This window comes from Trematomus bernacchii, unplaced genomic scaffold (genome assembly GCF_902827165.1).
Source record: "Trematomus bernacchii unplaced genomic scaffold, fTreBer1.1, whole genome shotgun sequence".
Lineage (NCBI taxonomy): Eukaryota > Metazoa > Chordata > Actinopteri > Perciformes > Nototheniidae > Trematomus > Trematomus bernacchii.
The window spans coordinates 3,434,970-3,500,238 of NW_022987564.1; the positions used below are offsets into that span (position 1 = coordinate 3,434,970).

At 39.6% G+C, this 65,269-nt stretch overlaps 4 protein-coding genes across 5 annotated transcripts; all 4 read right to left on the reverse strand.

Annotated features, from left to right (window-relative positions):
* Nucleotides 1-4,469: 4,469 nt before the first annotated feature.
* On the reverse strand, nucleotides 4,470-8,609 carry LOC117477906 (plasma kallikrein-like). Its single transcript, XM_034124704.1, has 9 exons — nucleotides 8,448-8,609; nucleotides 8,212-8,368; nucleotides 7,728-7,837; nucleotides 7,469-7,631; nucleotides 7,075-7,193; nucleotides 6,861-6,993; nucleotides 5,565-5,671; nucleotides 4,849-5,008; nucleotides 4,470-4,684 (listed from the first exon to the last, which is right to left on the reverse strand). Exons 1-9 carry the CDS (start codon nucleotides 8,506-8,508, stop codon nucleotides 4,537-4,539), a joined length of 1,158 nt encoding a protein of 385 aa, XP_033980595.1. The 5' UTR covers nucleotides 8,509-8,609; the 3' UTR covers nucleotides 4,470-4,536.
* A 7,204-nt stretch (nucleotides 8,610-15,813) lies between these two features.
* Nucleotides 15,814-31,312, reverse strand: LOC117477904 (plasma kallikrein-like). Of its 2 annotated transcripts, none has more exons than XM_034124703.1 (9): nucleotides 31,130-31,312; nucleotides 30,890-31,046; nucleotides 30,398-30,510; nucleotides 30,134-30,296; nucleotides 29,249-29,367; nucleotides 29,026-29,158; nucleotides 17,167-17,273; nucleotides 16,198-16,357; nucleotides 15,814-16,028 (listed from the first exon to the last, which is right to left on the reverse strand). In XM_034124703.1, exons 1-9 carry the CDS (start codon nucleotides 31,188-31,190, stop codon nucleotides 15,881-15,883), a joined length of 1,161 nt encoding a protein of 386 aa, XP_033980594.1. In that variant the 5' UTR covers nucleotides 31,191-31,312; the 3' UTR covers nucleotides 15,814-15,880. The 2 variants fall into 2 exon arrangements, with proteins under 2 accessions (XP_033980594.1, XP_033980593.1); XM_034124702.1 differs by lacking the exons at nucleotides 15,814-16,028; nucleotides 16,198-16,357; nucleotides 17,167-17,273 and adding exons at nucleotides 27,346-27,560; nucleotides 27,735-27,894; nucleotides 28,761-28,867.
* A 1,396-nt stretch (nucleotides 31,313-32,708) lies between these two features.
* On the reverse strand, nucleotides 32,709-36,293 carry LOC117477909 (glutathione S-transferase A-like). The gene is made up of 6 exons (XM_034124707.1): nucleotides 36,046-36,293; nucleotides 35,855-35,920; nucleotides 35,534-35,639; nucleotides 34,626-34,744; nucleotides 33,142-33,227; nucleotides 32,709-33,010 (listed from the first exon to the last, which is right to left on the reverse strand). The coding sequence occupies exons 1-6, from the start codon at nucleotides 36,211-36,213 to the stop codon at nucleotides 32,881-32,883; spliced, it is 675 nt and encodes a 224-aa protein (XP_033980598.1). The 5' UTR covers nucleotides 36,214-36,293; the 3' UTR covers nucleotides 32,709-32,880.
* A 2,580-nt stretch (nucleotides 36,294-38,873) lies between these two features.
* On the reverse strand, nucleotides 38,874-42,965 carry LOC117478205 (glutathione S-transferase A-like). Its single transcript, XM_034125147.1, has 6 exons — nucleotides 42,698-42,965; nucleotides 41,365-41,430; nucleotides 41,123-41,228; nucleotides 40,509-40,627; nucleotides 40,330-40,418; nucleotides 38,874-39,925 (listed from the first exon to the last, which is right to left on the reverse strand). Exons 1-6 carry the CDS (start codon nucleotides 42,863-42,865, stop codon nucleotides 39,793-39,795), a joined length of 681 nt encoding a protein of 226 aa, XP_033981038.1. The 5' UTR covers nucleotides 42,866-42,965; the 3' UTR covers nucleotides 38,874-39,792.
* Nucleotides 42,966-65,269: the final 22,304 nt, after the last annotated feature.

Genomic DNA, 65,269 nt, shown 5'->3' on the forward strand with positions numbered 1-65,269 from the left:
AGCTCAATAAATAACAAAGAAGACCTTTGACCGGCACTTTTCTAATTCTAAAGAGAAACAGCCAGAGCCCTTCCTCTCCGTCTCCCCACCTCTGCTGCTAAATCCACCGCGGAGAATAAACAGAAGGGCAACCATGCTCGGGAAGTCTTCTTCGCTGCTTTTGGTGTATTTTGTGGCGGAAGTACAGGCCCGGCATATGTACTACAGCGTCTCCAGCGGTCTCGTGTGAACGGACACGTTTATTGAGCCGACTGCGTGTGAATGGAAGACTTTTTTGATATCGAATTCGGTTCATTTTCGTTTGCGTTCCCGTGTAAACGGAGCCTTACTTTAGATGAAAATAAGGTGCCACTCCCCACGCCCCTTTCACACCAACGCGTTTTCAGCGCCGGCTCGGAGCTAGAGCCTGAAAAGTACCGATTTTTTCTGTTCACACCGCAGCGGCGCCGCCTCTTAGCTCCAGAATCCGGTTCACTTCCAGCTCCAAAATATTGTCGGTCGAGAAGCAAGACTCCGGAGCTAAGAGGCGGCGTCGCTTATGGCGCGTTTCCACTACAGCGCGGAGCACGGTTTAAGAGGGCTGTGACGTCAGCGGCCCATTTTTGGTTGCGTTTCCACTTGGCCTAGTACCGCTCGGCGGGTCCTAATTCACAGTTTTTCTGGCCTCATAAAATCGTGGGTCTAGGGCCAGAGACAACGAGGCTGAGTCGGGCTGAGTATGCTAAACTAGAGAGAGAATCGCTGGCAAGGGGGCTGCAACTACAACAAGATGGACATATTTGACCGTGATTTAATTGTAATACACGTTTCAAAATGATGCCGAAGTAACAACATACTGATACCGGTTAGTAAAAACCATGAATTAATGCTTTGACAAGTCTGCAGACAGACGGCAGGCGAAAAACCTTTTAAAATGCGTGTTTTCTAAATGGAGATTGGCTAAGCTAACGCAGTATATGCTCCGACCGTCCACACTCACAACAACGGCCTATACAGACATAAATAGAGCAGCGACTGTATTCGCCATGACACAGGCAGTCTGTGGTTTGTACTTGTTTAACTTTTGTCTAGTTTCTGAACATATATGAGGAGCTGTGAGCTCTGAGTGCTAACAGCTAACGGCTGTGTTGTTTTTCTGGGGTTCTCATTGAAGATGACGTCACGGCTCCGCCTACACTGCGTTACTATAGATACTACCCCAGCTACTAAACTGTAATGGAAATGCGCCATAAAGCGAGCCAGTCCTAACGAGGCCTAGCCATACCGTGCGAGGCCGTGTAGTGGAAATGCGCCATTACGTCGAGGCTGCAGGAAACGAAACCCACCTCCCCTGAACATGGGTCGACTGAAGAGTCTCGTCATGCCTGCCTACACAACACAGTCTCACGGCATTTCGTGTTATAGTCACGAAATTAATCTATTGATTCGTGTTCACCAACATGATTTTCCCATTTTTTTCGTGTCACACAGAACGATTTTAAAAGCAATGTAAATAATAACAAATTAGAAGGAAAAACAGATTTAAAAAAATACAGATTTCAGTATTCTGACACAGAACGATTTTAGAAGCAATGTATTTCTATTGGTAGCATGTTTCGTGCCTGCACCAAATAATAACAAATTAGAAGGAAAAAGAGATGACAAAAAATACAGATTTCAGTATTCTGAGGCTCTGAGCCCCATTTCTTTTCCTCGCGGACGGCAAAAAAAACTCAGACATTATACAATTTAAAATAAAAGGGATAGGGTTAGGCTTAGGGTAAGATATTGAGTAAGAAAATGTTTTTATGAACCACACAGCTTCCGGTCTTCCAAGACCCGACCGGACAAAAAGACGTGGTGCAGGCACGAAACATACTACCAATAGAAATACATTGCTTTTAAAATCGTTCTGTGTGACACGAAAAAAATGCGAAAATCGTGTTGGTGAACACAAATCAATAGATTAAATTAATTTCGTGACTATAATACGAAATGGCGTGAGACTGGGTTGGCCTACAAGCAGTAGCGCTGAGCAAAGTGACTAGAAGGCAACCACACACTGATAAAAAAAAACACACTTTATAAAGTCAGGCAACACTAACCAGGCTTCGTGTGATTCTGTTTATTTGTACCTTACTTTGACCATCCGTTAGCTGCTATTGATCATTGTGGAGAGCAGGCAGACGTTTTGTTTTTTATTATAGCAGCTATCGGATGGAATCAATACATGGGCTGCACAGGTTGTCATATCCGACTATCACAAGTAGAATCATAATGAAAAATACGCCGGTAAAATGTGCCTGTAGAAAACGGCTTAGCAAGTAGTCAGTTTAGCTTCGGTTGCTATGCTAACATCACCCATGTTATACCAGAGAAACTTTCATAACAGCGTGCCAAACAGCGTCACTTCAGACTGACACACATTCATTTAAGGGGAACTGGGGATATGTATCAGCTGCTTGTGTGACAGTCAGACAGTGAATACTTCAGAGCCGTGTGAGCTAACCCGGAGCTAACGGGAGAATAAACTCCCGTGGAAGAACAGCCAGCACTGCAGCAGTCGGTAAATGCCGCTGAAACACATTAATAAACAATGAACCACGGCACTCTGGAGAAAAGTCTAAGGTTGGAGAAGTCGTTATTTCATTTAATCTGGCTTCGTATGATTAAAAGCAACACGATCATCGACCCGACGCAGTCCCCCGTTGTTGTTGTTGTTGTTGTTGTTGTGAGCGCCGTTGGGGAGCAAATCAGCGATGTAAACGGTGACGTCATGACGCAGCAGCACCATCCCGGCTCTGGTGTGAACAGAGCGGGAGCAGAAAAGGGAAACCGGAGCTGAACCAGAAAAGCTCTAGCTCGGAGCTAGAAAGGGAAAAGCGCTGGTGTGAAAGCCGCATCAGAGATATTTGGTTAAAAAGAACACAATGGTGCTCTAGGAGGAGATTCAGGTGATAAGGTGGGGGGGGGGGGGGGGTTACCTTGGTTGGTTATTGGCTAATGGTTACACAAGACAAAAAATCGTTATGACATCATTAAGTGGCCAAAAATCTGATCAGCTCATTTTCAGACAGGTTTTATATAAATGGATCAGGACAAAAAGAGAGCAAATCTTTTTTTCCTGAAACGTTCAGAATCTCTTTACACAGAGGGGACACATGTTTATGTATAAAAGACATGACAAAGTCGATTTTTGCATAATAGTTGACCTTTAACCTTCTGAAAGAGTCTCACTGGGGAAGTCATATACGTTACAAAACATTGGAGTTCCTGTTCTGGTGTACATTGGAGGAATTGAATGTCAGGACGTGTAGTTCAGTGCCCTCTGCTGTCAAATCTACATAAGTGCAGGACTCGAGGTACAACCAGGACTAACACTTTTAACTAAAGACAGCCTGCATACTGATTAAGACAACAAAATTGGAACTTTAGGAATGCAATGAAACAATATGAAGAGGTGGAATGTCATTGGTGCAATCAAACGACCCAATGTTTTTTTTCAAATCTTATAATAACTTGGAATGATCCTGAATGAATGAATTGTGATTCATGCATCAAAAAACATGACAGCTTTGATAGTGGCAGCTACTCAACTCAAACTCTAGAGTTCAAACACTGAATCAGAGATAGATACACAAAGAAAGTGTAAATGATATGTAAACACGTCATGGATGCATTATACAGTCGCAGCCGGTTCAGTTTAATGATTGCCAGAGCTAGTTTACTCTACGTGTGCAGAGGTACATGAAAAGTGCTGAGTCACTGAGTTTTCAGCTGTCAAATATTGCACGCAACAGGTAATAGTGAGGTCAATATTACTGGAGGAATATAAAATAAAAACGAAATCATGATAACATTGTGAAGTTGTGTTGAAGTGTGATAACAAATCTAGGTGTTATTATTCTCAATCGCAAGCAGCGCACCATTTCTAAATATAGGTGTAGAATCACTAAGGACTATTTTAATATCTTTGCTCGCCTCATACCAGTGGCGTAACTATCGACGGTGCAGCCGGCCAGGGGCCCATATATATATTTTAATATATAGGCTATATATTTTCTTGGGGGGGGGCCCCAATGGCATTGACCGCTTCACGCAGTCTTCAAAGTAACCAAGCAACCTAAATTAATTTGTAATTAGTCTGTCCAATGACCTTGCTCCCTTTCATGTCATGTGATACCTTGCGTGACGAGCTACCGTTTCATCAACCTCAAAAGTTATAGGTACTGTAGCTAGAAGCAGCAAGTTTGGCAGCATTATAACAAATTGAATAGCTTGCATTAATAATGTAGGCCTACAGCAAACCAAAGCACAAGAGCGGCGCTCAAAAGAGAAAGGACAAGAGAGAACAAGGAGATGTAACGGCTAAACTGACAAAATTAGACAGTTTTCCTTGTCATACATCTTCCTCAAAATCTCGATTAATTCTGTAAAGTGATTGTGTGATTAGTTCGCTTTTAGTTGAATAAAGCAGGCTGAAAGCAAACTGGTTTTCTTTCTGTTTTATTACTCTTGTTTACACACAAAAAGAATCCTCTGCAGTTTAAACAGAAATCAAACGGTGCTGCTTACATCTTCACGACGTGTGGGTGAAGCAGTATACACACAGGACCTCAGCTGGAAGCCGGATGTAACCTTCTCAAGTTTGGTGATTTTAGGCGGAGCAGGCATGGTGATGGTACGCTTGAAATAGCAGCGACGCCTAGAAAACAAAATCAACACAATCTCAATTATGCACCATAAATACAGCTGTAATCAAATTATAAAGTGTGTTACAATGAGGATTTAATGTTAAAAGATTACCTCAATTGTATTTTTAAAATACAAAATGTACTTTTGTATGCATGCATTAAGACTATACTATACCAGTAATCTCGGTCATGGGCGGCTTCAGTGACGTATTCGTAGAACTGGCAGAGAGGATCCTCAGTACATTTCCTCTGACAGGAGTCTGCATCGTCCATCAGCTCGAAACGGATATCAGAACCATCGAAAGCCACTCCATCGTGAGCAACCTTAAGCCAATCTGTAAGCAGAGAGAACCAGGGTTAACTTCTACTGCAGGCTAAACCACATAAATACTTCACTTATAATACATTTTGATTATTTTTTCAGAATCAGAATACCTGCATTAGTTCCAGAGGGAACTAATAAATGTATGCCAATACTTTATTACTCTATTTCTTCAAACAGGGGTGCCTGTATGCAACACAATGACTATCTAAGTACATTTACTCAAGTACAATACACAAGTACTATTTAGACATGATTGTACTTTACATGAGTATTTACATTTAATGTTACTTACATACATTTTGAAGACAAATATAGACTTTTTACATTTATTTAACACTCAGTTACTTTTGACATATTGTGATACACTAACACGTACTTCTTTCACCTCTGCTGAATATGCATAAGCACCACATTCAACCCCTGTTCAAGCAATCTACATTTGACACTATCTACATTCAATTGTTTGAATGAGTCCATCATCAAACCAAAGCTATTGCAGATGGTCTAGGTGTTGCACTGAAAGCTTTCCCTATATGACAGTTTTAGCGTTGATCAGTGATACATACTCTCATCCAGCTGACAGAAGCGTTCAGGAAAACCAGTTGTGGATCCTTCTTTAGCTATTGTCTCCATTTTGTCTCTGTTGTTCTTCAGGTGACATTTAAATTCATTACTGCATGAAAGAAAGAAAGAAAGCAAATAAAACCCTTAATAAAATAAAAAAATCACAGAGAGGAGAGTTAAGATACTTTCTAAAACAACACATTGGCTAGTAATAATAGACACTCTATGATACCTCATTGCATGTTGTTGAGATTTCCATATATTTTATGATTTTCTATATTTACAGTATAAACAAAAAACAAGTGGTTTGTTAAGTTGAGATTGAGGCCTATTATGATTTATGGGTGTCACTGATAAGGGAGGGGAGACAGTTTCTTCCCTCTTCCTACAGCGGTGCACAAGGAGGGGGGCTCCTGACTTAGTGAAAAAGAACTGAGGCCCCAAAAAGGTGTTTGTGCCATAGCCGAGAATAATATTTTCCAGTCCTGCACACTCGAGGTCATGACCTTTTTACACAAATATGGGAAGGTGTGTCTTATGCCATAGCCATAGAATATGTCTGGAGAGAGAGGGAGCAAACGAGAGAGAGAGAGAGAGAGAGAGAGAGAGAGAGAGAGAGAGAGAAGGGGGGGGGGGGGGGTTCCCCTGGTATGCTCTCTCTCCCGCTAAGCTCTCTGGTAAATATTGCTTACATTTCTGTTTATTGAATGCTGAGTGAATTGTTGGATGAAAGTTTGAAACTGGTAATTCTTACTGATCATTTATGAGGAGCTGCCTCTGAATGTTGTCAGGCTATAGGTTTGAATGTTAGCCCTGGCAATCCATGAGGAGATTCCTTTGGATTATGCCGGAAGACTTTAATGTCTAAACTATGAATTAAGGTTTCAGATTAGAAAATGACCACAGCATGATATGTTTAGTATGATTGTAATGTTGTAACGAGAGAAGGTAAAAACCCTGTACAAGTGTGGACCATTTTTCTTCAAATAAACTGATCCCACCTTTTGGATTGGGGTAACTTAAAAGACATCTGCGCTATCCTCTCCTGCTTGAAAGGTAAGAAACGCACATCTGCCACACTCACACTTAGGTAGGGCCACACCTCATTACTGATATCAAAATCCTTCGGGATCGCTTAAACAGATTTAGCGGGTCGTCTGAATTGAAACAGCAGTTAATTGAACCTGGTTCTTCAGGAGTTAATAGAGGTGAGAGGTCTGAGTAATTTGCCGGAATAAATTATCAGGCCTCCCGACTCCCAAGAATGTTCTTATGGATACATAGGAAAGAAGAAATACCTGTCGAAAGAGAAGAAGGTGCAGGCTGGGTGAGCAGAGCACAACGCCCGACAGTGATCAGGACAGACACCAGGAAGAGTCTTCAGGTTGCTTCGCGGGACGCTAATGGATGGAAAAAGCTTGCCCTCACATGCTGTAAGAAACACATTAAAAAAACATGCTTAGAAACGTACAGGACGTTTACCTAATGGCTTTGATATGACTGCTTGTGTACCTGTGGTAGACTGTTGAGGCAGATGCACGTTTTGGGAGAATCCACATACTGAACCAGTCCGTCTTTCCACAGTCGGAGGAGCTGGTATTGACGGGCTATATTTAAGGAAGCACTTGAACCTAAAATACAACACAGGAAAACACATATTTAGGGCATTGTAGAGCCTATCACATGTGGCCAACCTTTTGGTGCAAGAGCAAACTCTTCACTCTGTTACCATCCTGGTATCATTATCACAAGATTGTGTATAAGAAGTGGACATAGCCAGCTGGACGTCACCCACTGGTTTGTGGACTACGGTTTTTGAAGCCATACAGTAGCCTTTCTGGCCGTTTAAGAGCATGGTTTAAGGCACTTTTCTACAGCAATGTTACATTATGTGATCCCGGTTCACCTGATAGTCTCTGTTCCAAAGTCTTCATGTACAAAAGTAAAGAACTGACAGCCAGGGTCCTGCGTGCAGGCTCTCTGGCACTCCTCATGGTCCGCTGTGAACAAAGCAGTGTAGTCGGCCCCCAAGAAGTCCACACCGGGGTACACCTTAGGCAGACAAGGCTCTGGCAGACAGAGACAGAGAGTAAATTAGTGTTATCGCATATAGCTTATTAACTAATGCTCTTCATATTGGTTATACACTGTTGTTGTGAGCTTACGTAATTCTGGGGTGCAGGCTTTCAGAGAAAACCCAGAGGTGACGCCCTCTAATGGTTTCTGAACTGCAACATTTCCAGAAGTAGTGGTCTTTAAGTAGCAGTAGAAATGCCTGCAGAGATTATTGGGTCTTTTTAATTAAAACCTTTAAAAATCCAACAGACACCAATGATAGTAAAAATAACTAGTACCCACAAAACGTACCCAATGAGCAAATAGAGCAGTTTTTAAAGACAATACATAATGTAGGGCTGTGAAAGAGCTAATATAATAATCTGCATGTTTGTTTTTTCATTTACATTGAGTTTAGCATTGAGTTTAGAAAAAAGCTTAAAAAATTAATAAAAAAGTTGGGTTTTAATTATTGGTCAAATTTTCCAGTTCCAGTGATAACAATTATTTTCACTGTTTTCTGAAAGAGAAGTCAAAATTCTCAGGAAAATATAACTAGTTTATTTCTAATTACTTGTGTACTGCTTGTCATACTTCAAATCTCTTGTCCAGTCAGCGCGTACGAAGGTAAAGAAGAGACAGGAAGGGTGCTGGGTGCAAAGCTGCTGACAGTGGTCAACATCTGGAGAGTATTCAAATTTGATGTCCGTTCCTGGGAAATCCACATTCTCCAGAAGCTGTGTGTTACAAACTAAAGAAATGTACATAGTTAATACATTCTGCCACACATAAATAGTCAAATTACAATATATATAATGTAGCGTAATTACCTTGACTTAAGGAGAGGCTGCAGAGAGACAGCAGACCAACCAAAATCAAATGTGTTTCCATCTTCTCAGTTTGGAAACCAATACAGATTCTTGAAGCACAACTGCAGTGAAACAGCTGTTTCTGCAACTGCAGTAATCATCCAAGTTGCAAATGAACTAAAGGCTGTTCACGAACTATGAACCTTTAAGTCTATTAGCCTTTTCAAAGTCCAGAATCACTATCGAATGTAACAGAGTTCTGTTTACTTTTCCTCAGTTGACCTTATCCTTACTTTTTTTTTTACAATTTAAAGTAAATGTGATTTTGCTGTTTTATAATTAGTATGCTTTTTTTTGTTATGGCATGCAGAACCCTGCCACATGTTATGCTTAAGCAGCAAGTTTTAAAATGTGTTTTATGTTTGTTTCCATATAACTGCAGTGAAATAGTTTGTTTTGCAACTGTACTTTGGCCAAAGGGATGTTTAGTAGGCTAATCATCAAAGTTGCACATCATTGATTTTAAAGTCAGTCTTTTATAAAATGTTGCCCTGAAAGTCTATTAGCTTTTTTTATATCGTGAAGACTAACTAAAAGCCTCACAACAGATAACACACCTTAAATGACATCCTTTCTGTCACTGTTTAACACCACACACACAAACAGACACTTCAACACACTTTATTTTACTGGACTGAGTGCAAACAATCTGGTCAAATTAGTAATTGTAAAGTTTTAACCCGGTTCTTGTCAGTGTCTTGCAGCTCACCTTCTTCCCGCCAAAAGCCTGTGCTGCTGAATCGCACCTGTCTGTCTCATTCAAGGTTCAAGGTTCAAGGTTCTTTATTGTCAATCTGACATAGCTACAGAGTAATTATGCAGTTGAAAATCTTATGTCACAGGCTTCTCCAACAATGCAACATAATAACATAACATAATAACAATAAGAGCATGAGCAATACAAAAATAATAATAGTTATAAAAATGAAATAAAGTTATGATGTGGAATAGTGCAGTATGAGTCTATATACAAGTTATTGGAATGATATATATATATTAGGTATTAGATACATACTACTGAGTAGCAGTTGAATGTTTGAAGTTGTTTCAACAGTTCAATTTTTTAACAGTCTCACTGCCCGCGGGAAGAAACTGTCTCCGAATCTTCTTGTCCTTGCCAGGATGCTGCGGTAACGTCTGCCAGACGGCAACAGAAAGAACAGTTTGTGGCTGGGGTGATGGGGGTCTTTGATAATCCGTAGTGATTTCTTCCTGAGCCGCTGGGAGTAAAGGTCCTCCATGGATGGCAGCTCCGTCCTGGTGATGTGCTGTGCAGTTTTCACCACCCTCTGTAAAGCCTTACGATCGAGGTCGGTGCAGCTGCCGTACCAGGCCGTCATGCTGCCAGTGAGGATACTCTCTATTGTGCACCTGTAGAAGTTGCAGAGTATCCTGGAATCCATTTTGAACCTCCTCAACCTGCGGAGGAAGAAGAGCCGCTGTCGAGCTTTCTTGGTGATGGTGGTGGTGTGAAGAGACCATGTCAGGTCCTCAGTGATGTGGACCCCAAGGAACCTGAAGCTTTTGACTCTCTCCACCGTAGTCCCATTGATGGTGATGGGGGCGTGTCCCTCTCCCTGCTGCTTCCTGTAGTCCACAATCAGCTCCTTTGTTTTGCTGATGTTGAGATGGAGGTTGTTCTCCTGGCACCAAGATGTCAGGTTTTCGACCTCCTCTCTGTACGCCGTCTCGTCATCGTCTGTGATCTGGCCGATGACGGTCGTGTCATCAGCAAACTTCACGATGGTGTTGGAGCTGTGTGTGGCCACGCAGTCGTGGGTGAACAGGGAGTAGAGGAGAGGGCTGAGCACGCAGCCTTGAGGGGCACCGGTGTTGAGAATCAGGGTGGAGGATGTGATATTTTCCACCCGCACTGCCTGGGGTCTGCCCGTCAGGAAGTTCAGGATCCAGTCACAGAGGGCGCTGTTGAGCCCGAGGTCTCTGAGCTTGATGGCCAGCTTGGAGGGCACAATGGTGTTGAATGCTGAACTGTAGTCAATGAACAGCATTCTCACATATGTGTTCCTGTTCTTCGGGTCCAGGTGTGAGAGGGCAGTGTGGAGGGTGAGGGCTATGGCGTCGTCTGTGGACCTGTTTGCTCTGTAGGCAAACTGCAGGGGGTCCAGAGATTCAGGGAGGGAGGAGGTGATGAATAATTTGACTAACCGCTCAAAGCACTTCATTATGATGGAGGTGAGTGCTACTGGGCGGTAGTCGTTGGGGCAGGTGATGATTGTCTTTTTGGGGACAGGAATGATGGTGGAGTGTTTAAGACATGTGGGGACTACAGACTGCAGCAGGGACCTGTTGAAGATGTCTGTGAACACCTCTGCCAGCTGAACTGCACACACCCTTAGAACACGGCCAGGGATGCCATCAGGTCCAGGAGCCTTGTGTGGGTTAACCCTTTTAAAGGATTTACACACATCTGCCCTATTTAAAACAAAAGGGCAGTGTAGCTCCTGGTCCCTCTGTACCTCCACAGCCTGGCTGCTCTCAAAGCGTGCAAAAAAACTGTGGATGTATAAAAAAACTGTGGATGTATAATAAGAACTGGATACAGCGTGGGAGGCGGGGCCTCATTCATTCCTATGAGAGTTGCTCATTCGCGCATGATGATAAAATGGCCCAACTTTTGAGAGAGCGAAACGTCACAGATTACTCGGCATGCCTGAGAAGTACCCGTATGTGCGCTCATAGCGCATGCGCAACTTTAACCATGCCCCCCAAAATGCTCGTTCACATCAAGCACGTCAATTTGCGTACACGTAACAGCACCGCACGTTCATGACAGCATGGTAATGTTTGTTATGATAGATTTGATATTAACGAGGCGGCAGTTAGCAGCTAGCGGTTAGCTAGTAATTATGCTAATTTACACATCAATCGTTATGTACTTTTATATTACGCTGTAACAGGATCTAGTGATATCCAAGCAACAGAGCTTCATTTAGCATGAAAGAATTATTGCACAGTGCAATAAGCTTCTTAGTGCAATAAGAAGCTACAGGGACGTTAATCTACGTCGGTAATATTAACTTTATTTAATACAACATTTACGGTACAAGATTTAATCATACAGCCCATGTAGTATAATATTTTACAAATGATGAATTACAGCAAACATGTGCAATATATCCATTATTACAGCTCCGTGGGCTGGCAGTAAGGCGATATGGGTCCGTTCTTATTGTGCATCCATGGGTAAAGATAAACGCATGTAGTGCTGAACACGTAACATGAACGTGCCGGGCGGCGCGGTCCCGTGGGTTAGATGCGCATTCATAATGCAGAGGGAAATAACTCACAGAATAACGTTATTAGCACATTTTTACAACTTGAGGAACGAATGTTTTTAATAAGGGCTATACAAGTGTTCATACTGGGTAGTTTATTTAGTTTAAAAAAAATTATCCAACGATTTACAGACCACTCTTTCCCCATGTAAGTCAATGGGAAAAAGTGTTTCCGGGCCTGGCAACCAAAAGGAAGTGTAGTACCGCCGTTTGGCCACCACGAATATTTTCATCTGAGTCCGGCGCACTTCCTGGGGGCTTGGTCGAGCGGTCTCGTGTGAACGGACACGTTTATTGAGCCGACTGCGTGTGAATGGAAGACTTTTTTTATATCGAATTCGGTTCATTTTAGTTTGCGTTCCTGTGTAAACGGAGCCTTACTTTAGATGAAAATAATGTGCCACTCCCCACGCCCCTCAGAGATATTTGGTTAAAAAGTAGGGATCGACCGATATGGCTTTTTCAAGGCCGATACCGATACTGATTATTAGTAATCAAGGAGACCGATAACCGATATTTGGAACCGATATACATTTGCAGTAAAATCAGAAAATCTTGGTGTCAAAATGTAGAATAACACAACTTCTTTGAAATGCCTTTTTATGTTTAATGAACTTTTCAACATCTTAAAACTGGTTTCCTCTCTGTGACCCTGAGTAAAGTAAATGAAGTAAAAATAAAATAAAAACTACTAAAACTTGTTCTGAACTTCTGATATTTGAGTCTGTTAGAAATTTAAATCAATATTCAATGACGTAATTTAGTTTAAATGCACAGTAAGCTTTGTCGTAGCAGCTTTAAAATCAGCTGGGGTCGAGAGAGAATAATCAGTTAGGTGACAAACGTACAGCAACAAACGTACAGCAACACAATGTTCGTACCCCCCTCTGGCACAACCCTCTGCAAAACCATCTCACCCTACAAGACAGTGAGATATACACAGACACAGTATGCAAAACCTCACCCCCTAAACGCGTCTGTTGATCACACATACATTTAAGATTCACTCTCAGAGAGATGACCTAATCAGAGAAACTAAGACAATGAGAAAGAGGAGGGAAGTTCCCTCCCTACGTGACCGCCCACCATTGATGAGGAGAAGTCACCACTGAGATATAGAGAGAGGTGACGGAGCTTTGGAGACTTCTTCTTCTTCACCACGAGACTTCACCCCGGCGAGGCAACAGCTGCTCTGTCTCTCCTCTTACCCTCTGCTTGTTGTATCATCGTGCCATTTAATTAAACTCAACCAATTTGAACCTTTCCGGAGACTCCATTAGTCTCTTCATTCTAAGCTTCTCTCCTGGGCGCGAGAACAACGAATACTTCTAACAATATTGTTAGAAATGAAAATCAATGTTTTATAGCATAATTTAGTCTAAAACATACCGTCAGTTTAAAAGCTGTCTTATGAAGAACTCATTGATTTCAGTATTGTGTTCACACCTTAAAAGGTGTGAAAGGAGGGATTGTTAGAAATTAAAATCAATATTCAATGACGTAATTTAGTTTTTCACCACGAGACTTCACCCCTTCACCCCGGCGAGGCAACAGCTGCTCTGTCTCTCCTCTTACCCTCTGCTTGTTGTATCATCGTGCCATTTAATTAAACTCAACCAATTTGAACCTTTTCGGAGACTCCATTAGTCTCTTCATTCTAAGCTTCTCTCCTGGGCGCGAGAACAACGAATACTTCTAACAAGTCTCACTCATTTAGTAGTCCCAATTCAGCAGCACCAGATTGTGGTGCAGAAAGCAGAGTTGCTGCGAGGCTCCACTAGCAGCCGTCACAGTCCCAGTCGTCCCAGCGCGTCACAGTTTCTCCGCTGCGAGACGCTACCCGCCCCCCGGTCCCTTTGGAACTGGGAAACTGATATAATTGGATCATAAGATCGTGGTGTTTTTGCAACTTCAGCATAGGGGATTGGGATGTTTATTGAACTTCGGCTTTTATTGATGAATTGTGATCTTCTCGCTCCCAGGAAAGAAACTTAAAATAATGAGACTAATGGAGTCTCTGAAAAGGTTCAAATTGGTACTTTAATTAAGTAACGTGGTTAAAGAACAAGCATAGGTAAGGAAGAGACAAAGCCGGTGTTGTCTCTCGGGAGGCTGCAGCAAAGACAAGAGACCGCGTTGTCCTTTCCGATCTCCTTTATACTCTTCTAGTTCTCTCCCGCTGTGCAGATAGGGGGACCGCCCTCCTCGGTCTTCAATGTTCGACATCGCGTGAAACAGAGGATTTCGACATTTTGTATTCCTTGCTTACTTCCTTAAGCCTTTTCTCCTCCTTATCTCTTTCATTACTTTTTATTTAATACTTTATAAACAGCTGTAATAGTTAGTTTAGAAATCCTAGAAACACTTTTACGGCACAGTTCTCATTTACGGTAACTCCCTCTGACGTCATAGCTACCCACGTATGTGAAAACACTTTACGATCAACTGTACCTTCATTTAATATTCAGCAGTAATAATATCTCGACGTCTATAGATGTAGTGTTAAAGTCCGTAGCGGAATATCGGCCTCGATAATCGGCCAGGCCGATAATCGGTCGACGCCTATTAAAAAGAACACAAGGGTGCTCTAGGAGGGTGTTACCTTGGTTGGTTATTGGCTAATGGTTACACAAGACAAAAAATCGTCATGACATCATTAAGTGGCCAAAATCTGCTCATTTTCCGAATCTCTTTACACAGATGTATAATGTATGTATAAAAGACATGAAAAAGTCGATTTTTGCATAATAGGTGACCTTTAACCTTCTGAAAGAGTCTCACTGGGGAAGTCATATACGTTACAAAACATTGGAGTTCCTGTTTTGGTGTACATTGGAGGAATTGAATGTCAGGACGTGTAGTTCAGTGCCCTCTGCTGTCAAATCTACATAAGTGCAGGACTCAAGGTACAACCAGGACAAACACTTTTAACTAAAGACAGCCTGCATACCGATTAAGACAACAAAATTGAAACTTTAGGAACGCAATGAAACAATATGAAGAGGTGGAATGTCATCGGTGCAATCAAACGACCCAATGTTTTTGTCAAATCTTAGATAACTTGGAATGATCCTGAATGAATGAATTGTGATTCATGCATCAAAAAACATGACAGCTTTGATAGTGGCAGCTACTCAACTCAAACTCTAGAGTTCAAACACTGAATCAGAGAAAGATACACAAAGAAAGTGTAAATGATATGTAAACACGTCATGGATGCATTATACAGTCGCAGCCTGTTCAGTTTAATGATTGCCAGAGCTGGTTTACTCTACGTGTGCAGAGGTACATGAAAAGTGCTGAGTCACTGAGTTTTCAGCTGTCAAATATTGCACGCAACAGGTAAAATGAGGTCAACATTACTGGAGGAATATAAAATAAAAACGAAACCATGATAACATTGTGAAGTTGTGTTGAAGTGTGATAACAAATCTAGGTGTTATTATTCTCAATCGCAAGCAGCACACCATTTCTAAATATAGGTGTAGAATCACTAAGGACTATTTTAATATCTTTGCTCGCCTCATACCAGTGGCGTAACTATCGACGGTGCAGCCGGCCAGGGGCCCATATATATATTTTAATATATAGGCTATATATTTTCTTGGGGGGGGGCCCCAATGGCATTGACCGCTTCACGCAGTCTTCAAAGTAACCAAGCAACCTAAATTCATTTGTAATTAGTCTGTCCAATGACCTTGCTCCCTTTCATGTCATGTGATACCTTGCGTGACGAGCTACCGTTTCATCAACCTCAAAAGTTATAGGTACTGTAGCTAGAAGCAGCAAGTTTGGCAGCATTATAACAAATTGAATAGCTTGCATTAATAATGTAGACCTACAGCAAACCAAAGCACAAGAGCGGCGCTCAAAAGAGAAAGGACAAGAGAGAACAAGGAGATGTAACGGCTAAACTGACAAAATTAGACAGTTTTCTTTGTCATACATCTTCCTCAAAATCTCGATTAATTCTGTAAAGTGATTGTGTGATTAGTTCACTTTTAGTTGAATAAAGCAGGCTGAAAGCAAACTGGTTTTCTTTCTGTTTTATTACTCTTGTTTACACACAAAAATAATCCTCTGCAGTTTAAACAGAAATCAAACGGTGCTGCTTACATCTACACGACGTGTGTGTGAAGCAGTCTCCACACAGGACCTCAGCTGGAAGCCGGATGTAACCTTCTCAAGTTTGGTGATTTTAGGCGGAGCAGGCATGGTGATGGTACGCTTGAAATAGCAGCGACGCCTAGAACACAAAATCAACACAATCTCAATTATGCACCATAAATACAGCTGTAATCAAATTATAAAGTGTGTTACAATGAGGATTTAATGTTAAAAGATTACCTCAATTGTATTTTTGAAATACAAAATGTGTTTCTCTTTTGCATGCATGCATTAAGACTATACTGTACCGGAAATCTCGGTTATGGAAGGCTTCAGTGACGTAGGTGTAGAACTGGCAGAGAGGATCCTCAGTGCAATTCCTCTGACAGGAGTCTGCATCGTCCATCAGCTCAAAACAGATATCAGAACCACGGAGATCCACTCCATCGTGAGCAACCTTAAGCCAATCTGTAAGCAGAGAGAACCAGGGTTAAACTTCTACTGCAGGCTAAACCACATAAATACATATATTTTGATTCTTTTTTCAGAATCAGAATACCTGCATTAGTCCCACAGAGGGAACTAATAAATGTATGCCCATACTTTATTACTCTATTTCTTCAAACAGGGGTGCCTGTATGCAACACAATGACTATCTAACTAAGTACATTTACTCAAGTACAATACATAAGTACTATTTAGACATGACTGTACTTTACATGAGCGTTTACATTTGATGTTACTTACATACATTTTGAAGACAAATATAGACTTTTTACATTTATTTAACACTCAGTTACTTTGAGATATTGTGATACACTTGAGTCATAAGTGTATCACAATATCTCAAAGTAACTATGAGTGTTAAATAAATGTAAATGAGTATACTGGGTTGTTCTTATATATTAGCAGTGCTCCATATTATGTTATAAGTATGTAAAATAGGCTCCACATGCATATTTTGAGTACAGCTTGCTAATAATCTGTACTTCTACTTTGAATTCTGGATTTTTGCTTGCAATAAGTATTTTCAGTCAATAGTATTTCTACTTTTACTTAAGAAAAGGATCAGAGTACTTCTTTCACCTCTGCTGAATATGCATAAGCACCACATTCAACCCCTGTTCAAACAATCTACATTTCACACTATCTACATTCAATTGTTTGAATGAGTCCATCATCAAACCAAAGCTATTGCAGATGGTCTACAGTACAGTAGGTGTTGCACTGAAAGCTTTCCTTATCTGACAGTTTTAGTGTTGATCAGTGATACATACTCTCATCCAGCTGACAGAAGCGTTCAGGAAAACCAGTTGTGGATCCTTCTTTAGCTATTGTCTCCATTTTGTCTCTGTTGTTCTTCAGGTGACATTTAAATTCATTACTGCATGAAAGAAAGCAAATAAAACCCTTAATAAAATAAAAAAATCATCACAGAGAGGAGAGTTAGGATACTTTCTAAAACAACACATTGGCTAGTAATAATAGACACTATGATTCCTCTACTATTCATATCTTACACTGCACTGTAACCTGTATTCATGTATTTTGTCTTTTAATGTTTATTTTATTATCTTTGCTTTTTAATGACTGTTTTTAAATGCCATTTTCTTAATGTCTTTCATTTTTGTAAAGCACGTTGAATTGCCTTGTGTTGAAAGGTGCTATATAAATAAACTTGCCATGCCTTACTCCTCTACATTTATTTAATGCATTTAGTTACTTTACAGATTTGGATTAATGATGTGAAATCTAATCAACCTTTAAATCAGACTTTAGTTCCACCTGGAGTAAATTCACCAGCTACCCTGCAGTATACAAAGTCATTCAAACTAGCTGCACCTTTACCAGCTTTGAGAACACTTTAATTATCAATATTTATAAAACATATCATATATATTATTCTGAAATGGACCAATCTGCACAATGACTACTTTTACTTTTGGTACTTTTAGTATGTTTTGATGCCAATACATTTCTACTTTTACTTGAGTAACATTTAAATTGAAGGATTTTTACTTGTAACAGAGTTTTCCTACACTCTGGTACTTCTACTTTTACTTAAAGTGGACCTATCATGCTATATTTGAATAATATAGTGTAGGACCATACCTATATAAGGCATATTTATACTTTTTTTTTTTTAAATACCAAACAGATCATGCATTTTAGCCATGCCTCATTTTGCTCAATTTGACATTTTTTTGCTCTGTTTTTGCAAGGGCAGATTCAGTGAGAACAGCACCATCTACAGGCCTGGCATATGTACTACAGCGTCTCCAGCGCTTTTGAACGGCAATGGCCGTGGCTGTCTCCTCCTGATTGGTGGAGTTGGCCCAATAGCCGTAGCGCCACCGTCCTGACGTCAGGACAGTGTTCAAATCTGGATCAGTTTTTATCAGATCCGTTGCAGCCCCTTTTTTAGAGATTTGGGTATGGAGGAAAATAGAGAGGGTTGTGTTTTCTGACACTTGGTGAGTTCCCTGGAACACCGGGGACACATATTCATGTATAAAAGACGTACAAAAGTGCATTTTGCATGATAGGTCCCCTTTAAGTAGAAGATCTGAGTACTTTTCCCACCTCTGCACACAGCATCATATAAACATATGTTTCTCTTGCATTTGTAGCTATGACACAATATATTTAATATATATGTCAATGTGATAAACTAAATCCTAGTTAAATGAAACTGTTGGATCAGTGCAGTTATCGCTCTGTGATTAAAGCAATGGTTGCGCAAACCTGAACTTACGAGAATGTTTCATCAGTGTGTCGTTAGATAACTACTGGAACCTTGATCTGCTGACTGGAACTGGCTTCATGTGCATGGGAGTATACTACATGGTATTAAGTGATTGGATGCTGATCATGATTATTAACCAACCAATATGAAGTCCCTGAACGACTCAATGGAGCCGAGATCCGCATTGGAGATTCTCTTGTAAACAATGGTGCTGGCAATCCCAGGTAATTTACAGCCTATTTTGTTGGAACACGTTTGAGGAACAATTATTACAATTTTCTCTATCAAGTTTACCCTGGTGCTAAATTTGTTTTTGGATTAAAAATGCCAACAAACGTGCATGTCATACCCCGATTTATAGTTAATTATTGACCGCCATACAGTATACACAGATATCAGCTGCAGCTAATTTAGAACGCTGCTGCTCGAGTCCTCACTAACACTAAGAAAGTGGATCACGTCACTCCAGTTCTGAAGTCTTTCCACTGGCTTCCTGTGTGTCAAATAATTCATTTCAAAATACTGCTGCTGGTTTATAAAGCATTGAATGGTTTGGGCCCAAAATACATTTCTGACCTCCTGCTAAATTATGAACCATCCAGAACTCTCAGGTCTTCAGGGACTGGTCAGCTTTCAGTCCATAGAGTCAGAACTAAACATGGAGAAGTTCAGTTATTATGCTCCAAATATCTGGAACAAACTACCAGTAACATGCAGGTCTGCTGCAACCCTTACTACTTTTAAATCCAGGCTGAAGACTTTTCTTTTTGCCACTGCTTTTAATTGAACTATTCATATCTTACACTGCACTGTAACTTTTATTCATGAATTTTGTCTTTTAATGTTTATTTTATTATCTTTGCTTTTTAATGACTGTTTTTAAATGCCATTTTCTTAATGTCTTTCATTTTTGTAAAGCACGTTGAATTGCCTTGTGTTGAAAGGTGCTATATAAATAAACTTGCCTTGCCTTACTCCTCTACATTTATTTAAAGGTGGGGTAGGTAAGTTTGAGAAACCGGCTCGAGATACACTTTTTGTTATATTCCATGGAATGCTCTTAACATCCCGATAGCAATGAATATCTTAAGTGCTTTGACAAAAAATCCATAAAAAATGTCATCTGTGGAAGCCGTAGTACTGTAAAAAGCACGACCAATCATTTTAGCCGGCCCGGCTAAAGTAGCTGGATGGCCTAACTGCCTGTCAGCCTTCCATCTGTGCACAGACTTATCTCGTGCCCTCATTGGTCATGTGTGCGTTCGTGTGTGTTGGAGGAGGGGCTCTGTAAGGAAGTGGCAGATTTTTCCCGGCTGTGTATTTTCAAATTTTAGCGCACTCGAGCTGGTTTCTCCAAAATTACCTACCCCACCTATAATGCCTTTAGTTACTTTACAGATTTGGATTAATGATGTGAAATCTAATCAACACTTAAATCAGACTTTAGTTCCACCTTGAGTAAATTCACCAGCTACCCTGCAGAATACAAAGTCATTAAAACTAGCTGCACTTTTAACAGCTTTGATAACACTTTAATTATCAATATTTATAAAAACATATCATATATATTATTCTGAAATGGACCAATCTGCACAATGACTACTTTTACTTTTGGTACTTTTAGTATGCTTTGATGCCAATACATTTCTACTTTTACTTGAGTAACATTTAAATTGCAGGATTTTTACTTGTAACAGAGTTTTCCTACACTCTGGTACTTCTACTTTTACTTAAGTAGAAGATCCGAGTACTTTCCCACCTCTGCACACAGCATCATATAAACATATGTTTCTCTTGCATTTGTAGCTATGACACAATATATATAATATATATGTCAATGTGATAAACTAAATCCTAGTTAAATGAAACTGTTGGATCAGTGCAGTTATCGCTCTGTGATTAAAGCAATGGTTGTGCAAACCTGAATTTACGAGAATGTTTCATCAGTGTGTCATTAGATAACTACTGGAACCTTGATCTGCTGACTGGAACTGGCTTCATGTGCATGGGAGTATACTACATGGTATTAAGTGATTGGATGCTGATCATGATTATTGACCAACCAATATGAAGTCCCTGAACGACTCAATGGAGCCGAGATCCGCATTGGAGATTCTCTTGTAAACAATGGTGCTGGCAATCCCAGGTAATTTACAGCCTATTTTGTTGGAACACATTTGAGGAACAATTATTACGTTTTTCTCTATCAAGTTTACCCTGGTGCTAAATTTGTTTTTGGATAAAAAATGCCAACAAACGTGCATGTCATACCCCGATTTATAGTTAATTATTGACCGCCATACAGTATACACAGATATCAGCTGCAGCTAATTTAGAACGCTGCTGCTCGAGTCCTCACTAACACTAAGAAAGTGGATCACGTCACTCCAGTTCTGAAGTCTTTCCACTGGCTTCCTGTGTGTCAAATAATTCATTTCAAAAATACTGCTGCTGGTTTATAAAGCATTGAATGGTTTAGGCCCAAAATACATTTCTGACCTCCTGCTAAATTATGAACCATCCAGAACTCTCAGGTCTTCAGGGACTGGTCAGCTTTCAGTCCATAGAGTCAGAACTAAACATGGAGAAGTTCAGTTATTATGCTCCAAATATCTGGAACAAACTACCAGTAACATGCAGGTCTGCTGCAACCCTTACTACTTTTAAATCCAGGCTGAAGACTTTTCTTTTTGCCACTGCTTTTAATTGAACTATTCATATCTTACACTGCACTGTAACCTTTATTCATGAATTTTGTCTTTTAATGTTTATTTTATTATCTTTGCTTTTTAATGACTGTTTTTAAATGCCATTTTCTTAATGTCTTTCATTTTTGTAAAGCACGTTGAATTGCCTTGTGTTGAAAGGTGCTATATAAATAAACTTGCCTTGCCTTACTCCTCTACATTTATTTAAAGGTGGGGTAGGTAAGTTTGAGAAACCGGCTCGAGATACACTTTTTGTTATATTCCATGGAATGCTCTTAACATCCCGATAGCAATGAATATCTTAAGTGCTTTGACAAAAAATCCATAAAAAATGTCATCTGTGGAAGCCGTAGTACTGTAAAAAGCACGACCAATCATTTTAGCCGGCCCGGCTAAAGTAGCTGGATGGCCTACCTGCCTGTCAGCCTTCCATCTGTGCACAGACTTATCTCGTGCCCTCATTGGTCATGTGTGCGTTCGTGTGTGTTGGAGGAGGGGCTCTGTAAGGAAGTGGCAGATTTTTCCCGGCTGTGTATTTTCAAATTTTAGCGCACTCGAGCTGGTTTCTCCAAAATTACCTACCCCACCTATAATGCCTTTAGTTACTTTACAGATTTGGATTAATGATGTGAAATCTAATCAACACTTAAATCAGACTTTAGTTCCACCTTGAGTAAATTCACCAGCTACCCTGCAGAATACAAACTCATTAAAACTAGCTGCACTTTTAACAGCTTTGATAACACTTTAATTATCAATATTTATAAAAACATATCATATATATTATTCTGAAATGGACCAATCTGCACAATGACTACTTTTACTTTTGGTACTTTTAGTATGTTTTGATGCCAATACATTTCTACTTTTACTTGAGTAACATTTAAATTGCAGGATTTTTACTTGTAACAGAGTTTTCCTACACTCTGGTACTTCTACTTTTACTTAAGTAGAAGATCCGAGTACTTTTCCCACCTCTGCACACAGCATCATATAAACATATGTTTCTCTTGCATTTGTAGCTATGACACAATATATATAATATATATGTCAATGTGATAAACTAAATCCTAGTTAAATGAAACTGTTGGATCAGTGCAGTTATCGCTCTGTGATTAAAGCAATGGTTGTGCAAACCTGAATTTACGAGAATGTTTCATCAGTGTGTCATTAGATAACTACTGGAACCTTGATCTGCTGACTGGAACTGGCTTCATGTGCATGGGAGTATACTACATGGTATTAAGTGATTGGATGCTGATCATGATTATTGACCAACCAATATGAAGTCCCTGAACGACTCAATGGAGCCGAGATCCGCATTGGAGATTCTCTTGTAAACAATGGTGCTGGCAATCCCAGGTAATTTACAGCCTATTTTGTTGGAACACATTTGAGGAACAATTATTACGTTTTTCTCTATCAAGTTTACCCTGGTGCTAAATTTGTTTTTGGATAAAAAATGCCAACAAACGTGCATGTCATACCCCGATTTATAGTTAATTATTGACCGCCATACAGTATATATATAACATATTCGAGGTGGTTTTAAATAGCATATCCGTATTTATTTATTTCTCCAAGTTATGTTTTTGTGTGCACTGAGGAGTCTCAAACAGGCGTTTGTTTAATCATTTAAAGATTGGCTTTAATCAATGTTTGAAAATGAATTCTTCATATTTGATAAATGAGAGGTAACATTTTATTTATGGTATTATTTCCACATATTTCTCTCCATTCTTCCTTCTGCCAACGGTGTCGCAGTTTCTCGTCTCTCCCGTGTGTGTGCTTAGTGCGTACGCATGGGTTAGAGTTTGCGTGGAGGACAGCACATTTTCCCGTCAAGTTAGTATTTTATAAATCGCAAACATTGCGTAGAAACTGGCGTACGCCATTTTTTGAGCGTATATCCCTTTATAAATGAGGCCCCTGGAATGGTGGATAGTAGAATTCAAAAGGATTTTAGGAGAAGAGACTGCGGTGCTTTGAGAATCCGACTGCACTTTCACTATTCGACGTATTTATGATGCGCCAGCGGACGTCATGAATATGCGTCTGCTGTGGGGAAACTACAGTTTTCTATACAGCGGAGTGAGCGGACTACATGGATGTTTAATAAGAACGACGGATGCATCTAGAGACTCTGCACCGCGCTCTGATGCTGTTGTTTTATGCTTTATGAACATGGACAACAGAGAAACATATTTTTCATGAACGAGGTTGTAATTGAAATAAAAAGGAAAGTGAAACTTATGCTCGTCACCCTCTCCCTCCGGTCCACATTAATACAAATGATCCCAATACATATGATTGTATGTAAAGATCTTAAAATAAATACAAATGTATTTATTATAAACATTAGTCCTTCAACCGCAACCCTAGAGAATTCGAACGGGTCTTATCATGGCTGCCACTGAAGTACTTCCGGGTCATTTCACTCCGTTAGGAAGGTTCCTAAGCAAAACTGACTATTCGACTGCAGCCCAGTTCTTATTATACATCCATGGTGTCCGTCAGGAAACACGCTTTTACAAACAGTTCCTGCAAACATTAACTGATAAACTGCACAACAAGATAGACATTTAATATCGTCATACAGATGTTAACAACTTCATGTTACCTCGTATTGTTTTTAACTCAGGATCATATACCCTTGTTTAGTCTAGAAAAGGTTAATTTTGTGAATTGTATTATAAAGTTGTGTATATTTACAGACTGTTGCAAAAACAAAGCAGCTTATAAACATGGTTTACAAAAAAGAAACACCATTAAAGATTTTTCGAGTTGTATTTATTTATTTTTTAATTCAAGAGATGCTGATTTGAAACTGTTGTTACGAAAATGTACGGCATTTCCTGTTTCAGCTGGAGAGAGGGGAGTTTGTCCCAAAGCTTGCTGCTTTTTGTACCCCCTCCACCTGGAAGAAGGGAGCCTCGTTAAACTGTGAGTGTCCCTACAGAGTTCACTCCATCACGGAGGGGGAGTGGGTAGGGTGTGGTTTGGAATTGGGCCTAACAGTGTTGTTCAAGCTGAAAGAGGAAATAGATGCAGCGAGGAGGAAGAAGCGAGAAAAAAAAAAGAGTCTGAAATCCGGAAGTAAGAGAAAGTCCTCCTCTGATGTGCAAATGCACTCCTCCATGCTGAATCCTTCATTGGATTATATGTGTGTTTTTTTTTTTTACCATTGGTATAAAGCACTTAGTTCTTCAAGAAGATTACAGACACGCCATTTTCGTAGTAGCATTGAATAAGGATCAGAATCAGAATCAGAATCAGAATACCTTTATTAGTCCCACAGAGGGGAAATTTGCATCGTTAGCAGGAAAGAGCCACAGACAGCTTAATGTTACCTATGTTAAGAAAAAAGTACTAAGTTATGATATAATAAAAAATATAATATAAAAAATAAAAGTAAAATAAAAATACTTTCCAAAATACAAATCCAGATATGGATCTAGTTGCAACTATAAGGGGACATTCTTAGACAAACATCATAACTAAGAGTTTTCTTATTCTACTAGGAAGCTTTTTGTATAGTGCCCTGATCCACTGGTTGTGGCATGAGAGAACCTGAGCATTGTCTTCATCCATCTCAAATACAGGTGATCATGTTGTTGGTGTGTGTCACATCTCTGACGCTGCTGGCCTTTACACCCCCTACAGGCACTCGGGAACATGACACACTAAAACAACAACCCCAGGGGAAAGCAGCTTTTCCACAGTAATGATGTATGCCTTTGACTCCCAGGGTAAATGACAACATATGGGTGCAAAACAGTTAATCGCTGGGTTGATAAAAGGGTCCATAAAGATCTCCTATTATACTGTTTTTCATCAATATATTATAAGTCTCAGATATATACAAAACATTAGGGTGGTCCTTAGTGCCATGTACATTTTCGAATTCATTTATTTTAAGCTCCAACCACCGGAATTTGTTATGATAGTCAAGAAAACTCTCCTGGTGAATTTTATTCAAATTCCAACAACATTTACCCCTCCCTCATCAACCTTGAAGTTTAGCCTCAGTAGGGTGGTCCTTAAAATTGAAAGTCGGAAAGTCTAAACTCCAACCCCCAGAATTCATTCTATTAGTCAAGACAATTCTCCTGGTGGATTTTTTCCTCAATCTGACAACATGTACCCCTCCCTCATCAACCTGGGCTGCCACACCAGCAGCCACAGTGCAACTGAGGCTAAACTTCAAGGTTGATGAGGGAGGGGTACATGTTGTCAGATTGAGGAAAGAATTCACCAGGAGAGTTTTCTTGACTAATAGAATGAATTCTGGGGGTTGGAGCTTAGACTTTCCGACTTTCAATTTTAAGGACCACCCTACAAAACATGTCTCTGAAGTGTTTGGCTCGAAATACCAAACAGATCATGCATTGTAGCATCCCATAATCCCCTGTTTCAGCCCTGTTTCAAAAGTGCTGATTCTCTGTCTTTTAGACTCCGTGTACACGGGAACGAACCGGGTGTTTTCGCTACAGTTTTATATGGTATGGACGGTTGGTTTACACAAGGACAGAACGGAACGGCGGAAACGGAGCCCTCAAACAATAGCGTGTCCCAAGGTGGGTAGATCTGCGGACGGAACGCTCTGGGGGGTCCAACGGCTCCGTGTGTACGTCCTATACGCCATAGCCCCACCTCTCCCCGCCTCTCCTCCTGTAAATCTAAATCTCTCCGGTCAAAATGTCGCTTATTGTTTAGGTGTCCTTTGACACGCAGGCAGTCATATCATTAGCTAGAACTAGCTAGATCTGATCGATATGGACATAAACGCGAGTGAAGTCTAATCGGACAGGAGAGAGAGATCAGAGATCAGCTGCTGCTGACGGAGACAGCAGGAGAGGGGGAGGAAAAGAGAGGCTCCGTGTATAGAGTCGTTATGAATTTGTTTTAAAGCTCAATAAATAACAAAGAAGACTTTTGACCGGCACTTTTCTAATTCTAAAGAGAAACAGCCAGAGCCCTTCCTCTCCGTCTCCCCACCTCTGCTGCTAAATCCACCGCGGAGAATAAACAGAAGGACAACCATGCTCGGGAAGTCTTCTTCGCTGCTTTTGGTGTATTTTGTGGCGGAAGTACAGTGCCACTTACAGGCCCGGCATATGTACTACAGCGTCTCCAGCGGGTCGAGCGGTCTCGTGTGAACGGACATGTTTATTGAGCCGACTGCGTGTGAATGGAAGACTTTTTTGATATCGAATTTGGTTCATTTTCGTTTGCATTCCCGTGTAAACTGAGTCTTACTTTAGATGAAAATAAGGTGCCACTCCCCACGCCCCTCAGAGATATTTGGTTAAAAAGAACACAAGGGTGCTCTACTGGAGGAATATAAAATAAAAACGAAACCATGATAACATTGTGAAGTTGTGTTGAAGTGTGATAACAAATCTAGGTGTTATTATTCTCAATCGCAAGCAGCGCACCATTTCTAAATATAGGTGTAGAATCAATAAGGACTATTTTAATACCTTTGCTCGCCTCATACCAGTGGTGTAACTATCGACGGTGCAGCCGGCCAGGGGCCCATATATATTTTTTAATATATAGGCTATATCTTTTTTTGGGGGGGGGCCCCAATGGCATTGACCACTTCACGCAGTCTTCAAAGTAACCAAGCAACCTAAATTAATTTGTAATTAGTCTGTCCAATGACCTTGCTCCCTTTCATGTCATGTGATACCTTGCGTGACGAGCTACCGTTTCATCAACCTCAAAAGTTATAGGTACTGTAGCTAGAAGCAGCAAGTTTGGCAGCATTATAAAAAATTGAATAGCTTGCATTTATAATGTAGGCCTACAGCAAACCAAAGCACAAGAGCGGCGCTCAAAAGAGAAAGGACAAGAGAGAACAAGGAGATGTAACGGCTAAACTGACAAAATTAGACAGTTTTCTTTGTCATACATCTTCCTCAAAATCTCGATTAATTCTGTAAAGTGATTGTGTGATTAGTTCGCTTTTAGTTGAATAAAGCAGGCTGAAAGCAAACTGGTTTTCTTTCCGTTTTATTACTCTTGTTTACACACAAAAATAATCCTCTGCAGTTTAAACAGAAATCAAACGGTGCTGCTTACATCTACACGACGTGTGTGTGAAGCAGTCTCCACACAGGACCTCAGCTGGAAGCCGGATGTAACCTTCTCAAGTTTGGTGATTTTAGGCGGAGCAGGCATGGTGATGGTACGCTTGAAATAGCAGCGACGCCTAGAACACACAATCAACACAATCTCAGTTATGCACCATAAATACAGCTGTAATCAAATTATAAAGTGTGTTACAATGAGGATTTAATGTTAAAAGATTACCTCAATTGTATTTTTAAAATACAAAATGTGTTTCTCTGTACTTTTGCATGCATGCATTAAGACTATTCTGTACCAGTAATCTCGGCCATTGAAGGCTTCAGTGAGGTAGTCGTAGAACTGGCAGAGAGGATCCTCAGTACATTTCCTCTGACAGGAGTCTGCATCGTCCATCAGCTCAGAGCGGATATCAGAACCATGGAGAGTCACTCCATCGTGAGCAACCTTAAGCCAATCTGTAAGTAGAGAGAACCAGGGTTAAACTTCTACTGCAGGCTAAACCACATAAATACATACATTTTGATTATTTTTTAGTCCCACAGAGGGAACTAATAAATGTATGCCCATACTGTATTACTCTATTTCTTCAAACAGGGGTGCCTGTATGCAACACAATGACTATCTAACTAAATACATTTACTGAAGTACAATACATAAGTACTATTTATACATGATTGTACTTTACATGAGCATTTACATGTAATGTTACTTACATTTTGAAGACAAATATAGACTTTTTACATTTATTTAACACTTGTAGTTACTTTTGAGATATTGTGATACACTTATGATTATAAAACGGACAAGTCAAATCAAGCAATCTGATTGGTTCTTAGCCGTGATATACTGAGCGTATACCACGGGTAGAATTGTAAATTACTTTTCACAACAAGTCAGTATCCCTCCGCATCTGAGAAAAACAGTATACAGTTGGGCTGAAAAGCAAACTGCTTCGCGTCGGGCCGAACCACGCCCCTTAACTGTGATATAATGGCCATATACCACGGCCTGTCGTGAGCTATTGCTTAAGTATACTGGGTTGTTCTTATATATTAGCAGTGCTCCATATTATGTTATAAGTATGTAAACTAGGCTCCCCATGCATATTTTGAGTACAGCTTGCTGATAATCTGTACTTCTACTTTGAATTCTGGCATAAGCACCACATTCAACCCCTGTTCAAACCATCTACATTTCACACTATCTACATTCAATTGTTTGAATGAGTCCATCATCAAACCAAAGCTATTGCAGATGGTCTAGGTGTTGCACTGAAAGCTTTCCCTATCTGACAGTTTTAGTGTTGATCAGTGATACATACTCTCATCCAGCTGACAGAAGCGTTCAGGAAAACCAGTTGTGGATCCTTCTTTAGATATTGTCTCCATTTTGTCTTTGTTGTTCTTCAGGTGACATTTCAATTCATTACTGCATGAAAGAAAGCAAATAAAACCCTTAATAAAATAAAAAAATCATCAGAGAGGAGAGTTAGGATACTTTCTAAAACAACACATTGGCTAGTAATAATAGACACTCTATGATACCTCATTGCATGTTCTTATGGATACATAGGAAAGAAGAAACACCTGTCGAAAGAGAAGAAGGTGCAGGCTGGATGAGCAGAGCACAACGCCCGACAGTGATCAGGACAGACACCAGGAAGAGTCTTCAGGTTGCTTTGCGGGACGCTTATGGATGGAAAAAGCTTGCCCTCACATGCTGTAAGAAACACGAGAAACACATTAAAAAAACATGCTTAGAAACGTACAGGACGTTTACCTAATGGTTTTGATATGACTGCTTGTGTACCTGTGGTAGACTGTTGAGGCAGACGCACGTTTTGGGAGAATCCAGATACTACACCAGTCTCTCTTCTCACAGTCAGAGGAGCTGGTATTGACGGGCTATATTTAAGGTAGCACTTGAACCTAAAACAACACATGAAAAAACATATTTAGGGCATTGTAGAGCCTATCACATGTGGCCAACCTTCTGGTGCAAGAGCAAACTCTTCACTCTGTTACCATCCTGATATCATTATCACAAGATTGTGTATAAGAAGTGGACATAGTCAGCTGGACGTCACCCACCACTGGTTTGTGGGCTACGGTTTTTGAAGCCATAGCCTTTCTGGCCGTTTAAAGGTAGGGTAGGTAATTCACTTCAGAAACACTTTTTGTTATATTCCATGGAATGCTCTTAACATCCCGATAGCAATGAATACATTAAATGCTTTGACAAGAAATACATAAAAAAATGTCATCTGTGGAAGCCGTGGTGCTGTAAAAAGCACGACCAATCATCTGAGCCGGCCCGGCTAAAATAACTGGATGGCCAACCTGCCTGTCAGCATACTTGCCAAACAGTGGCGTTTTCTCCTGGAGGCCAAGGGAAGCCAGGCTTCCCCTGTCTCCGACGCTGCAGCTTCATACTCAAGGCTCAAGGTTGGCAAGTATGCCTTCCATCTCTTGCACAAACGTATCTCGTGCCCTCATTGGTCATGTGCGCGTTCGTGTGTGTTGGAGGAAGGGCTCTGTAAGGAAGTCTGAAGGAAGGGGCAGATTTTTTCCGGTTGTGTACTTTCAAATTCTAGCTTACTCGAGCTGGTTTCTCCATTCTTGCCTACCCTACCTTTAAGAGCATGGTTTAAGGCACTTTTCTACAGCAATGTTACATTATGTGATCCCGGTTTACCTGATATTCTCTGTTCCAAAGTCTTCATGTAAAAAAGTAAAGAACTGACAGCCAGGGTCTTGAGTGCAGGCTCTCTGGCACTCCTCATGGTCCGCTGTGAACAAAGCAGTGTAGTCGGCCCCGAAGAAGTCCACACCGGGGTACACATTAGGCAGACAAGGCTCTGGCAGGCAGAGACAGAGAGTAAATGAGTGTTATCGCATACTGTATAGCTTATTAACTAATGCTCTTCATATTGGTTATACACTGTTGTTGTGAGCTTACGTAATTCTGGGGTGCAGGCTTTGAGAGAAAACCCAGAGGTGACGCCCTTTAATGGTTTCTGAACTGGAACATTTCCAGAAGTAGTGGTCTTTAGGTAGCAGTAGTAGAAATGGCTGCAGAGATTATTGGGTCTTTTTACTTAAAACCTTTAAAAATCCAACAGACACCAATGATAGTAAAAATAACTAGTACCCACAAAACTTACCCAATTAGCAAATAGAGCCGTTTTTAAAGACAATACCTCTAATGTAGGGCTGTGAAAGAGCTAATACAATAATCTGCATGTTTGTTTTTTCATTTACATTGAGTTTAGCATTGAGTTTAGAAAAAAAGCTTGAAATGGATACAAAGGTTGGGTTTGAATTATTGGTCAAATGTTCCAGTTTCTGAGGTAAAAATGATTCTCACTGTTTTCTGAAAGAGAAGTCAAAATGCACAGGAAAATAAAACTTACTAATGTATTTCTAATTACTTGTGTACTGCTTGTCATACCTCAAATCTTTTGTCCAGTCAGGGCGTATGAAGGTAAAGAAGAGACAGGAAGGGTGCTGGGTGCAAAGCTGCTGACAGTGGTCAGCATCTGGAGAGTATTCAAATTTGATGTCCATTCCTGGGAAATCCACATTCTCCAGAAGCTGTGTGTTACAAACTAAAGAAATGTACATACATAGTTAATACATTCTGCCACACATAAATAGTCAAATTACAATATATATAATGTAGCGTAATTACCTTGACTTAAGGAGAGGCTGCAGAGAGACAGCAGACCAACCAAAATCAAATGTGTTTCCATCTTCTCAGTTTGGAAACCAATACAGATTCTTGAAGCACAACTGCAGTGAAACAGCTGTTTCTGCAACTGCAGTAATCATCCAAGTTGCAAATTAACTAAAGGCTGTTCACGAACTATGAACCTTTAAGTCTATTAGCCTTTTCAAAGTCCAGAATCACTATCAAATGTAACAGAGTTCTGTTTACTTTTCCTCAGTTGACCTTATCCTTACTTTTTTTTTACAATTTAAAGTAAATGTGATTTTGCTGTTTTATAATTAGTATGCTTTTTTTTGTTATGGCATGCAGAACCCTGCCACATGTTATGCTTAAGCAGCAAGTTTTAAAATGTGTTTTATGTTTGTTTCCATATAACTGCAGTGAAATAGTTTGTTTTGCAACTGTACTTTGGCCAAAGGGTTGTTTAGTAGGCTAATCATCAAAATTGCAAATCATTGATTTTAAAGTCAGTCTTTTATAAAATGTTGCCCTGAAAGTCTATTAGCTTTTTTTATATTGTGAAGACTAACTAAAAGCCTCACAACAGATAACACACCTTAAATGACATCCTTTCTGTCACTGTTTAACACCACACACACAAACAGACACTTTAACACACTTTATTTTACTGGACTGAGTGCAAACAATCTGGTCAAATTAGTAATTGTAAAGTTTTAACCCGGTTCTTGTCAGTGTCTTGCAGCTCACCTTCTTCCCGCCAAAGGCCTGAGCTGCTGAATCGCACCTGTCTATGTAGATCTGTGGCTGATTGGACTGTGCCATTTCCTTAAAACCCAAGGGGTGTTCACAGAGCTTCTTCATCCAAGCTACCACTTCTTTAGAGCAATGTCTTTGAATCAACTATGGACTGGGTTATACATTCCTGCAGTTGGGACAAATAGGCAGTGGCTCTTGGTCAGTGGTCAAAAATTGTTTAAAGATTCTGTGTACATTAATTTATGCTTTTGGTTCATTGATTGAACTCAACATGTAACATTGCCGAGTTCACAATATGTAAATGTTTACTTTTGCTCAGTTGACCTAAAAAGATTAAAAAGGACTTTGAGCATAGCCAAAGACAAACTATGTTATTATTGGGTGCTCACATTTAAAACCAATACTTTGACCTCAGTATATAGTCAACATTTTTCTAAAAACAAAAAACGCCATAAAAAGCGATAGGAGTCTATCGACGTTTTTAAATGAAAACATTGAAGGTTCATAATCTTTTTACAGTGTGTTGCCACCTCGGGACATAGCCTACAGGGAAAGACAGAAACTCTGCAGGGTCAGGCAGCTAAATGCAAAGCCAAGTCAAAGGACTGTAAAAGCAGCAGTTGTTTATTTGGGTTTAGCGCCATCTGCTGTCAAACCTTCAAACTTCCAGTGAGACACTAGATTTAATATGGTCAAATATCTTTGTGTAGAAACATACTATAGCTCCCCGAGACACAGACCTCTGTAAAACATATTCCAGTCAAACATGGGCATCAAGTTGGATCCGTGTAAACTGACCTTGAATGAATAATAAAAGCACAGAAACTTTCAACAATCAATTTTTTATTGTTTTCGTTATAAGCACAACAACAGTATCCACAGTTTAAGTCAAGCACATTATGTAAAGGCATAACAACAGTAGGAGCAATGCACATTTCCTAAAAATGCAGCCAGCTAGATAAGTGCAAGGCAAGGAGTGGTGACAAATCTCAGTCTCAAATGTCTTTCAGGAGGTCCTGTCCTGGGCTCTCCAGCCAGGTCGGAGGCCAGGAGGTTTTGATGCTGGATCTGTCCTTCAGAGAGTTATAGTAAGCTGCCAGTTTAGGGTAACGCTCTTCACAAAACCTAAAGAAGGAATACAAGATGGCGTTAACTTCAAATTACAGATGTTTTCTCTTTGTATGGTATACTTGGTTATCCATGCATTCATATTGTCAAGCAGTTTTAAGTCATTTTCAGTGATTTAATGCACATACCCAAAGCGGTAGAGATAAGCGACGCTTGGAAAAACCATCACATCCGCCAGTGAAAAGTTATTTCCTGCCACAAAAGGGCCTGATGCCTAGAAAACAAATTAAAAAAGGAGTTAGGGAAAGATTAATGTGCTGAAGGGCAGATCTGAAACTGATACTCATGAAAGCTGCCAAAAAGGGCTACCTATTTGATCCAATTACCCTTAGCTTCATAGCATAGAGAATTGTAGCCTAACAACAACAAACAGCTAGCCTGGCTCTATCCACAGGCCCCTAAATGTAACAACCAGCATCTCTAAAGCTTAGCTATTAGCATGTATAATCAGTAAAGTTATAGCAAGACGATGTAGGGTTACTGGTGGGTGCTTGACTATTAATTCGCTAGAAGCAGTGACTTCCTGGTTGCCTGTCTATTTAGTTATTTAATGGATTTTTGTTTACCGAATATTGAAACTACTCTAATGTCAAGATACTATGAAGCTGGAGCCAGTTAGCTTAGCTTAACTGGAAGCAGTGGGGAACAGCTAGCATGGCTGAACCACATATTCTTAGTTTTACAATTTGATCTAGGGGTGTGCGATTATGGCAAAAATCATAATCACGATTATTTGGGTAAATAATTGATATCACGATTATTAAATACGATTATTCATTGACTTTGAAAAAATCCATTTATTGAACTTTATAACAAATAATAATTTGAACAGTATCTTTATAACTGTTGTTTTCCCTGAACGTATAATTCAACTGAAAAACCAATAAATAAAATAGATACATTTAAATAAATAATATCAAAATAATAAATACCAATAAACAAGATCAACAAATATTTTGGAGCGCACTTCCCCAAGCTACTAAACATATATAAATATGATAAATACAAATAAATGAGACCAAATAAAATAGATCAAATATGTTGCAGTGCACTGTCACAACCAAGCAAAGCTAAATAATTGTTTTTTTCGATTATGTTGTTTTCGTAATTGTGGCAGGCCAAAATCGTAATTGCGATTAATTGCACAGCCCTAATTTGATCTGAATATATATATATATATATATATATATATATATATAGTGTTAATTAACAATCATTAGAGGTGGAGGTCGTTGTTTATTTTACATTTGAACAGGAACAAGTGACCTTTTTCCCTATGCGTTTACTCTTTTTGCTAAGCTAACCATTTGCTCCTGGTATTAGGATGGGTTAAAGGCAGAGAACACATTTCACTGTGTGTGCCGTGTGCTCTGCATGTGCCCATTTAATGACCATTAAAGAGGGTTTCATCCCTCCAATTCTCTATTCTCTCTCTGCTGTTGATGGTATGAATCCATCTTCAAAATGTTGCTGCTGCTCGAACAAAGCAACATTCCTTGCATTCAACATGTAATTTAGTTTGTTTTAACAAAGCTGAGCATGTGTAACTTCTCCTCTGCCGTTCTGTATCTTTTGTCATGTGTGTTTGAGTGTACAGTATGTATGTATTCACCTTCTGCATGTATCCCTCCCACAGCTTGATCTCAGCAGTCAGGGCCTCCTTGTTTCTCTTCAGAGCAGAGTCGTGTCTCTCTGCCTCCGGGACCTTCCAGTTGTAGTAGATAACGTCAGCTGAAAAATGTAAAAACAGGCATTCAGTCGTGAGGACGGCTCTCGGACGTATGAGCGATAACAATAATGTTTAAACAAACACTCATTGTGCAAACATCCACTCCCAGATTGTGATTGTTTTCCTGTCCCATGGCAGCTAAAGGTGGCGTGAGGACATGATTACGCAACATCAATTTCAAACTGTAAAAAAGTCAGAAATAAAGTTTGCAGCAGCCCACTTATACAGCACTATACTCACTAAACTGTATTTACCATGTATGCCCAACTTGATTGTAAATTATTAGGAGTGCAGCTTCCTTTATTTTGCACCCCTCCCCCAAAACTGAATGTCTCGTGACTTGATCTCTGAGTCTGCATGCAAGCCAGTCTGAACATGTGATCCTTTGTAGGATTACTATTATGACCTCTTCGCTCTTTTAAAAAAGGGGTGCACCACATACAATGGCTACATTTTGTGAATACGCAGCTCATTAGTCAGGTCCTTTGGGTGGGGGCTTCATTGAAGTTGAGCTCCCTCGGAGATTCACTGAAGACATGAAGTCTCAGAGGTCTGAAGGCCACAGAGCACAGGGTTTATTGCCAAGAGCAATCCAGTTCAAAGTCCCATAAGGCACCACTCTAACTACATCAGGTAAGTCATAAAGATATGACTGAGAGAGCAGTATCAGCCTGGTTAGACATTAAACTAAGTCCAATTGGCTCAAATGTAATGGCAATGTATTATTGTTATTATACATTTGCAGGATTTGCAGGGTCAATTGTCTGCTTTGCATGTCAGGATCAACATACCCATTTTCTGGCCGAGCGTGTTAGCCTCAAACATGCGCTGGTACATCATGGCCTTCTCAGCTGGGCACTCAGGGATCAGCTTGTTGCCCTGGGATTGGTACTGGCTCTGTTGTTGGAGACATTGAAAGAACAACCATTATGATCATAGCTGCAAGGCGCTCCGGTTTCTCTCCGTCTGGAGGTATAAGGTGACTCTTTGTCTTCGAGGCATTGTTGAACACTGCACAAGGGACCCTTCCTACATGTTAACTCCTTGGTGTTATATGTCTTCATAAAAAATTAAGTAGGGGTGCAAGATGAACAATGGGACCAGTTTCTTACCTCCAGGTAAAAGCAGGCAGCGTAGGACTCATTCAGGACATGATTGTTGTGTTTGAAGGCAGGAAGCTGAGAGAAAGAGTGGAAAAAATACATCGTTATTAAAAAAATTAATACAGTGGGCATGCAAGAAAAAGAAGACTGACACTATAGGAGAATGTGCATTATCTCTGGGTAATGTTTAGTAAACGTACCTGTCCCCTGGGGTTAATTTCCATGACTTGACTTGACTTGTGCTCCCCTTTCTCAAAGGAGAGCAGTTTCTGGTTGTATCCCTTCAGGTTCTTCTCCTCCAGAACGATCATCACCCTCCAGCAGGGGGGAGAGCCGGAGCCCCACAGCAGAGTCATTTCCTTGGCCATGGTTTAAGAGTTGACTGCAACACCTGACGCTGAGAGTGGAGGGAGAAGTTGTATGTGGAGTGTGTCAGATGCATGCTTATATAACAAGCTCCACTCCTTTGCATCCATTGGTGGAGTTATGGCCCATCCCATTTTTGTGTTATCACCAAAGATCTGCGACTCAAGAAAGTTAAGATGACTCATGCTGCTAAGATGCTCCAAGTATGTTAACCTGTTAAGTCAATACAACGTGATGTCATATTATAATATTGCATATTTCAGTAGCTGCATTAAACTAATGTAATGTGGGTCATGCTTTAAGTTAATTATATTCACAGGCATTAGTAAAGTCACATATGAGGAGGGGACACTTCTCTTGCTTGCCTGACTACTCTTTGATCCCAGTTTTGCAGACGTGACAATGACATGATGGAAAAAAAGGAAAGAAAAACTTGAATCAAACACTGAAATAATAACAATAGACGTTGTGCACCTATAACACCTATAAACTGGAAATGTAATTTACAATAGCCATAGTCAGTGAACTTAGTATGTTCTAATAAAAAGTAATTGTACTAGCATTCTAGCAAGCATTACTTAAAATAGTAAATAATAAAATATAATCTTGGTTCATTGTTATTGTTTTATTCTTGCAGTGATTTACTTCTCTTCTACCCATAGTGCTCGTTTCATCATCCTGAAATTTGACTGTTGAAATCTCATGGTGACTCAGCACTTTTCACTCAGCCCTGCACGCACGGAGGAAACCGGCTCAGGCACTTTATCTAATCTAAACAATGAAGTCGCTACTGGATGAAAACACAGCACCTGTTCAAATTAACCCTACATTTGAGTGTGCTATCAAAAGAGAGCGCCCACTGTTCACATTTTCACATAATATGCAGATTGTTTGTGCCTCTTTCTCTGAGCCAGTCTTTGAACTCTAAACAGTGTGGACTTGCCAGTATATCAACACATTGTTCATGACATGAGTCATATATTTAAACATTTGGAAATCACTATCTCCACCAGTTTGGTCTGAACATGGCCTGCATTCACAAGATAACTTGTTGCATGAGAGAAATTTGCACAAAAATCCCTACCATCATGTGACAGCATCCGTTTCTCCATATGTCATGAGGGCATGTGTGTGACTTTGAGTGAGTGCACTGGTGACATTCCAACTTTTCATATCGTTTCATCTTATTTGTAAAATTATTGACAATGACATTTCTTCTTCAGTATGCAGGTTGTCTTTCTTGTGTGTGCATGTGTCAGCTCCTTCTCATCATTTTGCTTTGCTAGCATGACAAAGTTTCTTTAGAAAAAACACACCCAGAGTAATAATAAAGGGAATGGTGTTTACAATACAACCGTTTTATATGTGGTAATGCACAATGGTTCTGCTCTACATTTAACTACATGTAGAACACTTTTAATATGTTGGCTTGTGTCCTGTGTACACATGCCATAGAGACGACTGATCCCACTCTGTACAAAGGATAAATAAATGAGTGGTTGTAGTAGCCTCTCTACTGGGTAAGTGCACCGTGTTTTAGGTTTGGAAGGAGACATTTTTCAAATACAATAACCGCAAACACGACAACACACGTGAAGCCAGTCATTTGCAAAGTTATTTTGCCAATATATGTATATATTCTTCTCATGGACATGAAAAACTAGAATAACAGCCTCGTGGTGGTATGCTAGTGAACGTTCGTTCCAAAGAGATTCCCTCAAGGCGTTCCTGATATTGCTTTCATGAGATTGGGATGAATGGATCGACGGCCACAGTTGACACAGAGGCATTATAGAGAAGATCAAACAGGTCCCAAGCAAATACCATCATGCACGGCGCAATACATGGAGAAGAGGTGCAGGAAGGCCAAGAGGAGAATGGAGACATAAAGAGGTGTCCGGGTGGTGGAGTGCATGAGATTGGCGGCTGATTGGGATGTTTGGAGAGGATTGTGATGTCATCAAAGTGCCCAAACAGCCCTCGGCCTACGGGATTGACCTGACCTGAATTTAAGTCAGAAAATGTGTCCTCATGCCGGATTTATTTTCTGTTGTGGGCTGAATATCAGCAATATTCATTATCAATGAAGAGTGGCAGTGTCTTTAGACTTTTAAAGGAAACTAGGATACTGATTCATGTGTTACTCTTTTCACTTTGGTTTCCAAACACTGATCCTACAATGGCAAATAAAGACTTCAGATCAGATAAATGTTTACACATATTACCAGAGTATTTCTTTTGTTCTCACAACCAGAAGCATGCAGTGCATCATGTCGCAGAGGCAGCAGAGTAGGCTGGAGCCAGTAAAGTTATTTTATCAGTTTTAAATAAAATGACAAAGCTGATAACAGAGGAAGCTCTGATCCCCAGCTGCTGTTCCTGTGGTAGAGTTTTCAGGACCTGAAACAAAGTTTATAAGCAAATAAAAACCACTCAACAAAAAAGAGGCACAACTATGTTTTTTTTAAGGTGTGCACTTTACATAAGTGATATCATTTGGATTTTATGCAAACGATTTAATATCTTGTATGCAAAGTCATGGTAACACAGCATTTCACTCTCCTTTGTTCAGAGCGTGGGCAATGAAATAAACTGGGTCATGGTTTTATAGACGCGGCCTAATTTATTTATTGATGTGTGAGATCAAATAACTATTCCAGACTTGACCTTGGACAGTGGTATTTATTGGGTTAATCCAATGTTCAGCAAAAGTAAGGTTTAAACATTAATACATCACATCTCCAGCAGTCACATATTGGTTTTTATTTTTCCCAGTGGAATTGTAGAGCCAATATATGGGTTTAAATTGCATTGCATACAAACAGCATGCAAGACATGTTAGTTTTAGTGGAGGATATTTAGTGCAAAATTGGTAGAAACCCAATCAACCTAAAGAACTAGCTTCATAAGCAAAAATGCATTAAAGTACTCTTATAGTGGCGTGTAAAGGCATTAGTAAACTGATATTGATGTTAGTCAAACACACCTTCTAACTTGGCAACAAACAACGCTAAATAATATCCAAATGATGAATGGTGAAGGACTTACCCTGCAAACATAACATTTTGCAGTTTAAATTAATACTTCAAGGCCAACATTTGCCATTTTTATCAATATCTGATCCTGTTTTACCTTAAATTCACAAACAAACATTGTTTTTCTTGCATTGCATGGCTGATCCGAGGTGGATTACATTGAACAAGCCCCCATTTACTTCAATGAATTCAACATTTTCCCAGATTTTAGATTTTGCGTTCATTGTGACAAGAAAATAAGTTATATTCAAGAATTCAAGGTAGCACAGGGTGAGTAACTGAAAAATTGCTTATTATTTTAATATAGCCTGTGTTTACCAACTGATTTGTTGTCCAAGATTTAATAGAAACACAGCCTTTTAATGAAATATAATTGCTAAATTAACAAAAAAAAATGTCTGCTCTTGGAACAATGATATATTTGGAACATACTAATCTTTTATCGTAACCTCAACACGGTTTCTTTTCTGAAAAATGAAAGGGTTGTCTTGCAAAAAGCAAAAGCATCACAAGCAGACGTGACTGTGGAGTGTGTGTGTGAGGGTCTCAGATGTCTTTCAGTGAGTCCTGTCCCTTGGGGTTCTCCAGCCAGTGAGGAGGCCAGCTGGCTTTGATGCTGGGGCGGTCCTTCAGCAGAGCGTAGTACTCTCCCAGTTTGGGGTAACGCTCAGCAGACAGCCTGCAGACCAGAAAGAAGATAAAGTTGAAATCTAATGCTACCTCCGCTCCGCCTCCTAAACAAGGCCCGGCCCCCCCACTGACACTTTACCTCAGCCACATCATAGACTCTATGCATTACATTAATGCACACAATGTACAACAATATTTTGTATTACATCTGATTTTTATTCCATATTTTATTCCTCTATTCCACTCCATTGCAATGTAGATACTGTTATATTTGACTATATTATTTTTCTAGTTCTCTACCTGTGTTTTTAATTCTTGTTTTTATGCATCATGACACCAAGTCAAATTCCTCTTATTTGTAAACCTACCTGGTAATAAACCTGTTTCTGATTCTGATCACTTTTAGTGGTTTGTGCAACTTCTAGATAAATGCAACAGCGTTTTCCCACTTACCCAAACCGGAACAGAGTAGCAACAGTTGGAAAAACTGTCACATCGGCCAGAGAGAAGGAAGGTCCTGCCAGGTTAGAGGCCGAGCCCAGCTAGAAAGAGAGAGGTGACAGATAGCATGTTTCAACGAGACTATGCATGTTTTATTTTGTTTGTTGGTGTGTGTACTGTGCATGCTCTACCTTCTGCAGGTAGCCCTCCCAGAGCTGGAGTTCAGCGGTCAGAGCTTCCTTGTTTCTCTTCAGAGCCGAGTCATGCCTCTCTTCTTCAGGGACAAACCAGGTGTAGTAGATAACTGCGTCTAGAAAAAAACAACACATACATATTAAAGGAAAAGAGCTTTTCTGGGTGTATGAGCTTATTTCCCTCGAGTATTGCAAAAAGTGTAGCATTTACAAACACCAAAAATGTATTGTTTAAAATATAAAGTTCTTATTGTCAATATATCCAATGAACATTATAGTTGTTTTTTTAAGTTGACTTCATTTTTCGTAGACAGCTGGGCAAAACATTTTTAACAAACTTTACTCAAATAAGTGTTAGAAGAAGAATTTGTGTCCATGGTTTAACACACATTTGTTGCAGGGAGTATTCTCAGCATGGAGAAGTACACTGGCCTCAAAATAAACGATGTGCCCATGTTCATCCTAACAATTAAACGTCTTTTATTTGGATTTTCTGACAAATAAAAAATAGGCTAGATAATACAACTAATCTTACTTTGCTAAATCTGCCAGAAACTATTATCTTTGCTTGTATTAAAAGGGGATTTTAAGGGATTAAATGTGGGTCTTACTGAGTTGTTCGTAGAATGTGAGACCCTCAAACATGCGCTGGTACATCAGAGCTTGTTCTGCAGCGCCGTCTGGGATCAGTTTGGTTCCCTGAGACTTAAACTGACTCTGCCATTCAGAAAGAAAAGACACATCGTCGATGCCACATATCATAATGTTGGAATTAGTGTGTATTGCATGCTTTAGCTATTTGTATAATATCCTCTTTATTTGATATTTTATAATTGTGCACAGGTTCTCTCACCTCCAGGTAAAAACAGGCTGCATAGGATTCATTCACGTTGTTGTCTCCATGTTTGAAAGATGGAAGCTTTAAAAAACAAAACAGGTTATAATGTGAGCAAGACAGATGATTTAAGAGATGATGATAGCCTCATCACCCTCCACCCTGTTTTAATGATACAGCCACAGGGAGCTAATTAAGACAACCTGCTGAGCTGCATTTCAACGACTCTTGGGGAACAACTGCTGCATACGCTCAGGTTTTAACAAAACATGGTGGTTAGGTTAGCTGACTTTATTACAGTATGTGACCTGTTTTTAATGCAAGTGCCTTTGATCATGTCTTTTATTCATGTACTGTTCTTAAGTAAAATGTTGAGATCTCCACAACATTTATTTTGTAATAACTTTAATATATTAACAATAATTAGCTGCACCTTTACCAGCTTTGATAACACTAATGCATCAATAATAATAAGAACATGTCATATATATTATTCTGAAATGGACCATCTGTATGATGAGTACTTTTACTTTTGGTACTTTAATTATATTTTGATTTCTTTATTAATCCTTTGTACAGATTCTTTTGTACTGTTACTTCAGTAACATTTTGATTGCAGGACTTACTGGGTTACTTGTAACAGAGTATTCCTACACTCTGGTACTTCTACTTTTACTCAAATACAAGATTTCTTCCACCTCAAATTACTGCTGATGAACTTGAGCTGCTTCTACTGAAGTGGCGTAGCTCAGAAGAACGGTTAACTCCAAACTACCTTCATTAAAAAAGTCGATTAAATCTTATCTTATTTTGCCGGTAAATAAATACCACATAAACAAATAATTAAGACTTCAAGTGACACATAAAGGCTTTATGATAACGTCGGCGTGCTGGTAGCAGACATTACAGTAGGCGCATTGTAGAAATATCTGTTTTAGGTTGGTTTTTACTGCCCTCTATGGTCAACAATGTGAAAGGCACTTAGTAGGCAAAATAAACCGTAACGTTACAATGATCCAGATACAAAAGCTTTTAGTACATTTAATATACGCCGAATTAAAAAGCACATCCTCACTATTGTTCTTAATCATTCAGTTAAGTTTCAGTAAGAATATATTGTTCCTGGTACATAGGAACACATTAAATAGGTATGATTTTTTTAATGGAGTTTGGCTGGAGGTTGTCTATCAGGGATTAGGAAAATGGAGGAAGTGTAGCTAGCGTTTGCAATGACTACAAGCGGTTACCGATAGTATGCGTTATTTTGGGTGAGGGAAATGAAAATAGGGTAGTGTTAGTCTTATCTAATTGTATATTTTGCAGGTTACAATGGATTTAGGCTACTCCATACCTGTCCCCTAGCATTTATATCTAACACTTCTTGGGACTTGTGCTCCATTTTCTCAAAGGAGAGCAGTTTGTTGTTGTATCCCTGCAGGTTCTTCTCCTCCAGAGCGATCATCACCCTCCAGCAGGGCGGAGAGCCGGAGCCCCACAGCAGGGTCATGTTCTCGGCCATGATGTCAGCTTTCAGTCCTTCTGTTGCTACTGAAGAGAGAACAGACACATGCACAAGAAACACGGAATTTATGTTTTACTCTTTCGACAGTTAATGGGGACTCAAGCTATAATATAAGCTCACGTTGCCACCTGCTGGTGAGGAGGAGGTATTACAACATATAGATAGAGTTATAGAATGCAGATACTTTTGTACTTTTACTTCAGTAATGCAGAATGCAGGACAGTATTTTTTAGAAATATGACTACTTCTTCAACCACTGAAGATACTGTATCTTGAAATATAGAGTGTTGAAAAGGTTAGCTCCGAATTAATGTTATTTATTGAGGTCCATGATGTGATGAAGATGTGAAGGAAGCCTTATCAGAGTGAGAAAGGGATGTCATTTAGGAGGTTGCCCATATATGGTCATTTAGAATGTTGGCCATGGTCCTTTAGAATATGCTTTGGAGTTTTGGCATTCTGGAATGCTGGAATGTTGGGACAGACTATAAGTTCCAGGCTGATCAGTCTCCCTTCATTTGGACAGGAGAGGCCAAGGAGGGTAGGAGTGTGATCACTTTGAGAGGTTTTTTAAGTAAGATGAGGATTTTTCATGATGAAGGAAACTAACAGGTTTGGTATGACACAGCAGTGGACTATTTGCAAGATAGTGCTACATTTGGGAGGGATTTAAATGACATGGGAGGCCTGCTCCCACCTGTCGTGTGCTGCAGTGTCGTGTGCTGCTTTGCTGAGGAGACCTTTTACCCCGGGGATACCACGGAGAGACCGGAGCGCTTCCACGCTGCTGCTTTCGCCTGTCCTTTGCTGCTGTGAGGAGGAGGATTTTTGCCCCAGGAACATCGCGGATACTGTGTGCTGGTCTGGGAAAATGGCCCATATCGTGATTCTGCTGTGCCTGTTAACTGTTCTGGACTATGAGAAGATCTCTAGTCATCCTGAGAAGTCTACTGGATTCAGGTCTGTTCTGCCACCCGCAGTAGGCATCCCCTGCAAAGGGTCGGATGTGTTACACAAACAGTTACCGGTTACCTTGTCGCAGACAATCTGCTCGACAAAATATGTTTGTCTTTTTTGTTTGCCTGCAATGATGGTACTTCAGGACTGCTTCTTAAACTCTAATCAAACTCTCACCGACTTTTCCGGTGATTCTAAAGTAGATGACAATGTGTGTGTGTCGATTAAGAGGAAAAGATGCCTGTTTTTGTTGTTGTTATTACTGTCAGGAAATGTTCAACCTAACCCTGGTCCGCCCAGTAGTAGTAGTCAGATCGCTACTCCTGCTGATTTTAAAGCTAGGTCTGGGTTGGGTTTCATCCACTTGAATGTGCGCAGTCTGTTAGGTAAACTAAATTTTGTCCGCATTTGGGCAAGCACGACTGACGCTGACGTCATTGTGTTATCAGAAACATGGCTAAATAAAACTATTTTGGCCTCTGACATATCCTTAAATGGTTATAATGTGTATCGTACCGACCGGCCTAATAAAGGTGGTGGAGTTGCCATTTATGTTAAGAATAAGTTCAGTGTAACCACATTGGTTTCCAAATCTGTCAGTAAGCAATTCGAATCTTTAGCCTTAAATATAGAAGTGGCAAAGGGGCAACAAGTCATGGTGGTGGGGTGTTACAGACCCCCCTCAGCTGTCAAGGACTCCTTGTCTTCACTAGCAAAACTTTTATCGCAACTAGACTATAAGGAAATAGTGCTACTTGGAGATTTTAACTGGGACTGGTTAACTGCAGTATCAGAGGATTAAAAAAACCTTTGTATCTCTCTGAATGTTACTCAGATTGTTGACAGTCCTACTCGCCCTAACGTTAAGTCCCCTAATAAATCCTCCCTAATTGATCTCATTCTAACTAATGTTCCCTATAAATACCCATCTGTGGGAGTATTTGCAAATGATGCGAGTGACCACTGTGTTGTAGCCACAATTAGGGACACTAAGGTCCAAAAGGTTAAACCTCGTATTATTATTAAGAGACACATAAAACATTTTGTGGAGCAGGGTTTTGTTCATGATCTGTTTGGGTTTGATTGGGGAAAAATCGATCTGTGTGCTGATGTAGAAACTGCATGGTCTTATTTTTATCTTGGTTTTATGGAAATTATAGATAGACATGCACCCCTACGTACTTTTAGAGTAAAGGGACGAGACAATCCTTGGTTTTCTGCTGAACTGTCCAGTCTCCTACATGAGAGAAACAAGGCCTGTGCAAAGGCTAGGAAATCAGGCTCAGAGGTAGAATGGCTGCGTTTTAGGCAGCTAAGAAATAGCTTCACTTCACAGGTCAAAAGTGCTAAGTCGAAGTACTATTTGTCAGTTACTACAGAAAACCTAAATAATCCTAGGAAATTTTGGAAAGCCATAAAATCGATATCCACCGGTGAGATCCGAAATGAGCTACCTCCGTGCATTACCACAGCATCTGGCACTATATCGGACAGGGCTACTATGTTAAATTGTTTTAATGAGCATTTTGTGTCCTGCGGTTCTATGTTTGATTCTGTGACTAACTCTGCTACTGTGAACACCACAGTTGGTGACTCTGAACAATGTGGTCTGGAAAACCCTTTCAGTTTTACTCCTTTTACTGTAAATGTTGTTCATGAAGCATTATCTAAGTTAGATCCTAAGAAACCGGTTGGCCCGGACAACGTAGAACCTTTCTTTTTAAAGATAGCTGCAGATTTTATTGCTCCACCTCTCACTACTCTTTTTAACCTCTCCCTCAGCACAAACACAATTCCAAAAGTATGGAAGTCAGCGTATGTCCTGCCACTACTAAAAGGAGGGGAGGCAACTGTTTTAAATAACTATAGGCCAATCTCGAAATTGTCAGTTCTGGCTAAGGTTCTTGAACGCCTAGTGAGTGAACAGGTAAAGGAGTTTTTATGTAACAATGACATCCTGTCTAAACATCAGTCAGGTTTCAGAAAGCAACATAGCACCATCACTGCCACAATGAAAGTGGTGAATGACATTACAAGTATTTTAGATAAAAAGCAGAGTTGTGCAGCTTTATTTATTGACCTTTCCAAAGCGTTTGACACCGTCGATCATCGCATCTTAAAGCAGAGGCTACTCAGTATTGGCTTATCCAGCCATGCAGTGGGGTGGTTTGTGAACTACCTCTCTGAAAGGTCCCAATGTGTTCACTTTGATGGGCTGTCTTCTGAGTGGTTGAACATTGCTAATGGTGTTCCTCAAGGTTCTGTTTTAGGTCCACTTTTATTCTCCATCTACATCAATAGTTTAGGTGAAAATGTGGATGAAGCTACTTTGCATTTTTATGCGGATGACACCGTGATGTACTGTGCAGGTCCCTCCATTAAGGAGGCGGTTGTTAAATTACAGGCTGTTTTTAACATTATTCAGACTCACCTCTCTGAACTAAAGCTTCTTTTAAATGTTGAGAAAACCAAGGTAATGCTCTTTTCTAAAGCTAAAAAGACTCCAGAGACTGCTTTGGATATTGTGACTATGCAAGGACAAGTACTCCAAGTGGTTAGCTGTTATAAATACCTTGGTATCTGGCTTGATGATTGTCTTACTTTTAAACTTCAGGTCACTAATCTGCTTAAAAAGCTGAGGGTTAGACCAGGTTTCTTTTTCAGAAACAAGTCCTGTTTCTCTTTTGAAGCCAGGAAAAGGCTAGTCACTGTGACCTTTTTACCTGTGCTAGACTATGGTGATTTGATCTATATGAATGCAACTGCCCATTGCCTGGAAAGGTTAGATGCCGCCTATCACAGTGCTCTGAGATTTGTTACTAACTGTAAAGTACTTACTCATCACTCTACCCTGTATGCCAAGGCAGGTCTGCCTTCACTTACTGGTCGGAGGCTCAGTCATTGGTACATATTCATATATAAAGCCATGCTGGGTAAACTACCGACTTATATATGCTCTTTGATCTCACGGAGAGTGGCAAGTAGCTATTGCCTGAGATCCCAGGATGTGTTTTTATTACATGTGCCAAGTGCTAGGACTGTTTTAGGTAGTAAAGCTTTTATGTGCGCTGCTCCTCTAGCTTGCAACACCATGCAAAAAATATTGAAACTGAGCATTTTGATTCCCTTGCATCGTTTTAAAGCACGACTGGATTAAATGTTATTGGATACCTGTCAATGTAAATAGGTTTCTAATGTATACCCCTGTAATTATGTTGTGATGTCCTTTTGTTTTCTGTTTGTTTTTATGTGTAACTAATGTACCGCAGGTCTCCCTTGAAAAAGAGATCGTTGATCTCAATGGGATTTTTTAACCTGGTTAAGTAAAGGCTACAAACAAACAATGTCTACGGTATTGAAGTGTTTGTAATGTAATATATATATTTGAGTTTTCTTCTGTTTCTCTACCTATTCTCTGGCAGATAGTTCATTAAGAAAACAGAAATCATTGGCGGATGTTGCATTCTTGAGACGTGACCATCTCTACTCACAAAATGTGAGACAGGGAATTTATAATGTGCCAACGTTTGCACAAAGTAAGTGTTGGAGAATAGGGTTTGTTTTCTTCTGTTTCTTTACCTATTCTCTACCAGGTAAGACATTAAGAAAACGGGAAAGTCCTATGCGGATGTGACTTTGGGTCACATGCCGATGTGTCCTTGAGCAAGACACTTTAGCACAAATTGCTCCCGTAGGCATGTCTACGGTATTGAAGTGTTTGTAATGTAATATATATATTTGAGTTTTCTTCTGTTTCTCTACCTATTCTCTGGCAGATAGTTCATTAAGAAAACAGAAATCATTGGCGGATGTTGCATTCTTGAGACGTGACCATCTCTACTCACAAAATGCGAGACAGGGAATTTATAATGTGCCAACGTTTGCACAAAGTAAGTTTTGGAGAATAGGGTTTGTTTTCTTCTGTTTCGTTACCTATTCTCTACCAGGTAAGACATTAAGAAAACGGGCAAGTCCTATGCGGATGTGACTTTGGGTCACATGCTGATGTGTCCTTGAGCAAGACACTTTAGCACAAATTGCTCCCGTAGGCATGTCTACGGTATTGAAGTGTTTGTATTGTAATATGTTCCAAGTGTTCAACTGGAAGAACAACAACCTTTTTTTTATTAAGAAAAAAGGACGGTAAGTTTCAGTAGACAAATCAAGTGTACTGCTGTATGCATATTTGGGGGGGGGCTGGAGAATAGGGTTTGTTTCATTCTGTTTCTTTACCTATTCTCGTCAGGGTAATTAAGAAAGCAGAAAGTCCTATGCGGATGTGACTTTGGGTCACATGCCGATGTGTCCTTGAGCAAGACACTTTAGCACAAATTGCTCCCGTAGGCATGTCTACGGTATTGAAGTGTTTGTAATGTAATATATATATTTGAGTTTTCTTCTGTTTCTCTACCTATTCTCTGGCAGATAGTTCATTAAGAAAACAGAAATCATTGGCGGATGTTGCATTCTTGAGACGTGACCATCTCTACTCACAAAATGTGAGACAGGGAATTTATAATGTGCCAACGTTTGCACATAGTAAGTTTTGGAGAATAGGGTTTGTTTTCTTCTGTTTCTTTACCTATTCTCTACCAGGTAAGACATTAAGAAAACGGGAAAGTCCTATGCGGATGTGACTTTGGGTCACATGCCGATGTGTCCTTGAGCAAGACACTTTAGCACAAATTGCTCCCGTAGGCATGTCTACGGTATTGAAGTGTTTGTAATGTAATATATATATTTGAGTTTTCTTCTGTTTCTCTACCTATTCTCTGGCAGATAGTTCATTAAGAAAACAGAAATCATTGGCGGATGTTGCATTCTTGAGACGTGACCATCTCTACTCACAAAATGTGAGACAGGGAATTTATAATGTGCCAACGTTTGCACATAGTAAGTTTTGGAGAATAGGGTTTGTTTTCTTCTGTTTCTTTACCTATTCTCTACCAGGTAAGACATTAAGAAAACGGGAAAGTCCTATGCGGATGTGACTTTGGGTCACATGCCGATGTGTCCTTGAGCAAGACACTTTAGCACAAATTGCTCCCGTAGGCATGTCTACGGTATTGAAGTGTTTGTAATGTAATATATATATATTTGAGTTTTCTTCTGTTTCTCTACCTATTCTCTGGCAGATAGTTCATTAAGAAAACAGAAATCATTGGCGGATGTTGCATTCTTGAGACGTGACCATCTCTACTCACAAAATGTGAGCACAGGGAATTTATAATGTGCCAACGTTTGCACATAGTAAGTTTTGGAGAATAGGGTTTGTTTTCTTCTGTTTCTTTACCTATTCTCTACCAGGTAAGACATTAAGAAAACGGGAAAGTCCTATGCGGATGTGACTTTGGGTCACATGCCGATGTGTCCTTGAGCAAGACACTTTAGCACAAATTGCTCCCGTAGGCATGTCTACGGTATTGAAGTGTTTGTAATGTAATATATATATATTTGAGTTTTCTTCTGTTTCTCTACCTATTCTCTGGCAGATAGTTCATTAAGAACACAGAAATCATTGGCGGATGTTGCATTCTTGAGACGTGACCATCTCTACTCACAAAATGTGAGACAGGGAATTTATAATGTGCCAACGTTTGCACATAGTAAGTTTTGGAGAATAGGGTTTGTTTTCTTCTGTTTCTTTACCTATTCTCTACCAGGTAAGACATTAAGAAAACGGGAAAGTCCTATGCGGATGTGACTTTGGGTCACATGCCGATGTGTCCTTGAGCAAGACACTTTAGCACAAATTGCTCCCGTAGGCATGTCTACGGTATTGAAGTGTTTGTAATGTAATATATATATATTTGAGTTTTCTTCTGTTTCTCTACCTATTCTCTGGCAGATAGTTCATTAAGAAAACAGAAATCATTGGCGGATGTTGCATTCTTGAGACGTGACCATCTCTACTCACAAAATGTGAGACAGGGAATTTATAATGTGCCAACGTTTGCACATAGTAAGTTTTGGAGAATAGGGTTTGTTTTCTTCTGTTTCTTTACCTATTCTCTACCAGGTAAGACATTAAGAAAACGGGAAAGTCCTATGCGGATGTGACTTTGGGTCACATGCCGATGTGTCCTTGAGCAAGACACTTTAGCACAAATTGCTCCCGTAGGCATGTCTACGGTATTGAAGTGTTTGTAATGTAATATATATATATTTGAGTTTTCTTCTGTTTCTCTACCTATTCTCTGGCAGATAGTTCATTAAGAAAACAGAAATCATTGGCGGATGTTGCATTCTTGAGACGTGACCATCTCTACTCACAAAATGTGAGACAGGGAATTTATAATGTGCCAACGTTTGCACATAGTAAGTTTTGGAGAATAGGGTTTGTTTTCTTCTGTTTCTTTACCTATTCTCTACCAGGTAAGACATTAAGAAAACGGGAAAGTCCTATGCGGATGTGACTTTGGGTCACATGCCGATGTGTCCTTGAGCAAGACACTTTAGCACAAATTGCTCCCGTAGGCATGTCTACGGTATTGAAGTGTTTGTAATGTAATATATATATATTTGAGTTTTCTTCTGTTTCTCTACCTATTCTCTGGCAGATAGTTCATTAAGAAAACAGAAATCATTGGCGGATGTTGCATTCTTGAGACGTGACCATCTCTACTCACAAAATGTGACACAGGGAATTTATAATGTGCCAACGTTTGCACATAGTAAGTTTTGGAGAATAGGGTTTGTTTTCTTCTGTTTCTTTACCTATTCTCTACCAGGTAAGACATTAAGAAAACGGGAAAGTCCTATGCGGATGTGACTTTGGGTCACATGCCGATGTGTCCTTGAGCAAGACACTTTAGCACAAATTGCTCCCGTAGGCATGTCTACGGTATTGAAGTGTTTGTAATGTAATATATATATATTTGAGTTTTCTTCTGTTTCTCTACCTATTCTCTGGCAGATAGTTCATTAAGAAAACAGAAATCATTGGCGGATGTTGCATTCTTGAGACGTGACCATCTCTACTCACAAAATGTGAGACAGGGAATTTATAATGTGCCAACGTTTGCACATAGTAAGTTTTGGAGAATAGGGTTTGTTTTCTTCTGTTTCTTTACCTATTCTCTACCAGGTAAGACATTAAGAAAACGGGAAAGTCCTATGCGGATGTGACTTTGGGTCACATGCCGATGTGTCCTTGAGCAAGACACTTTAGCACAAATTGCTCCCGTAGGCATGTCTACGGTATTGAAGTGTTTGTAATGTAATATATATATATTTGAGTTTTCTTCTGTTTCTCTACCTATTCTCTGGCAGATAGTTCATTCAGAAAACAGAAATCATTGGCGGATGTTGCATTCTTGAGACGTGACCATCTCTACTCACAAAATGTGAGACAGGGAATTTATAATGTGCCAACGTTTGCACATAGTAAGTTTTGGAGAATAGGGTTTGTTTTCTTCTGTTTCTTTACCTATTCTCTACCAGGTAAGACATTAAGAAAACGGGAAAGTCCTATGCGGATGTGACTTTGGGTCACATGCCGATGTGTCCTTGAGCAAGACACTTTAGCACAAATTGCTCCCGTAGGCATGTCTACGGTATTGAAGTGTTTGTAATGTAATATATATATTTGAGTTTTCTTCTGTTTCTCTACCTATTCTCTGGCAGATAGTTCATTAAGAAAACAGAAATCATTGGCGGATGTTGCATTCTTGAGACGTGACCATCTCTACTCACAAAATGTGAGACAGGGAATTTATAATGTGCCAACGTTTGCACATAGTAAGTTTTGGAGAATAGGGTTTGTTTTCTTCTGTTTCTTTACCTATTCTCTACCAGGTAAGACATTAAGAAAACGGGAAAGTCCTATGCGGATGTGACTTTGGGTCACATGCCGATGTGTCCTTGAGCAAGACACTTTAGCACAAATTGCTCCCGTAGGCATGTCTACGGTATTGAAGTGTTTGTAATGTAATATATATATATTTGAGTTTTCTTCTGTTTCTCTACCTATTCTCTGGCAGATAGTTCATTAAGAAAACAGAAATCATTGGCGGATGTTGCATTCTTGAGACGTGACCATCTCTACTCACAAAATGTGAGACAGGGAATTTATAATGTGCCAACGTTTGCACATAGTAAGTTTTGGAGAATAGGGTTTGTTTTCTTCTGTTTCTTTACCTATTCTCTACCAGGTAAGACATTAAGAAAACGGGAAAGTCCTATGCGGATGTGACTTTGGGTCACATGCCGATGTGTCCTTGAGCAAGACACTTTAGCACAAATTGCTCCCGTAGGCATGTCTACGGTATTGAAGTGTTTGTAATGTAATATATATATATTTGAGTTTTCTTCTGTTTCTCTACCTATTCTCTGGCAGATAGTTCATTAAGAAAACAGAAATCATTGGCGGATGTTGCATTCTTGAGACGTGACCATCTCTACTCACAAAATGTGAGACAGGGAATTTATAATGTGCCAACGTTTGCACATAGTACGTTTTGGAGAATAGGGTTTGTTTTCTTCTGTTTCTTTACCTATTCTCTACCAGGTAAGACATTAAGAAAACGGGAAAGTCCTATGCGGATGTGACTTTGGGTCACATGCCGATGTGTCCTTGAGCAAGACACTTTAGCACAAATTGCTCCCGTAGGCATGTCTACGGTATTGAAGTGTTTGTAATGTAATATATATATTTGAGTTTTCTTCTGTTTCTCTACCTATTCTCTGGCAGATAGTTCATTAAGAAAACAGAAATCATTGGCGGATGTTGCATTCTTGAGACGTGACCATCTCTACTCACAAAATGTGAGACAGGGAATTTATAATGTGCCAACGTTTGCACATAGTAAGTTTTGGAGAATAGGGTTTGTTTTCTTCTGTTTCTTTACCTATTCTCTACCAGGTAAGACATTAAGAAAACGGGAAAGTCCTATGCGGATGTGACTTTGGGTCACATGCCGATGTGTCCTTGAGCAAGACACTTTAGCACAAATTGCTCCCGTAGGCATGTCTACGGTATTGAAGTGTTTGTAATGTAATATATATATATTTGAGTTTTCTTCTGTTTCTCTACCTATTCTCTGGCAGATAGTTCATTAAGAAAACAGAAATCATTGGCGGATGTTGCATTCTTGAGACGTGACCATCTCTACTCACAAAATGTGAGACAGGGAATTTATAATGTGCCAACGTTTGCACATAGTAAGTTTTGGAGAATAGGGTTTGTTTTCTTCTGTTTCTTTACCTATTCTCTACCAGGTAAGACATTAAGAAAACGGGAAAGTCCTATGCGGATGTGACTTTGGGTCACATGCCGATGTGTCCTTGAGCAAGACACTTTAGCACAAATTGCTCCCGTAGGCATGTCTACGGTATTGAAGTGTTTGTAATGTAATATATATATATTTGAGTTTTCTTCTGTTTCTCTACCTATTCTCTGGCAGATAGTTCATTAAGAAAACAGAAATCATTGGCGGATGTTGCATTCTTGAGACGTGACCATCTCTACTCACAAAATGTGAGACAGGGAATTTATAATGTGCCAACGTTTGCACATAGTAAGTTTTGGAGAATAGGGTTTGTTTTCTTCTGTTTCTTTACCTATTCTCTACCAGGTAAGACATTAAGAAAACGGGAAAGTCCTATGCGGATGTGACTTTGGGTCACATGCCGATGTGTCCTTGAGCAAGACACTTTAGCACAAATTGCTCCCGTAGGCATGTCTACGGTATTGAAGTGTTTGTAATGTAATATATATATTTGAGTTTTCTTCTGTTTCTCTACCTATTCTCTGGCAGATAGTTCATTAAGAAAACAGAAATCATTGGCGGATGTTGCATTCTTGAGACGTGACCATCTCTACTCACAAAATGTGAGACAGGGAATTTATAATGTGCCAACGTTTGCACATAGTAAGTTTTGGAGAATAGGGTTTGTTTTCTTCTGTTTCTTTACCTATTCTCTACCAGGTAAGACATTAAGAAAACGGGAAAGTCCTATGCGGATGTGACTTTGGGTCACATGCCGATGTGTCCTTGAGCAAGACACTTTAGCACAAATTGCTCCCGTAGGCATGTCTACGGTATTGAAGTGTTTGTAATGTAATATATATATTTGAGTTTTCTTCTGTTTCTCTACCTATTCTCTGGCAGATAGTTCATTAAGAAAACAGAAATCATTGGCGGATGTTGCATTCTTGAGACGTGACCATCTCTACTCACAAAATGTGAGACAGGGAATTTATAATGTGCCAACGTTTGCACAATAGTAAGTTTTGGAGAATAGGGTTTGTTTTCTTCTGTTTCTTTACCTATTCTCTACCAGGTAAGACATTAAGAAAACGGGAAAGTCCTATGCGGATGTGACTTTGGGTCACATGCCGATGTGTCCTTGAGCAAGACACTTTAGCACAAATTGCTCCCGTAGGCATGTCTACGGTATTGAAGTGTTTGTAATGTAATATATATATATTTGAGTTTTCTTCTGTTTCTCTACCTATTATCTGGCAGATAGTTCATTAAGAAAACAGAAATCATTGGCGGATGTTGCATTCTTGAGACGTGACCATCTCTACTCACAAAATGTGAGACAGGGAATTTATAATGTGCCAACGTTTGCACATAGTAAGTTTTGGAGAATAGGGTTTGTTTTCTTCTGTTTCTTTACCTATTCTCTACCAGGTAAGACATTAAGAAAACGGGAAAGTCCTATGCGGATGTGACTTTGGGTCACATGCCGATGTGTCCTTGAGCAAGACACTTTAGCACAAATTGCTCCCGTAGGCATGTCTACGGTATTGAAGTGTTTGTAATGTAATATATATATATTTGAGTTTTCTTCTGTTTCTCTACCTATTCTCTGGCAGATAGTTCATTAAGAAAACAGAAATCATTGGCGGATGTTGCATTCTTGAGACGTGACCATCTCTACTCACAAAATGTGAGACAGGGAATTTATAATGTGCCAACGTTTGCACATAGTAAGTTTTGGAGAATAGGGTTTGTTTTCTTCTGTTTCTTTACCTATTCTCTACCAGGTAAGACATTAAGAAAACGGGAAAGTCCTATGCGGATGTGACTTTGGGTCACATGCCGATGTGTCCTTGAGCAAGACACTTTAGCACAAATTGCTCCCGTAGGCATGTCTACGGTATTGAAGTGTTTGTAATGTAATATATATATATTTGAGTTTTCTTCTGTTTCTCTACCTATTCTCTGGCAGATAGTTCATTAAGAAAACAGAAATCATTGGCGGATGTTGCATTCTTGAGACGTGACCATCTCTACTCACAAAATGTGAGACAGGGAATTTATAATGTGCCAACGTTTGCACATAGTAAGTTTTGGAGAATAGGGTTTGTTTTCTTCTGTTTCTTTACCTATTCTCTACCAGGTAAGACATTAAGAAAACGGGAAAGTCCTATGCGGATGTGACTTTGGGTCACATGCCGATGTGTCCTTGAGCAAGACACTTTAGCACAAATTGCTCCCGTAGGCATGTCTACGGTATTGAAGTGTTTGTAATGTAATATATATATTTGAGTTTTCTTCTGTTTCTCTACCTATTCTCTGGCAGATAGTTCATTAAGAAAACAGAAATCATTGGCGGATGTTGCATTCTTGAGACGTGACCATCTCTACTCACAAAATGTGAGACAGGGAATTTATAATGTGCCAACGTTTGCACATAGTAAGTTTTGGAGAATAGGGTTTGTTTTCTTCTGTTTCTTTACCTATTCTCTACCAGGTAAGACATTAAGAAAACGGGAAAGTCCTATGCGGATGTGACTTTGGGTCACATGCCGATGTGTCCTTGAGCAAGACACTTTAGCACAAATTGCTCCCGTAGGCATGTCTACGGTATTGAAGTGTTTGTAATGTAATATATATATTTGAGTTTTCTTCTGTTTCTCTACCTATTCTCTGGCAGATAGTTCATTAAGAAAACAGAAATCATTGGCGGATGTTGCATTCTTGAGACGTGACCATCTCTACTCACAAAATGTGAGACAGGGAATTTATAATGTGCCAACGTTTGCACATAGTAAGTTTTGGAGAATAGGGTTTGTTTTCTTCTGTTTCTTTACCTATTCTCTACCAGGTAAGACATTAAGAAACGGGAAAGTCCTATGCGGATGTGACTTTGGGTCACATGCCGATGTGTCCTTGAGCAAGACACTTTAGCACAAATTGCTCCCGTAGGCATGTCTACGGTATTGAAGTGTTTGTAATGTAATATATATATATTTGAGTTTTCTTCTGTTTCTCTACCTATTCTCTGGCAGATAGTTCATTAAGAAAACAGAAATCATTGGCGGATGTTGCATTCTTGAGACGTGACCATCTCTACTCACAAAATGTGAGACAGGGAATTTATAATGTGCCAACGTTTGCACATAGTAAGTTTTGGAGAATAGGGTTTGTTTTCTTCTGTTTCTTTACCTATTCTCTACCAGGTAAGACATTAAGAAAACGGGAAAGTCCTATGCGGATGTGACTTTGGGTCACATGCCGATGTGTCCTTGAGCAAGACACTTTAGCACAAATTGCTCCCGTAGGCATGTCTACGGTATTGAAGTGTTTGTAATGTAATATATATATTTGAGTTTTCTTCTGTTTCTCTACCTATTCTCTGGCAGATAGTTCATTAAGAAAACAGAAATCATTGGCGGATGTTGCATTCTTTGAGACGTGACCATCTCTACTCACAAAATGTGAGACAGGGAATTTATAATGTGCCAACGTTTGCACAATAGTAAGTTTTGGAGAATAGGGTTTGTTTTCTTCTGTTTCTTTACCTATTCTCTACCAGGTAAGACATTAAGAAAACGGGAAAGTCCTATGCGGATGTGACTTTGGGTCACATGCCGATGTGTCCTTGAGCAAGACACTTTAGCACAAATTGCTCCGTAGGCATGTCTACGGTATTGAAGTGTTTGTAATGTAATATATATATATTTGAGTTTTCTTCTGTTTCTCTACCTATTCTCTGGCAGATAGTTCATTATTTTTGTACATTTTTCCTGACTTTTTTTTTTGATTTGGTGTTCATTTCAGCTGTGTTACAGCTTTTGGCATGGATCTTTGCAAGAAGTCTTCTTTTGAGTCAAATTTTTGAAATCCAATGTCGTTTACTCTTACAGTTTTGTATACTCTCGTGATGCATTTTGCACCCTCTGGACCCCTTCGTGGCAAAAATGTACACGCTCATAGAAACTGCTATTAAATCATCATACATCAATATTTTATTAAACTTTTTTTTCCATGAATCACTTGAACAACTTCTAACGTGCTCAAAACTACCAAACATTAATAGTTTCAGGATTTTAACCCTTTAAATGCCTGTTTCATTATTTGAATTATTTAATTTCTCTTAAAAAAAAACACAAAAATGAATTTCTTTCAATATTAATGTAGAGGATGGAACTTTGGTGGTTATTAGAGTCTGGATGTGTCAAAGATTAGCAACAAAATTGATTTGACTGCATTATTATTTTTTACGTAGTATCAGATACTACCTCTGGACACCTTCGTGGCAAAAATGTACACGCACCCCAAAAACTGTTATTAAATCATCATACATCAATATTTTTTCTACTTTTTTTTCATGAATCACATATACAACTTCTAACGTATCAAAACTACCAAACATTCAATCATTGGCAGGATTTTAACCCATTAAATGCCTGTTTCATTATTTTCAATTATTTCATTTATCTCAAAAATGCCTCATTGACTTCCATTCAGACCACATTTGTTGATCTCACTGCCATTGCAGTATAAAACCATGCATTTTGTAATGTCAGCATTTCATTTAGAAGAAAAGTAATGATATTTGATATTTCTACTCTATTCCAACAGATTAAACCATTTCCCACTGTAGGCCGATGCATCACATTCTTACATTTGCCAGTTATATTATGGAGCCGTGTGACTACCAGGGGGCCCCGAGAGTGGTGTGTGTGGTGTGTGTGTGTATGTATGTGTGTGTGTGCGTGTGTGTGTGTGTGTGTGTGCGTGTGTGTGTGTGTGTGTGTGTGTGTGTGTGTGTGTGTGTGTGTGTGTCATTTCCAGCAGCAGACTAGCAGGTCCTGCAGCATGTGACCTGGTGCTCTCAGGTGATAGAACAACAATTTAGGCCTGTGCACAACCAGCACACACCTCTCCTCCCTCTCCGTGTGTGTGTGTGTGTGTGTAATCTGTAAGCATGCACAGATCATTTCATGGGAAAAAAAGGCCATCTTTTGAGGGATTGTTTGATGTGTCTTTGAAGAGCTGCTTGATTACTCAAAAACAAAAAACAACTGTTAGTGTGTTTATGCACCTGGCTGCCAAAGATAAATGCAGTTTGACCAAGGGCTTATTTCATTAGTGAGCAGAGAAGGAGAAAGACCTGGAGCAAAGAGAAGGAACTCAAATGAAGAAGCTTTTCAGTGCAGAAGAGACTTCAGAAATAATCTTGCAGCCTTCTTCTGCCAGCGAGCTGCAGGACTCATCTGAAGAAGACACAAGGTTCGAGGGGGGGTCTGACACTGAATGCTCTCTGGAGTCCAGCATTTCTTTGAGTTCCTCTGACCCTTCATCTGAAAGTGGAGAGGACACTGAGGGTCCGGCCCACCATCCACCACCACGGGGGCTTTCTTCTCACAATCTGTGAGGACACCCTGGTTTTCCCCAGCTCCTGGGACGACCTCTTCTCTGTCCCCTCACTGTGGGCCGGACCCTCAGTGTCCTCTCCACTTTCAGATGAAGGGTCAGAGGAACTCAAAGAAATGCTGGACTCCAGAGAGCATTCAGTGTCAGACCCCCCCTCGAACCTTGTGTCTTCTTCAGATGAGTCCTGCAGCTCGCTGGCAGAAGAAGGCTGCAAGATTATTTCTGAAGTCTCTTCTGCACTGAAAAGCTTCTTCATTTGAGTTCCTTCTCTTTGCTCCAGGTCTTTCTCCTTCTCTGCTCACTAATGAAATAAGCCCTTGGTCAAACTGCATGTTTATCTTTGGCAGCCAGGTGCATAAACACACTAACAGTTGTTTTTTTTTTGAGTAATCAAGCAGCTCTTCAAAGACACATCAAACACATCCCTCAAAAGATGGCCTTTTGTTCCCATGAAATGATCTGTGCATGCTTACAGATTCTCACACACACACACACACACACGGAGAGGGAGGAGAGGTGTGTGTGGTTGTGCACAGGCCTAAAAAAATGTTGTTCTATCACCTGAGAGCACCAGGTCACATGCTGCAGGACCTGCTAGTCTGCTGCTGGAAATGACACACACCACAACACACACCACACACACGCACTATACACCACACGCACGCACATATACATACACACACACACACACACACACCACTCTCGGGGCCCCCTGGTAGTCACACGGCTCCATAATATAACTGGCAAAAATGTAAGAATTAATGCATCGGCCTACAGTGGGAAAATGGTTTAATCTGTTGGAATAGAGTAGAAATATCAAATATCACTACTTTTCTTCTAAATGAAATGCTGACATTACAAAATGCATGGTTTTATACTGCAATGGCAGTGAGATCAACAAATGTGGTCTGAATGGAAGTCAATGAGGCATTTTTGAGATAAATGAAATAATGAAAATAATGAAACAGGCGTTTAAAGGGTTAAAATCGCCGAAAATGGTAGTTTTGAGTACGTTAGAAGTTGTTTATGTGATTCATGAAAAAAAAGTTGAAAAATATTGATGTATGATGATTTAATAGATTATTATGGGCGTGTACATTTTTGCCACGAAGGTGTCCAGAGGTAGTATCTGATACTACGTAAAAAATAATAATGCAGTCAAATCAATTTTTTGCTAATCTTTGACACATCCAAGACTCTAATAACCACCAAAGTTCCATCCCTCTACTAATTATTATATTGAAAATTCATTTTTTGTGTTTTTTGTAATAAAAATGAAATAATTCAAATAATTAAACAGGCATTTAAAGGGTTAAAATCCAGAAGTTGAATGTTTGCTAGTTTGAATGTTATAAGTTGTTTATGTGATTCATGAAAAAAAGTAGAAAGAAATATTGATATGATGATTTAATAGAAGTTATTATGGGCGTGTACATTTTTGCCACGAAGGTGTCCAGAGGTAGTATCTGATACTACGTACAAAATAATAATGCAGTCAAATCAATTTTGTTGCTAATCTTTGACACATCCAAGACTCTAATAACCACCAAAGTTCCATCCCTCTACTAATTATTATATTGAAAAAATTATGTTTTGTGTTTTTTTGTAAGAAAAAATGAAATAATTCAAATAATTAAACAGGCATTTAAAGGGTTAAAATCCTGCCAATGATTGAATGTTTGGTAGTTTTGAATACGTTAGAAGTTGTATATGTGATTCATGAAAAAAAAGTAGAAAAATATTGATGTATGATGATTTAATAGCAGTTATTATGGGCGTGTACATTTTTGCCACGAAGGTGTCCAGAGGTAGTATCTGATACTACGTAAAAAATAATAATGCAGTCAAATCAATTTTGTTGCTAATCTTTGACACATCCAAGACTCTAATAACCACCAAAGTTCCATCCCTCTACTAATTATTATATTGAAAAAAATTCATTTTTTGTGTTTTTTGTCATAAATAATGAAATAATTCAAATAATTAAACAGGCATTTAAAGGGTTAAAATCCAGAAATTATTGAATGTTTGGTAGTTTTGAGTACGTTATAAGTTGTTTAAGTGATTCATGAAAAAAAAGTAGAAAGAAATGTTGATGTATGATGATTTAGTAGCAGTTATTATGGGCGTGTACATTTTTGCCACGAAGGGGTCGAAAGGTTGAAAATTCGAGGGCACAAGGGTTAAGAAAACAGAAATCATTGGCGGATGTTGCATTCTTGAGACGTGACCATCTCTACTCACAAAATGTGAGACAGGGAATTTATAATGTGCCAACGTTTGCACATAGTAAGTTTTGGAGAATAGGGTTTGTTTTCTTCTGTTTCTTTACCTATTCTCTACCAGGTAAGACATTAAGAAAACGGGAAAGTCCTATGCGGATGTGACTTTGGGTCACATGCCGATGTGTCCTTGAGCAAGACACTTTAGCACAAATTGCTCCCGTAGGCATGTCTACGGTATTGAAGTGTTTGTAATGTAATATATATATTTGAGTTTTCTTCTGTTTCTCTACCTATTCTCTGGCAGATAGTTCATTAAGAAAACAGAAATCATTGGCGGATGTTGCATTCTTGAGACGTGACCATCTCTACTCACAAAATGTGAGACAGGGAATTTATAATGTGCCAACGTTTGCACATAGTAAGTTTTGGAGAATAGGGTTTGTTTTCTTCTGTTTCTTTACCTATTCTCTACCAGGTAAGACATTAAGAAAACGGGAAAGTCCTATGCGGATGTGACTTTGGGTCACATGCCGATGTGTCCTTGAGCAAGACACTTTAGCACAAATTGCTCCCGTAGGCATGTCTACGGTATTGAAGTGTTTGTAATGTAATATATATATATTTGAGTTTTCTTCTGTTTCTCTACCTATTCTCTGGCAGATAGTTCATTAAGAAAACAGAAATCATTGGCGGATGTTGCATTCTTGAGACGTGACCATCTCTACTCACAAAATGTGAGACAGGGAATTTATAATGTGCCAACGTTTGCACATAGTAAGTTTTGGAGAATAGGGTTTGTTTTCTTTCTGTTTCTTTACCTATTCTCTACCAGGTAAGACATTAAGAAAACGGGAAAGTCCTATGCGGATGTGACTTTGGGTCACATGCCGATGTGTCCTTGAGCAAGACACTTTAGCACAAATTGCTCCCGTAGGCATGACTACGGTATTGAAGTGTTTGTAATGTAATATATATATTTGAGTTCTCTTCTGTTTCTCTACCTATTCTCTGGCAGAATAGTTCATTAAGAAAACAGAAATCATTGGCGGATGTTGCATTCTTGAGACGTGACCATCTCTACTCACAAAATGTGAGACAGGGAATTTATAATGTGCCAACGTTTGCACAAAGTAAGTTTTGGAGAATATGGTTTGTTTTCTTCTGTTTCTTTACCTATTCTCTACCAGGTAAGACATTAAGAAAACGGGAAAGTCCTATGCGGATGTGACTTTGGGTCACATGCCGATGTGTCCTTGAGCAAGACACTTTAGCACAAATTGCTCCCGTAGGCATGTCTACGGTATTGAAGTGTTTGTAATGTAATATATATATATTTGAGTTTTCTTCTGTTTCTCTACCTATTCTCTGGCAGATAGTTCATTAACCCTTGTGCCCTCCTCGGGCATTTTTGTACATTTTTCCTGACTTTTTTTTTTGATTTGGTGTTCATTTCAGCTGTGTTACAGCTTTTGGCATGGATCTTTGCAAGAAGTCTTCTTTTGAGTCAAATTTTTGAAATCCAATGTCGTTTACTCTTACATGTTTGTATACTCTCGTGATGCATTTTGCACCCTCTGGACCCCTTCGTGGCAAAAATGTACACGCTCATAGAAACTGCTATTAAATCATCATACATCAATATTTTATTAAACTTTTTTTTCCATGAATCACTTGAACAACTTCTAACGTGCTCAAAACTACCAAACATTTAATAGTTTTCAGGATTTTAACCCTTTAAATGCCTGTTTCATTATTTGAATTATTTAATTTCTCTTAAAAAAAAACACAAAAAATGAATTTCTTTCAATATAATAATTAGTAGAGGGATGGAACTTTGGTGGTTATTAGAGTCTTGGATGTGTCAAAGATTAGCAACAAAATTGATTTGACTGCATTATTATTTTTTACGTAGTATCAGATACTACCTCTGGACACCTTTGTGGCAAAAATGTACACGCCCATAATAACTGTTATTAAATCATCATACATCAATATTTCTTTCTACTTTTTTTTTCATGAATCACATATACAACTTCTAACGTATTCAAAACTACCAAACATTCAATCATTGGCAGGATTTTAACCCATTAAATGCCTGTTTCATTATTTTCATTATTTCATTTATCTCAAAAATGCCTCATTGACTTCCATTCAGACCACATTTGTTGATCTCACTGCCATTGCAGTATAAAACCATGCATTTTGTAATGTCAGCATTTCATTTAGAAGAAAAGTAATGATATTTGATATTTCTACTCTATTCCAACAGATTAAACCATTTTCCCACTGTAGGCCGATGCATCACATTCTTACATGTTTGCCAGTTATATTATGGAGCCGTGTGACTACCAGGGGGCCCCGAGAGTGGTGTGTGTGTGTGTGTGTGTGTATGTATGTGCGTGTGCGTGTGCGTGTGTGTGTGTGTGTGTGTGCGTGTGTGTGTGTGTGTGTGTGTGTGGTGTGTGTGTGTGTGTGTGTGTGTGTCATTTCCAGCAGCAGACTAGCAGGTCCTGCAGCATGTGACCTGGTGCTCTCAGGTGATAGAACAACAATTTGTTAGGCCTGTGCAGAACCAGCACACACCTCTCCTCCCTCTCCGTGTGTGTGTGTGTGTGTGTGTGTGAGAATCTGTAAGCATGCACAGATCATTTCATGGGAAAAAAAGGCCATCTTTTGAGGGATCTGTTTGATGTGTCTTTGAAGAGCTGCTTGATTACTCAAAAACAAAAAACAACTGTTAGTGTGTTTATGCACCTGGCTGCCAAAGATAAACATGCAGTTTGACCAAGGGCTTATTTCATTAGTGAGCAGAGAAGGAGAAAGACCTGGAGCAAAGAGAAGGAACTCAAATGAAGAAGCTTTTCAGTGCAGAAGAGACTTCAGAAATAATCTTGCAGCCTTCTTCTGCCAGCGAGCTGCAGGACTCATCTGAAGAAGACACAAGGTTCGAGGGGGGGTCTGACACTGAATGCTCTCTGGAGTCCAGCATTTCTTTGAGTTCCTCTGACCCTTCATCTGAAAGTGGAGAGGACTCTGAGGGTCCGGCCCACCATCCACCACCACGGGGGGCTTTCTTCTCACAATCTGTGAGGACACCCTGGTTTTCCCCAGCTCCTCCACGATCTTCTCTGTCCCCTCACTGTGGGCCGGACCCTCAGTGTCCTCTCCACTTTCAGATGAAGGGTCAGAGGAACTCAAAGAAATGCTGGACTCCAGAGAGCATTCAGTGTCAGACCCCCCCTCGAACCTTGTGTCTTCTTCAGATGAGTCCTGCAGCTCGCTGGCAGAAGAAGGCTGCAAGATTATTTCTGAAGTCTCTTCTGCACTGAAAAGCTTCTTCATTTGAGTTCCTTCTCTTTGCTCCAGGTCTTTCTCCTTCTCTGCTCACTAATGAAATAAGCCCTTGGTCAAACTGCATGTTTATCTTTGGCAGCCAGGTGCATAAACACACTAACAGTTGTTTTTTGTTTTTGAGTAATCAAGCAGCTCTTCAAAGACACATCAAACACATCCCTAAAAAGATGGCCTTTTGTTCCCATGAAATGATCTGTGCATGCTTACAGATTCTCACACACACACACACACACACACACACGGAGAGGGAGGAGAGGTGTGTGTTGGTTCTGCACAGGCCTAAAAAAAATGTTGTTCTATCACCTGAGAGCACCAGGTCACATGCTGCAGGACCTGCTAGTCTGCTGCTGGAAATGACACACACGCACATATACACACACACACACACACACGCACATATACACACACACACACGCATACATATACATACACACACACACACACATATACATACACACACACCACTCTCTGGGCCCCCTGGTAGTGACACGGCTCCATAATATAACTGGCAAAAATGTAAGAATGTAATGCATCGGCCTACAGTGGGAAAATGGTTTAATCTGTTGGAATAGAGTAGAAATATCAAATATCACTACTTTTCTTCTAAATGAAATGCTGACATTACAAAATGCATGGTTTTATACTGCAATGGCAGTGAGATCAACAAATGTGGTCTGAATGGAAGTCAATGAGGCATTTTTGAGATAAATGAAATAATGAAAATAATGAAACAGGCGTTTAAAGGGTTAAAATCCTGCCAATGATTGAATGTTTGGTAGTTTTGAGTACCTTAGAAGTTGTATATGTGATTCATGAAAAAAAAAGTTGAAAAAATATTGATGTATGATGATTTAATAGAAGTTATTATGGGCGTGTACATTTTTGCCACGAAGGTGTCCAGAGGTAGTATCTGATACTACGTAAAAAATAATAATGCAGTCAAATCAATTTTGTTGCTAATCTTTGACACATCCAAGACTCTAATAACCACCAAAGTTCCATCCCTCTACTAATTATTATATTGAAAAATAATTATGTTTTGTGTTTTTTCGTAAGAAAAAATGAAATAATTCAAATAATTAAACAGGCATTTAAAGGGTTAAAATCCTGCCAATGATTGAATGTTTGGTAGTTTTGAATACGTTAGAAGTTGTATATGTGATTCATGAAAAGAAAAGTAGAAAGAAATATTGATGTATGATGATTTAATAACAGTTATTATGGGCGTGTACATTTTTGCCACGAAGGTG

Bases quoted from the DNA above. Each gene is read 5' to 3' on its own strand.
- LOC117478205 (XM_034125147.1), bottom strand. From the start codon at position 42,865: ATGGCCGAGAACATGACCCTGCTGTGGGGCTCCGGCTCTCCGCCCTGC. The intron at 41,229-41,364 runs GTGAGAGAACCT...TCTGAATGGCAG, and splicing joins CAGCCTGTTTTTACCTGGAG to AGTCAGTTTAAGTCTCAGGG. The intron at 39,926-40,329 runs GTAAGTGGGAAA...TCTGGTCTGCAG, and splicing joins GCTACTCTGTTCCGGTTTGG to GCTGTCTGCTGAGCGTTACC.
- LOC117477906 (XM_034124704.1), bottom strand. From the start codon at position 8,508: ATGGAAACACATTTGATTTTGGTTGGTCTGCTGTCTCTCTGCAGCCTC. The intron at 8,369-8,447 runs GTAATTACGCTA...ACATTTCTTTAG, and splicing joins CAGCCTCTCCTTAAGTCAAG to TTTGTAACACACAGCTTCTG. The intron at 7,194-7,468 runs GTGAACCGGGAT...GTTGTATTTTAG, and splicing joins TTTGGAACAGAGACTATCAG to GTTCAAGTGCTTCCTTAAAT.
- LOC117477904 (XM_034124703.1), bottom strand. From the start codon at position 31,190: ATGGAAACACATTTGATTTTGGTTGGTCTGCTGTCTCTCTGCAGCCTC. The intron at 30,297-30,397 runs GTAAGCTCACAA...TCTGCCTGCCAG, and splicing joins AGCCTGCACCCCAGAATTAC to AGCCTTGTCTGCCTAATGTG. The intron at 17,274-29,025 runs GTGTTTCTTCTT...TCTTTCATGCAG, and splicing joins ACCTTCTTCTCTTTCGACAG to TAATGAATTTAAATGTCACC.
- LOC117477909 (XM_034124707.1), bottom strand. From the start codon at position 36,213: ATGGCCAAGGAAATGACTCTGCTGTGGGGCTCCGGCTCTCCCCCCTGC. The intron at 35,640-35,854 runs GTAAGAAACTGG...CTCCAACAACAG, and splicing joins CTGCCTGCTTTTACCTGGAG to AGCCAGTACCAATCCCAGGG. The intron at 34,745-35,533 runs GTATGTTGATCC...TACATTTTTCAG, and splicing joins CACGCTCGGCCAGAAAATGG to CTGACGTTATCTACTACAAC.